The sequence below is a fragment of the Manihot esculenta genome, chromosome 13, assembly GCF_001659605.2.
Source record: "Manihot esculenta cultivar AM560-2 chromosome 13, M.esculenta_v8, whole genome shotgun sequence".
NCBI lineage: Eukaryota > Viridiplantae > Streptophyta > Magnoliopsida > Malpighiales > Euphorbiaceae > Manihot > Manihot esculenta.
Window position 1 is genome coordinate 17996947 of NC_035173.2, and position 72089 is coordinate 18069035.

Here is a 72089-nt window from a genome sequence, read left to right on the forward strand (position 1 = left end):
AAGTCCAGGTTCGGCCGCCGAACCTTATGTTCGGCAGCCGAACATGGCATGCATGCGGAGGCACGTTAGGCCCCCGAAAGTGGCCTGGCCAGCCACCTATAAAAGGGTCCTTATGTCCGAACGGGTGAGCTTTTTTCCCCGTTTTCGGCCAAGGTGAGTCCTCCGCCGTCCCTCATCGATTTTGAGCTTCTTCCTTCGAATCTTCATGATTTTCTTATGAGTTTTCACTTGGTTTGAAGATATTTGAGCAAAAGAGCAAGTTTTGAAGCTTGGAGACCAAAGAGTTGATTTCTCCCCATCTCTAAGCTAGGATCGTCTTTCCTCTCGATCTTCAAGAGGTAAGCTTAGATCCAACCTTCCTTGTATGTTTTAAACAAGTTTTATGAAGATCTTTGGGGTAGAAATGCATGTTTAGGTTATTGTTGAGTTTATGGGTTTATGTTATGCTTATGAGCAATGTGGGTTGTTTGATGTGTTTTGGTTGGGGTTTAAGTTAGTTTGAGACCCCTATGTGCTTGTTGGCTTAAGTTTGCATGTTGTAGACTAGGTAAATGCATGATGGAATGGATTGGGAGGCATTTGTGCATGAAAGAGGCTGAGTTCTGCCCTTTGGAAGAACTCAGGTTCGGCAGCCGAAGGGACTTTCGGCCGCCGAACCTGCCTGTGGAGGCCAACTTTTGGCTGCCGAACCCTGCCCCCAAAATTGGACTTTCAGCTCTGGAAGGGAGTTTCGGCCGTCGAAGGTGCCGCCGAACATGCATGAGTTTCGTCTCTGGAGGGAACCTTCGGCCACCGAAAGTGCCGCCAAAGGTGCATGAATTTCGGCTCTGGAGAGACTTTCGACCGCCGAACCTGTCGCCGAAAGTGCCTTGTTCAGCCTTCCTTTGCATGATTTATGTGATTGTTTTAAGGTGTTTTAGGGGGTTTTTGGGGAGTATTTTAGAGTCATGTTCATGAATGTTTAGTCCCTCATTTGAGTCCACCTGTATAGGTTTAGACCCGAGGAACCGAGGACCCCAGCAGTGAGACAGCTGCTTCAGTGTTTTGTCAGAGCTAACCTGAGGTGAGTAGAATAAATACTTATGTTTTAAAGCAAATAAATATAGATTTGAGCATGTTCATGCATCATGAATGCCATGTGATATTATAGGTTGTTTGCATTAGAATTCACGAATATGTTGCATTGCATAATTTGATGATGATGTGGATGGATGTTGGATGATCCTTAGTCCTCAATATGATAGGTATGGTATGGTATGGAAGTCCGGTTGACCCATTCTACGTCCCGGCACTATGTAAGAGAAAGACCGGTTGACCCATTCTACGTCTCGGCACGTTGGAATGTTATGATATGTTATGTTTAAGAGAAAGTCCGGTTGACCCATTCTACGTCCCGACACCTTGGAATGTAGAGGACTATTGGTGACAATACCATCCTTGATGTGATTTGTTTGTGATGTGTTGCATTTTATGAAAGCATGAAATTTAAATTGAATGTTTATTTATTCTGCTCACTGGGCTTTATAGCTCACCCCTCTCCCTTAACCCCCAAATTTGCAAATACAGGGTAGACCAGGAGGTCAGCAGGAGTAGAGTTATGTTTTACGTGATAGCTAGATGTGGACATGAATATGATGTAATGTAAAAGTATAGTATAGAAATGTAATGTATTGATGCTTATGGAAGTTTAGAGTTGTGCTTGACCATAGTATGTTGTTAATCCCTCTTTAGTACATGATCTTAAATGTTTAATGATGATTATATAAACTAAGCTTAATGTATGTTATGATACCCCATTGGAGTATTTGATGAGGACTCCAGTGAGAGGTTTTATGTTATGGTTTGTGCATGCACGGGTTAAGCTTGGTGAAAGAATGAATGAATGAATGAATGAATGATTAAATGAGAAAGTTTTAAATTTTATGTAATTGTTGATCATGTATGGGATTAAACAGGTATACAGGATGTATGTCAAGCTTGCTACGGGTCCCGGCGGCCTTAAGCCGATCTGGATCCTAGCGCCTGTAGCGGTCCGATTTTCGGGTCGTTACAACAATAAAGTTACCGTGAAATAAGTAAGAACTTCAATAGAAAGTCAGAAACGATAAGGTTGTCATAGAGTAAATTCCTCTGAAAAAGAAGTTGCATAAAAATGCAAAAAGTAATGCTTGGAGGAGATGATGGACCTTTATAAAGGTGGTTTCGGCAACAGGCATTAAATGCGTCACGATAAACATTGCAACAACCGTCAAAAGGATCAATAGACAAAACGACATGAGCAGCAAGGAGCCAATCTTAAGGGGCCACATGTCCCGGACCTCGATAAAAGATGTTCCTTCAAATTTGAAGAAACAAAGACTAGTGGAGAGGCCTCTGATGTTGCATAACATCTACTCAAAGTAAGCTATAAGTTGTCACCACAAGACATGAACTATATGGTAATGATCTGACAAGTGAAAAATACGATCTCGCTCGAGTAAAAGAATATCCGGACACTTTAATACCCGGATTGCCACCATGACTCGCCCTCTCCTAATAGGCTGAGTCTTGGTACAAAGTTACCGTTGTTAGATACATTCTCATTTCGCCTCAGATCGCATGATTATCATTAGCTGACGATGTCTCTTATCGAGTAGCCGGCCACATCATTACCGGATTTTCATGAAATACTATATTTATCTCCATCTTCTTACAATATAAAAGAAACATGATCAAAAAGGTAAAGGGACATGATCTCTAATACTATTAAAGTTTTGAAGTTACCTATTCTCTCTATTCTTCAAGGTATTGACTTGAGTGTTGGAGTGACTGCCGTGGACACATACCACTATCTCATGTTTCGTTTCTCTCAGATTTCTACCAATCACAACACGGTGTCGTTCCGACTACGTCATCTTCTTAATCTCATCAACATTACATATTATTAAACATGTACTTTTTAACTAAAATAATAATTAGTGTGGATTTTAGAAAAAGTAATTTAGGAGTGGATTAACTCGAAATTGAATTAATGTAAATTAATATATCTAAATTATTAACAAAATTAAAATAAATATAATAATAATATTAAATATTTTAATTATTATAAATTTTAAAGATAAAATGATAAAAAAATTTTTAAATTTTAAAAAAAATTATAATTATACTTTGAGATTTTAGATTTTTATTAATTATATTTTGAAATTTACTAAAATGTAATAATTTAATTAGATATTTACGGTAAAAATAATAATATGAGTACATTTAAATAATATATGAAATTTAAAATTTGATTAATAATTAAATTAATATATAATGTAATGGTAAAAATTTGCAAAATTTTTTTTTTATGATTAATTTTTTTTAACAATAGCCCTTATTTTAAAAAGTTGATGATGTTATTTTTAATTTTAAATTATTTTTAATGGTACAAGTGAAACGCATATAATAAATTCCACGCGTTGACCTGGCTGGAACCCACAATAGGAAATAGAAAAAAAGCTGTCCTCCTCCAGAAACAAAACTAAGTTACGGTTCTGTCAAACTTTCTGTACCCCAGTGGGGCACGATAGCATGGCCGCCAGATCAGTTACCGGTAACATGATCCACATTCTCGGCACGTGTCGGTTTCGCTGCCCCTCCCTGAAGGGCTCGAGCCAACCTTCGTTGCAGGGCTCACCACGGTGGGCTACTGGGTTTCCCTTCCTCGACTCTTGGGAAAGAAAAAAAAAAAAAAAGGGAAAAACGGAAAAAAAGGAACCAAAATGAACTAGGAATTCTCCTTTCGAGTCCACACTTCCCAGTTCCCCCCCCCCCCCCCCCCCTTTCTTCCTCTCAAAATCATTATTTTTCCCCAAATTACTCTCTCTAAAAAGCATGTTTTCTCTCTCTAAATGGCAATAACAACCCTAGTATGGGCTCGCCGCCTTTGCTATTTCGAGTAAAAGGAGCATAGCAACGCAATGACCTGTAAGTTTACTTCCATTAGTTCTTAATACCTGGATTACTATATTTACGTATACGTTTTAGTGGAATTTTGAGTTTTAGGTTGACTACGTGAGTGAGGTAGGCTCGATTGAGTTGTTGTCTTTTAGGATTTTGTTCTGAATTTAATCATTGGAAATTTCGATTTTTAATTGTTTCTTATTATTTTCTGCATTTTTTTTTTTATCAACAAAGGATTAGGTGTAATAGTTCGAGTTGTGAATTTTGCAAAATTTTGAAGTTCCGGATCAGAAGGATGGCGGGAGTTTTATTCGGTACGGGTTAGCATTTCTGGATGCAAAATTGAATTTGGAAGGTTATCAAGGTTTTCAATTTGAAAAATTTTAGTGGGTGCTGTTAGCTGGACAGATTGTGTTTTTCTTATTCCAATGGCAGATGATGGCATGAGGGTTGGTGGGCTTTCATCTGGCTTGGCTATATTATTGAGTGGGGAAGATGTGAAGGAGAATTCCTCGAAAACCCATTTGGTTTCATATTGTGATGATTTTGGTTGTCAGCCTGTGGAACGGGCTCTTGAATACATTTTTGGTCTGCCTAACAAATCAGTTGGTCCATTGACTGGTCCAGTTGACACTGATTTAGTCCGCTCTATTATCAAGAATAAGTTCTCCAAATTTCATGTGAATTCTGATACTTTGGCTAGCAATAGGGAAGGAATATGTATTTTTGACGATGGCTGTTGGCCTCACAAAGTTGGGCTTGAAGAATCAAGCATTTGTGGTGATATTAGAATTGTTAAGCCCCCTTTTCTTCTGGAGAGTTTAGCAATGTTCAGTAGCACCAGGGCTAATGTCTTTGTTTGGAAAGGAAAGTGGATGTATGAAGTTATACTGGAAACTTCTGGTGTACAACAGCTTGGATGGGCAACCCTGTCTTGCCCTTTCACTGACCATAAGGGTGTAGGCGATGCAGATGATTCTTATGCATTTGATGGAAAAAGGGTTAAAAAATGGAATAAAGAGCCTGAGCCTTACGGTCAGTCGTGGGTTGTTGGTGATGTCATTGGGTGTTGCATTGATCTGGACCAGGATGAGATATTGTTTTACAGAAATGGTGTATCTCTTGGGGTAGCCTTTCGTGGCATTCGCAAGATGGGACCTGGATTTGGATATTACCCTGCAATCTCTCTTTCTCAAGGCGAAAGATGTGAATTAAATTTTGGGGCTCGACCATTTAAATACCCCATTAGGGGGTTCCTTCCCCTTCAAGATCCTCCCTCAGTAAATCTTTTGGCTACACAATTGCTTCGATGCTTATCCACGATGTTTGATATGCAATATATGGATCGATCCGATAGTTCCTCAGTTGGGAAATTAAGAAGATTAAAGAGGTTTGTATCACTTGAGGAACTATTTTATCCTGTTTGTCATGGGGTATGTGAGGAATTGTTCTGTATACTTGAGGCAGATGCAGGGAACATAGAGTATGTAGCGTGGGGTCCGCTTATTTCATTTATGATGGAGGTCTTCAGGTTGCAGCCAGATCATGACTATTCAAGTTTGGATAGATTTATAGATGTGTTTCTAGAGTTTCAGGAATCGTGTGGGATGTTTGAGTGTGTCATCAATGCCCTTTCGAGTTGCTGCAGAACAGCAGCATTGGTTTTAACTGAATGCCCATACTCAGGATCTTATTCTTATCTTGCATTGGCATGTCATATTTTGAGAAGGGAAGAATTAATGGTACTCTGGTGGAAGTTGCCAGATTTTGAATTCTTGTTTGAAGGTTTTCTATCACAAAAGAGTCCAAGCAAGCAGGATCTTTCCATCTTGATGCCTTCTGTTTGGTGGCCTGGTTCATGTGAGGATATTTCCTATGAATCTAGCATGTTCTTAACAACTACAGCTTTATCTGAGGCAGTCAACAAGGTATACTCCATTATGGATCAATGAATGTTTTTATTAGATGTACTATACTTTTATTGTTTTGCAATTTTTACATCTGTAGTTTTGCATAAGATGACTGGAAAAAAGGCCCTCTGAATTAGTTTTCAAATTAAATTAGCAGCATTCATAGTGAAATAAACATATTGAAGGTTGTCATAATTAAGGGCTAAAGAGACTTGTAGCAGTGATTTTTTTGCTTTTTTCTTTTTTACCATTAGCCTTTTGACCACTTGTAGTTATTAATTTAAGCACTACTAATTAAATTACCGTTGGGAGTAGACAGTATAAAGAGTTATTCTTATAGTTTAATAAAAAGAATTCCAAGTTCGATGTCTTCATTTGCAGTTTAGCTTATTTTATGTGTATTGAGAAAAATATGCTAAAGTGGATAGCAGGTAACTGCACTTGGATCAATGCCTTTTGCATCAACGTCAATGTAATTTGTAATTTGCTGTCTGTGTTTTTCTTCTTTCTCTTCTTTTTTATTTTCTTCCATTTTATGTTGCTTGGGCTGTCCAGCTGTGTGGCATTGTCCCATTGACCTAGTGAGTAGTGACTTCCCTTGTGCTCTTCAATTGCCTTTCTTCCCTCTCTAACTCAACTCTTCTTCTTTCTTGCCACTAAAGGTTATCATTTTGCTCTGTTTAGAACAGATTAAGCAGTGGTGATTAAAGAGGCGTGCATCCATAAACTAAAATGATACAGTTCTTGTGTGACACTACTATGAGAATTGAAACCACCACTATCTCTACCTGCACTAAATAAATTTGCTGCTGCAGCCTTCGTGCATCATTCAGTAATAGCTCAACCAAACTGATGAAATTGTTATTTCGATAAGAAAATGTTTAGTTTTTAGTTCAGTTGTCTTTGTAATCTCTGAAATTTTCGTTTTCGATTATTAGATCAATTTTGATAACCAATTAACAAAACTTATCAGATTTTATTAATTAATATATATATATTGTAATTTTATTAATAATATATCATTTGTAATTATTATTGTTTAATATTATTACTACTTGATTTAAAATTTTTCGATTACTAAAATATATTATATTACTTATTTTTATACATAAAAGATAATTATAAAAATATTTTTATAAATTTTTTTATTGGCTAATAATGCAAATAATGCTTGTGTGTGGATATATATGTACATTATATACATGTGTGTGTGTGTATATATATATATATATATATATATATATATATATATTAAGCATATTCTTTTGGTTGGTTCAATTGGGACTAATGATTTAGAATGTGTATATCTTTCTCTTAATTTTGGTTTGGACAGTTATTATTTTGGAGATGTTTAAAATTTCGGTTAATTGGAAGCGGTTCAGTTGCTCACCTCTATCAGTGCAAGTGAGTTTGCTAAACTCCACTTGAAACCAAATCCTCCATCATAAGCCCTCCAACCAGTACGTCACCTAAAGATAAAAGCGTTGCTACTGGATTTGAACTTGTAGCCTCATTATGGGTTCACCTCCAATCACACAATGTCCTAGAATGGAACCAAGAGAGTTCTTACTCCTGAGTCAAAATGTATTTATCCTTACCTTGTGTTTGTGTAGCCCTAAAAAACCCTTGAGTTTACTATTTTTATTTGAAAAATTATGGAAATAGGTATGTGACAAATAATGATAGTTTGAATACAAAATGGGTAAGTAGTTTGATTTTTGATTTAATTCCATTTTCTTTTGAAAAGATTGTTGAAATTGATGATGTTTGATGAGGATGTAGTAGTGTACATGTATGGGTTGGGAAGGGTAGTTGGGTTTGGAAAGACAAAGAAGAGATTGGGTCATTGAGTGGTGGTGATGGTTGTGGGTATGATGCATGCGACAGACCATTAGGTATGCCTGCTATGGCCTTAGTATGAAAGATTGCAGTTATGGTGGCTGCATTCGATGGATTATTTGGAATAAAATAATTGGTGTAGAAAAATCTGGTGTTAGTGGTATGTTAGACATGGAAGAAAGGCAATTTAGAGTTTGAGGTTTGAGCTTGGGGATAAGGATTAGTATAAGAACAATAGTGTTTTCTGATCAAGATTTCTTAATGGTTTCCTAGCAAATAATTAGGATTGTTTTTGTAGCCCTTTTTGTGGTATTATTATATTTTGTGCTTTATACCTAGTGTTTTGAGTCCTAAATTTCCATATGCAAGTAATTTATTGTATTGTAATTTTTAGACTAAAACACTGTGAAGTATTTGCAGAATGTCTAGGTAGAAAATTAAATATGGTTTCAATGTAAGAGCCTGTTTGGTAACTGTAATGTTACCTTTTATTTATTTATTTTTTTTTGAGAAAAATAGAAATGCATTCATTTAAAGGCATTGGTTTCTGTTTTATCTACTTTTTGCACCTTTGTTTTTATATGAGAACCATTAGAAACCAAACCACAAAACGTGGTTTCTATTTTCCTGTTTTTGATCTTTCAACGGTTCCTACTTCCTCATTTGTCTCTCCATATGTTCTTTTTCTTCATTTCCTCATCCTTTTCTTTTTCATTTCCTCATCCTTTTCTTCTTCGTCATTTCCTCATCTTTTCAGTTTCCTGCTCTAACTCTTTGTTTCTTTTTTATCTGCTGCATATGGTTTTAACTAATGGCCAATTACATTGCTTAACAGCTGTTATTTAAAGAATCTGGCTTGCTGTTACCACTACCTTTACAACATTTATTTAAAGGATTTTTAAAATTGCAGCCATAAAGGCTGTTATATAAAGGTAATGACCATTACTGACCATAATGTAAAGGTGTAATGGCCATTACTTTTCAAGCTGAGAGTCTTAGGCTTTTCATTTGTTTTATCATATTAGATGGTAAGAACTCTTCATTAGAAAAAAAAATATGCCCCAATATGTTTGCAACTATGCTGCTTGTATTTACCTAAGTTTACATTTGTAAGATATTTGGCGTTTTCACTCTTATGATGTCATAAGAAGTGCCATTTCTTGTAACTTAATTGCAAGGATGATAAATGCAAACACATATCTCATTTAAATTTAGTATTTATGATTCTCAATCTCAAGCATCATACTCAGTCTTATCCAATGATCTTTTTGTATTATTTAATCCCTTCTGAACAAGAAACTGCAAGTGAGATTACCTTCATGAAGAATTTTGGGAGGAATTTTTGATTCTATTCCAATTGAATTGATCTTTATAAGATTTGAGTATTTATATATAAAGAATTAACCTAAATTAGGAATATTTACAATGAGAATAAAATCCCTTAAATCAAGGCTAATTAGGATCCCAAAGATTTGAATCTTTCTAATTAGGAACCTTTTATGTTGGTCAATACTCCCCCTCAAGTTGTATAGATATCACACATACACAACTTGTAAACCAAGGTATAATAGATCTTGTTGTTGATCCCCTTGGTAAACACATCGGCTAGCTGTTCACCGGAAGTCACATGATCTAACTTAAAGACACCATTTATCAACTTCTCTTTAATGAAGTATCAATTAATCTCTATCTGCTTCGTTCGGTCATTGAACTGGATTGTGAGCTATACTGATGGCAGCTTTGTTGTCACAGTACAAGAAGAGTTTGTCCCTCTCCAATAGTTTCAATTCCTTCAACAATTTCTATAACTATAGGGGTTCACAAACGCCTTGTGCTACCTCAGCACTTGATCGAGCAACAATACTTTGCTTTTTGCTTTTCCAAGTGACAAGGTTTCCTCCCACGAGTGTATAGTAACCATTAGTCGACCTTCTATCATTAAGGGATTCAGTCCAATCTGCAATTGTGAATGAATGTATGCGAAGATGACCGTGTTTAGAGAATATGAGACCTTTTTCAGGAGCAGACTGCAAGTATAGCAAAATGCGAAAACAGCTTGTACGTGAGACTCACGAGAATCGTACATAAACTGACTGATTAAGCTGACTGCATATGCTTTGTCTGGTCGAGTATGCGAAAGATAAATCAGTCTGCCTACCAACTTTTGATATCTGCCCATATCCACTAATTCATCAATCTCTGCTTGTAGCTTGTGATTGCTCTCAATAGGAGTTTCTATTGGTTTATAATATATTATTTCTGAGCAATAAAGATTCCCTCTTTTGACTTGACAACCTCGATTCTCAGAAAATATTATAGTTTTCTTAGATCTTTAATTTTGAACTCTTGAGCCAAAAGTTTTTTTAGCGAGTCATCTCTTCGGTGTCATCCCCTGTCATTACTATGTCATCAATATAGACTATAAGAAGAGTAATTTTATCTTTGTAATGTCTGATAAATAGGATATAGTTAGCATTGCTTTGTTGATAGCCAAAAGAAATCATAGCTCTACTGAATCGATCTAACCAAGTTCTGGGTGACTGCTTCAACCCATACAAAGCCTTCTTTAGCCTGCACATCTTTCCTTATATTTTTTTATCAGCAAATCCAGGAGGGATTTCCATATACACTTTCTCCTCCAAGTCTCTGTGGAAGAATGCATTTTTCATATCAAATTGTTGGAGATCCAAGTCAAGATTGACAACGCAAGATAGCAATACTCTGATTGAGTTCATTTTGGTAACAGTTGCAAATGTCTCTTGTTAATCCACTCTATAGGTTTGAGTCTATCCCTTGGCGACTAGCCTAGCCTTGAATTTTTAATTGATTCATTTGTTTTGTGTTTCACAGTGAACACCCATTTGCAGCTAACAAGTTTTTCTTCCCATGTGGGAGAGTGATCTTGGATCTCATTTTTGGCCAATGCGTTCATCTCTTCAATCATTGCTTTCTTTCATTTAGGATCTGTAAGAGCTTTCTTCCAATATTGTGGAATAGACACAGAGGAAATAGATAAGACAAATGCTCTATAAGATGGAGACAAAGAATCATAAGAGAGAAAGTTAGAAATAGAGTGCTTTGTGCAAGATTTAATTCCTTTTATTTGAGCAATTGATTTATTTAGATCATCAAAGGGCTCAAGATTTAGGGATGACTCATCAGATGGAGAAGAGGAAGATTCATGACATTAAGTAGGTTGCACAATGACTTTTTCTGCTTTTGTTTTTTCTCTTTTTGAGTATCTCCTTAAATCTGGTTTATCCAAATGTCCAATTTGGTCACCAATAGTTTTTCCCGCTATAATAGTCTTCAGATTACTAATAGTCTCCCTCTTATAGTAGTCTCCTCTATAGTAAAACGTTCTAGAGTTATAGGACTAGGAATCATCTCTTCTCTCTCATTGTCCTCTCCTTGAAGAGGTGATGGAGTAGTACTGAAGTAAAGTTCAGTCTTTCAAAATGTAATATCCATATTGACAAAATATTTTTTAGATGGAGGGTGATAATACTTGTAACCCTTTTATGTGGAAGAGTATCCAATAAACACACATTTAATAACTCTCGGATCGAGCTTTCCACCTGCCCTAATATGAACAAAACACGTGTATCCAAACACCTTGGGTGGAACAATATAAGCATTTTTCTCTTGTAGCACCTCTAAAGGGCTTATAAAGGCAATGGTTTTGAGAGGCATTCTATTAATGAGATTAGCTGCGGCTAAGACTGCATCTTCCTAATAGGTTTTTGGAAGGTTCATGGTGAAAAGGAGAGATCGGGCTATTTCCAACATGTGTCTATTTTTTCTTTCAGTAAGACCATTTTGGGCACTAGTGCAAGGACAATTAGTTTGATGCAGTATCCCATTAGACTCTAGATAAGCAGAAAAAGGGCCATCCATGTACAGATGATTGCCAATAGCCTATACAAGGGGCACGTTACCCTTTCCCAAAACCGATGTGGGATTCAACACAACCTCGTGCCCAAGTCTACACTGGAACAATAGAGCGGGACACATTCATGGGAGTTCCAACATTGTGGGGAGCTTCTGATACCATGAGGAATTTTGGAAGGAATTTTTGATTTTATTCCAATTGAATTAATCTTTGCAAGACTTCTATTTATACATAAAGAATCAACTTAAATTAGGAATATTTACAATAAGAATAAAATTTTTTAAATGAAGTCTAATTAGGATCCCAAAGATTTGAATCCTCCTAATCAAGATCAAGAACCTTTTATGTTGGTCAACACTTCATAGTGAATATGTATATGTGACGTAAAACTCACATATGAAATTGACAAGTAATTGTTATAATATCTATTTTCAGTGAATATATCTTTATTTTAATTTAAGATCATTTTTCAGTGATCATTATGATGTAAGATATTCAATGGAAAACTATTTCTCACTGGATTTTTCTTAAACTCTTTGTGTATTGTTGTTGCTGTGGGGAACGTTTAAATGAATTAATCTTTTGCATTGAGTGCAACTGTCAATTTCTATTTTGATAGCCTTCTAATGCCTTTATCTTTTATTTTATTTTGTTTTATTTATTTATTGTAGATTGAGGAGAAGCATAGGGACCTCTGTCTTTTGGTTATACAGTTTAGACCACCTACAACACCTCCCCAGTTACCTTGTTCAGTGTTTAGGACATTTTTACAAAATCTTTTATTGAAGAATAGGGGCGCAGATCGCAATCTGCCACCTCCTGGAGTTTCAAGCAAGTCTGTTCTTGTCTCTTTGTATACAGTCATACTACATTTTCTATCTGAAGGATTTGCTATGAGGGACATTTGTGGTTGGTTGAAGAGCTGTGAAACAAATAATTACAATGTTGGATTTCTTCATAGAGGTGGTGAACAGAGTTTCCTGGTGGATTTATTTCTGAAAAATGATTCTTATCGAACTGACATTTCAAGACTAGGGGGATCATTTAGTCATCTATCAAAATCTCATCCTGTACATGATCAGGAATCAGAAGTAATTCGGTGGGAAGAAGGCTGTATGGATGATGAAGAAACCAGAGTAACACATAAAACTACGCAGAAACCATGTTGTTGTTCAAGTTATGATGTTGAGTATTCAAAAATGTCAAAGCATCCAATTAGATATACAGCAAAAGGTTCTCGTGTCCATTGTACACCTATGCCAGAGAGGTCTGCTCATATAGGTGCAGAATGCAGTGCAGGAAATTTGAATGATGAAATTGCAGATAAGCCTAGCACCAGTGATCAATCTGAGTCGGAGTTTGGTTTTTGCCCAGTGCAAGATATTAGGATTGTGCCAAGGGAGAGTAATATCTCTTCAGCTACACTAAGAGAAGAAGAACTTTTAGATACTTTGTTACTTTTGTATCACATAGGCGTTGCGCCAAACTTCAAACAGGTAAGCGTCAAAGTTCAAACTGGTAAAAAATATGTTGAGCTGAAAGTTTCTCTTAAAGTGGCACTCTTTACTAAAAGAGAGTCCTAGTGTTTTATCATTTGGTTTTCTTTTAATTAGCCAATATCTGTCTTGATCTTGTTCATTATTATTTTTTCTTGCTGTCTGAAAATCTTTATTATTTTTCTCTTAAAAGTTCAAAAAGAAGGGCAGTCTTGCTGAGAAAATATTATTTAGTGGTGGAGATAAAATTGATTATATATGTGCCTATTTTAATGACTATGCTGAGTCAAACTGTCTGTGTGCTCTATTTGATAATCTGAAATTCTGAATATGGTTGAAATAGGTAATTTTAGAATTTGCCTCAGCCTCACTTGAGATTTGAACTATTTATTTTTTGTAGCTTGTAGCTTGTCGATTGGTCGATTGTTTTCGTTTTGCTGATTTTCTTACCAGATTATAAAAACATGAAACTGAGTTGAATTGTAGTGCAATGCTAATTCTTTATGTTATTTTAGTTCTGCTTGCTTGTTTAGTAGTGTTGTCCATGTCCTGTGCTGCTCAAGTATGAATCTTATTTTCTGTTTAATAGAATCTGCCTCTTGTTCTTGAAATAATGCATATAGTTCTGAGCGCTTACCAACTAAGGTACACCCAGACTGATAACTGTTGAGATGGTGGGAGAAAGGATGCATTTTCTGAATTGCTTGCTGTTTGTAAGGCATTGCTGAGGATAGCATGTAGGAAAAAGATTCATGTAAACATTCCTAACTGAATTTTATGCAAGGAATTGCTTCTTACTGAATGAGTTTAACCATCCAGTGGGTGTTGGTTTAGAGGTTTGGAGTAGCTGATGGGAGGTTTTATACCCAACTATTGCTCCATGACCACTTAGTAAAAATATCAAACAGCTATGGTTCAGCTGATGTACACCTTAAACTATAGTGAATTAGAGTTGGTTACGGTTAGTTGCTACTGTTTCAAGATAAAAAAGGCCACTTTACCCTTCTTTTCATTATACACACACGCGCGCACTAATACTCATACACACGCACACACACGGTAATACTCTTATTTTCTTATAATTTATTTTTTGTTTATTTATTTAATAATATAAATAATAGGAAAAAGTACAAAAAAAGGAGGTAAAGTTTATATATATCCTTATTTGTAGTTTTACCATATGAACTTCAACAGTTGTGTAAAGTTTACCAAACATTTAAAGACCACTTTATCATTCTTTTATACACACACATCCACACACACATACCAATGCTCTTATTTTCTTATGATATGTAATTTTTGTTTATATATTTTAACATAAAAATAAATGATTCTAATGAATTAATAATATATACTTATTTTAATATTAAAATAAATTATATGATATTTATTCATATTAGTAATATTACATACAAATATCAACAACTACATAAAGTTTTATCAAACACTCATTATAAATAAGTTGCCATCAGTTGTTTGTAACAGCTATTAGCTAACAGTAATTAGGGGTGAGCATTCGTTCGGTTCGGTTCAAAATCGAACCGAACCGAATAAACTGAAAACCGAAATTTTAGTGTTTATGAAAACCGAACCGAACCGATTTTGGTCAGAAACCGAATCGAACCGAACCGGTCTGATTCGGTTCGATTCGGTTTGGTTTGATCGGTTTCGATTTTTAATAATTTTTTTATTTTTTACACTTTATTTTTAATATTTTAAAATTTAATTAAAATATTTTAATTTTAATATGATTTAATTTCTCTATATTATTGAAAAAACATATTATTATCACTAATCGGTTCGGTTCGGTTTTTTCGATTTTTTTTTTATCAAAACCGAACCGAACCGAAATAATCAAAATTTCTGAAATTAAAAACCGAACCGAACTGAAATGTATAAAAAACCGAACTAAATTTTCAAATCGGTTCAGTTCGGTCGATTTTTTCGGTTTGAACCGAATACTGCTCACTCCTAACAGTAATAGCTATCAACTATTAATTATCTATATATTGAACAATTAAACCAAACAAGCTCTTGGTGTTACTTTATCTCTCAGTTAGACGTCTGTGTCGCATAGTTACTTTTTAGTTGATTTTCTTTATCTCTCAGTTAGACGTCTATGTCGCATAGTTACTTTTTAGTTGATTTTGTATCTAAAATGGTTCTTTGTTTGTAGGCATCATACTACATGTCTCATCAATCACAATCAATATCGCTTCTGGAAGAAACTGATAAGCAAATAAGAGAAAGAGGTTGTAGTGAACAATTACGACGATTGAAGGAAGTGCATAATGATTATCGAGAAGAAGTTATCAATTGTGTTAGACATTGTGCATGGTATGCTGACCGTAATTCATAGCTTTTAGACTATCTTTCACTTTGATATTCTTGGTCTTAATCTACTTATGATATTGAACCAAACTAAAGCACATTATTGATTTCATATGATTGATATGCATACTCCTTCATGACTTTTTCCTTCCCTTTTTCGTAAAAGGAATAAACTAATATTCCATTTTTTGTATGGATATCAAGATGTGCAATTGAAAGCATATTTATTAAATGGGTAAACTATCATTTATAGCAAAATCTTTACATTGTTTTTCAATTTTAGCCAATCTTTTTTTTTTTTTAACAATTTTAGCCAAATTAGAAAGGTTGTTAACAATTTTAGCTAGTGCTCGGTTGAGGGGTTGGAGTATGCTTATGTAGCATGCTGAGTCAGTAAAAATATAATTTCAAATTGTGGAGCCCATTTTACTAAAGATAAATTATATATTTTGGCCAATCTTTTACGCAATTTCATAATTTTAGCCAATTGTTTTTTCAATTTAATTAAAATTTTCATACTCACCTGAAGCAAACCATGTTCATTCAGGAATTTGCCAAAATAAAAATAGTTTAATTAAACTATTTCTGGATAGGACTACACTATAAAAATTTAGTACCAGCTTAGCCTAAAATTGCTAGGTACTTATTTACACATTGAGCACAGCTTAATAGTGGGTAAAAATAAGATAAAAATTACTATTTGACTAAAATAATTTTATAACAGGAGGCTTATTTCTGATATCTGTAAGCAGTCAATTTTGAATAGGAGGCTTATTTACAAAAGTAATTTGTAAGATTGCTTCAATTTTAATCTAGAGTGAAAAGAGAATTTATTTTAGTATGGTAATAAAATATCTCTGTCCTATTTCTTGGCATAAGATTAGTGTAAATTATTGAATTCATTGTATCAAACTATATTCAGGTGGGTGCAGTAGTAGAAAATATAGAACAACTATTCAAATGGATTTCGTATTAAAAAATTAATTTTTATGCTAATTGAACAGTCACGTAAGTTCCTATTATACATTTTTTTTTATCTTTTGTCTAAAATTGACAAAAAATAGAAGAATTGGCTAAATTTGAGTGCATAAAGATTTGGCTAAAATAAGAATTTATCATATTATAACAGGTGGGACCCACAATAAAGTATTATTTTCTTTGTTGACTCATCATGCAACATAAGCAATTTCTAATCTCCAATTGACCCTTGGCTAAAATTGCTAATGACCTTTTTAATTTGGATAAAATTGTAAAAAGAAAAAGAGGATTGGCTAAAATTGGAAAACGACATAAAGGTATATAAATGATAGTTTACCCTTATTAAATTTTGGCTATTTCTTACCTGTGAAAAGTTATTCTATTGCCTATTAATCTTAGTTATAATATTTTCATGATTTTGAGATTTTGCAATCGTCCATCACCCTTTCTATTTCTTGTGGGTTGCATTTGCAACTACTTTAAGGACAGCTGTTATTGAAATTTTTGTATTTGATTATTATTAATGAATGCCAATTTGGTGTTGTGTCTTGTCTGGCTGTTTAGTTTGTACCGAGTTAGAAGGGATTGCATGTGCATTTCAAAACTTCGTTTTAGTAGTTTGCTTTTTTATATTCTGAGTTTTGTTTGTCTTTTGTTATGGGTTGCAGGTATCGCATCTCCCTATTCTCACGTTGGAAGCAGAGAGGAATGTATGCAACATGCATGTGGATAGTCCAACTGCTCCTGGTTCTTAGCAAAGTGGATTCTTTATTCATTTATATCCCTGAATTTTATCTTGAAACTCTGGTAAATAAGTTCTTCCGTGAAACTACTGGGAAGGATGCTAATGTGCTTATGAACATGACATTAGAAGTATGTTAATTTTTTTTTTTTTAGTTATAGATAGACATGTTTATGTTATATCCTCTGCTTCTATTGTATGTTTTTCAACATTTGCTTACATTGCAGGCACACTTATGTCCTTGGTGTCACCACAATCTTGTTCACAACTTTGATATTGCTGCAAATATTGTTAAATCTCTTGCAAATCGAGTAAATATCTGCAGTATGTTAGTGTTCTAAATTGTTTTCTTTTTGTGTATTGGATTCTTATGAGATCACGATGTTAATTATAGAATAGCAGATTGTCTATATCTATAGTTATGTATATATAGTTTTCTTTTAATCTATTAGGCATTGCAGTTTTTAAAATGTGCAACATATAGCAACGATTTTGGAGTTAATGGCTTAGCATGTGGAATGCTTTCATGGACTTCGTCACCTTTTATACTTACCAACTTATTCCTAGCTGTTACTGAATTCAGTTAAATTGTGTTACAGGTTGACTCTTTTCATGTGTTGCGCAAGAGTGATCCTCCATTTGTTCCTTCTGCAATATTTATTAACCAAGGACTCGCATCATTTGTATGTTTGGTTTGTAAACCTTCTTTTCATTGTTCTTCTTTTTCTTCCATTCACTTTTTGCTTAATCTATTTTAATTTTATAGAGGTTTGATCAATCTTTTTGTTGCGTTTGACTGGGGTCTAAATGTCTATAACAACTTAGCTAGTGATTATGTTATTATGTTGTTGTTAACTTGTTAATCTGGAATTCTAGGCTATATCTGTAGAAAAGGAAGCTTGTATGGTAAGAGAAGATTTTATGTGATTTGAAATTGTACTTGTGCTACTTGAGCATCTAGGCCATTATCACCATAAAATGTTTTAGAACACATTGTTATAGCTCTAGTTCATTATTTATTTTCTTAGTTGCATTTTCGAGATCCTTTATGATACGGATTTAATATGGGAAGCTCCAAATCATGACAAATTAAGTTACTATCGCTTAATTTAAGGCTTACGGGATGAGAATTGTATTTAGAAAGTATGGGAGAATAAGGAAATAAGTGACACACTCACTCTTCAACACATGTGGATACGCAACACAATTTCAGATCACGTAATGTATGTATAGCCGAATTGCACTTGAGCCAATTTTGTTATTTTGGTATTTTAGTATTTTGTGAGATTTATTTTAAATTAATTTGGCTTAAATTAGAAGCCAAATTCGCGTAGCCTATTTAGGAAGGAGATTTCTCCAAGACAATTTAGGAAAATGATTTTTAATGTAATCTAAATTTGACTATTTGACTAGATACCCTTCCTATAATTATTGTAATTACACCTTTCTATACTAGAATTAAGGTTTGGAGACTATAAAAACAACTTTAAGGTGACAATCACGAGAGCAAATGAATAAAAGATGATAGTTGTGAGCAAAATTTGGTTCTTCTCCATTATTTAGCAACTTATCAAGATTTAATCTCGTGGCATTCTAATATAGATCTCCTACATGCCTAGTTAAACCTATCAAGAATTTCTTGTGGCTTTCTTGAAGCTGAAATTACTTGATTATCTATGTTTTTAATCACATTGATTGGTTAGGGGTATAGTAGAGCAACCTTTAGTTGATTATCTATGTTTCTAATCACATTGGTTGATTAGGGGTGTCGGAGAGCAACTTTCGCTTCGTTATCTATGTTTCTAATCATATTCGTTGGTTAGGAGTGTGGTAGAATCAAGTTGTGTGACGGAATTTTTGATCACGAGTTGATACTGGATTCCGGATTAGTCGGTGCACAGTGTTAGATAAATTCTTATTTATTTATTTTTATTTATTTCGTAATTTGTTTTCCAAATTATCTTATTATTTTGTTATTTTTGTTTATTTTACAGTTTCTCTTAAAAAAAAAGAAAATAAAAGTTTCATTTCAGTTGTGTGTGAAATTTAAAAGAAAAAGTGAAAAATAAGAAGAGTGATGAAAAACAAAATCGTTTAAATTATTTGATTAAAAAAAAAGAGAGATGTCAAAGTTTAGCGCTTCATTCGCGAAATTTCATATTGAATTGAAAGGGAATCTCATTATAGTTGAAGGTTCGAGAACGAATTTTTTCGAGGAAGGAGAGAATGATACAGATTTAATATGAGAAGCTCCAAATCATGACAAATCAAGTGACATCGCTTAATTCAAGGCTTACGAGATGAGAACTATATTTGAAAAGCATGGGAGAATAAGGAAATAAGCGACATACTCTTCAACACATATGGATACACAACACAATTTCAGATCGCGCAATGCATGTATGGTGGAATTGCACTTAGGCCAATTTTGTTATTTTGGTATTTTAGTATTTTGTGCGATTTGTTTTAAATTAATTTGGCTTAAATTAGAAATCAAATTCGTGTAGCACATTTAGGAATGAGATTTCTCCTAGACAATTTAGAAAAATGATCTTTAATATAATATAGATTTGACTATTTGACTAGATACCCTTCCTATATTATAGTTACACCTTCGTACCCTAAAATTAGGGTTTGAAAGTTATAAAAATACCTTTAAGGTGGCAGCCACGAGAGCCAAGAAATAAAAGATGATGTTACAAACAAAATTTGGTTCTTCTCTGTTATTTAGTAACTTATCAAGGTTTAACCTTGCGGCATTTTAATATGGATCTCCTCCATACTTAGTTAACTTATGAAGAATTTGTTGTAGCGTTCTCGAATATGAAATCGCTTGATTATCTATATTTTTAATCACATTGGTTGGTTAGAAATATAGTAGAACAATCTTCGCTTCGCTTGATTATCTATATTTCTAATCACATTTGTTGATTAGGGGTGTGGTTGATTAGGGGTGTAGTAGAGCAACCTTCGCTCCACTATCTATATTTTACATTCGTTGGTTAGGGGTGCAGTAGTGCAACCTTCTGAAAAATGCCTTATTTTTTGTCAAGTTGTGTGACGGAGTTTTTGATCACAAATTGATCTAGGTTCTGTTCATTACTTATACCCTTTTTTTTTTCTTTGGTGGAGGAGGGGGTATAATAAGAGGTGGAGTAATGAAACAAAGGGTAATAGATATGGAGTTGTTGCCAAAACTACGTTTATTTCGATGCTGGTTTCAATATTCTTGGTCAATAACCTTCTTTTGTTCTAGAAAGTTTTAAGTCTCTAGAAGCTTACAAACTCTTAACTATTCCTTGCTTTATGTAATAACTCTGTTGCTGTGTTAACCACAATATGCTAGCTTCTTGGTATGGATTAGAATGAGCTATTTCTGTTTATTGTGATAATATCATTTTGGAAATGCTATTTTGAAGTTTGATGTAAAAAGTGTGCACTTGATGTTACAATTTAGTGATGCTAGTAATTCTAGTTGTGATTGTAGGAGAATATGAGATATATAATTGAGTATTTTGATAATTTACACGTTGGCAAGAAGCTAAAAATTTGTTTAATGCATGGCAGATCAACTCTGCCTGTCTTACCTTTGTAAAGCATAGCTGGTCCCAAGCCCGGGCAGAGGTTGACAACCATTATGAAATTTAGTCAAATTCTCATGAGTATGAATAGCCAATGAATTTGACGATGCTAGTAATTCCAGTAGTGATTGTAGGAAAATATGGGATATATAATTGAGTTTTTTTGATAATTTACATGTTGGCAAGAAGCTAAAATTGGTTTAATGCATAGTACCTCAGCTCCACCTGTCTTACCTTAATAAAGAATAGCTGGTCCCAGGCCCGGGTAGAGGTTGACAACCATTATGAAATGTCATCAAATACCCATGAGTATGAATAGCCAGTCAGTCATATTTAATACGATATCCTATGTTATGTCTTATTTTGAGGATGGTATTGTCTTAGTGGATAAAGTTAGTAGAGTTGTTTAAGGAAAAGTTGGAGTTGTGAAGAACACTTGAGAGATTAAGGGTTTTGGCTATTTACAAATAAGACAGTATGTATTGGGAGTTTAGCTCTTGTAGAAGGAATGGATATGAGGTTTCATTGGATGAAGTTTTTGTGCAAAATGCAATCAATTCAAATATTTTTGTTCTATTATCTAGATAGTAATAGATAAGGATGTAATTTATAGGATAAAAAACAAGAGGGGTGAAATGGAGGGATGTGATGGGTATTGCTATGCAAGCATAGGGCCTTTGACAAGTGAAAGATGAGTTCTATAAAATTATGGTGAGGCCAGCTATGTTGTATTGGCATAAATGTTGGGCACTAAAAGTACGATATGATTACAAAATGAGTGGCTGAAATGCGAATGTTAAGATGGTTGTATGCTAACAATATGGATAGGATTAGGAACGACCAAGTCCGCCAAATGTATGTAGCACATATTGGACATAAAATGAGAGAGGGCCGTTAAGATATTTTAGTCATGTCCAGTGTAGAAATGCCCCAGCATAGAAGTATGATAAGTTAGTGGTGGAATAAGTGAAAAGGCAAATGAGAAGACCTGATCTGATGTAGAGGGAAGTAGTATCAAAACATTAGCCATTTTAGATATTGAGGCAGAATTAGTTTCAAACAAAGTTGAATGATGGAAGAAAAGATCCAATCCATAGTTGATTCCAGGATAGTAGTAGTTGGCTAGCTGCAACATTATTAATGGTGACAAGAGGTGTGAGGTGAGACAGGCAAGGGTCTCGCCCTAGAATAGAGAGGTGCTTGCCTCAGGCCCTGAGGTGAGAGACACCAGGGGAGGCGAGGTGCTGTCTTTCTGAAATAACCTATGCCTTTTTTCTATTAAATTTTTTAAAAAGGAAATTCTATTCTATCCTCTCCATTTCAAGCTTTCAGCTGTAGGAAAACAACATAAGAGGTTTATTATCCTTCCTCTCTCTTTTTCTCCTCTTTTTCTTCTTTCCTCCTTCGCCTCTCTCCTGTTCTTCTCCTCTTCTCAATGTTTTGTGCAACAAATCAAGAATTCAAACCATTTCTACCTTGTTGTCTTAGTGTCAACTCTTGCTTTAGTAACAGTGGTTGAATGCCATAGTGATTTGGTGTTTTTACAGTCCAGTAGTCATTCTACTAGGCTCTAACAAATTGTGGTTCAACTATTATGGATGGATTAGCCTTTCACGCTTTCTTGAATGAAGTTCCAAGTTCTGACCTTCATTGCATTTGTAACTCTTGTAATCTTATTGTAGAGAAGTGGATTATTCACATTTATCTCTATTGCCCATTCTATAATCAAAGTAATTGATTGCTAAGCTTTGACTTATGTCTAGTATCAGTTTGGGTTTTTCCTTTGACTAATTTCTACTGTAGTTGGTTTGGGGCATTTGTCAGTTGTGGCTAGAGTACATGCATAAGCTTTAAAGTTTTTTGTGAAAACTTATTCTTGTCATGTATATTATCCACTTGTATTTGTGTCATTGTGAAATTATACTTTGATGAGTGTGGTATTTATCCAATGGATGTATAAGTTGATTTTTTTAATAACTTGTCCTTTAGGTCACTTTCATAGTTACCCACTTCAATGACCCAAGGATATTGAGCGCAGATCTCAAGGATCTCCTTCTCCAATCTATATCAGTCTTGGTACAGTACAAGGAATATGTGGCAGTTTTGGAGAGCAATGAAGCAGCCACGCAGAGAATGCCAAAAGCATTGCTGTCAGCTTTTGATAACAGATCTTGGATTCCAGTCACCAACATTCTTCTGCGATTGTGCAAGGGTTCTCGCTTTGGTTCTTCAAAATATGGAGAATCATCATCATCAGTTGTTTTTCAGGTGAATTGATGAATTCTTGGCTTCATATTTAACTCTTTGCATGGATAACTAATGGCCATAAATTTGAACACATTTGTGCTCCTTAATTTTCGCAGAACTTGTTGCGGGAAGCTTGCGCCAATGATGAAGAATTGTTCTCAGCCTTTCTGAATCGCCTATTTAATACTCTTAGCTGGACAATGACAGAGTTCTCTGTTTCTATTCGGGAAATGCAAGAAAAACACCAGGTACAAAATCTTGTATTCAGTTTATGAATCCCGCTATTTCAACAGTGAATGAAAACATGAATATTGGCCCAAAAATATAATTTATCAATAATGATCATTCTTTTGTTGCTTAACTTGCATTTGACTGTAATCCAAGCATTGGTGACATAGGTTGAGCTTTACAAGGTTTCATGCTCGTTTTGTTTGATGTACCTTTTCTTTTATAGTAAACATGGTTGCGATGAGGGAAAGAGAAAGGAAGTTGTTATAGAGAGGGGAGGAGAGATGATTATCAATAGTTCATTTGTAAAGCCAAAAGTTAGTTAGGGAGGGAAAGGAGGGAAAATGCTTTTATGTTATTTGGATAGAGGGGAAGGGAAGGAAGAGAAGCAAATTTTCTTCAGAAACATATCTACTCATGCTCAAAGTTCTATAGGTTTTTGCATTATAAATCATGTAAACTGATACACGAGTATGCATGTATATAATAATTGGTTGGTCGCATTTGGGGATTGCTTATTGGGTTGACTAGTAATACTGGTATGAATGTAATGTGGACTCTGAAGCAATTATCAATTATTTTGCCTGGCTTTAATTTTTTATTTTTTTTGTCTTCCTTTTCCTATTTATTTAGTTTTAATCTTATTCCTTTGGGTACGCTTGGCAGGTATCGGAGTTTCAGCAAAGGAAATGCTGTGTAGTATTTGATCTCTCATGCAACCTTGCAAGGCTTTTGGAGTTCTGTACCTGTGAGATTCCGCAAGCATTCATATCAGGAACTGATACAAACCTCCGGAGGTTAACTGAATTAATTGTTTTTATTCTCAACCACATAACTTCCGCTGCGGATGCTGAATTTTTTGACTTGTAAGTTTCTGTAAAGTGAATTGAACTCTTTCTCTCTCTCCTCTTTTCCCCAGATGTATTAATTGTTCTTTTGAATGATAGAAATACATTGCATCATTCAAGATATTTGGTCTTTGATTTCCAAATCCGATAGAGAAGCATTTAAGAAAATTGGTATAGGTGATGGTCTAACATTTAAGAAATCTTCATGGTTTATTTGTATTTTTACAAAATGTTGTAGATATTGCACTTTATTTTTTTAATCGTTGTTTCATCTGAAATTTTTTTTTTCAGCAGTCTTTTAGTTGGGGAAATACTTCTTTGTGAGTTTATTTAGAAGGTGGCTTCTTGGTTCTTGTGGCTTGTTGATTTAAAAAATTTATTAACTGAGGATTCATCTTGTTTTATATTTTATTAGAAAAAAACATTGAATTGTTATGATAATTTATTTAACTTTTGTCCTGCCTGGTTGTGGCAATGTAATTGCAGGTCATTTCGAAGACATGGTCAATTGTTGGAAAAAGTAAGTCGATGCATGATATTAGCACCTCTTATGGGGATCATTTTGAATTTGTTGGATGCAAATGTGGAGACAGAATCTGGAGGGCAGAATGATATTGTAGATGTTTTTGCTAGCATGGACTGCCCTGATACCATGCATTGTGGATTCCAGTATCTCTTGGAGTATAACTGGGTTAGTTTTGTCTCTCTTTCTGTTTCCCCCCCTCCTCTCCCTCCCTTTAATCTCTTCCGACGAACGTAGTCATGCATAAATTGAATCTGCTTTAGACATGGTTTTAAATCGCGGGCGCTGCCACGTTCGCGGTCGTGGTCGCGGGTAACGGAAACAGACCTGTAGCGGCCGTAACGTAATGATAACGGCTTGGCGCTACGCAAATTTTTTAAAAAAATTTGCAAAGTTCATAAATAAAATGATATTGATGAGATTTAATTCAGAACAATATATACAAATGCATAATAAACATAAATATATAAAATATAGATTATTTAACTTACGTTAAACATCATATAGTTTAAAATAAGAAAAATCAACATAACTTTTATAGATCGAGTAAACTAATAGCTCAAAGTACAATTTTAACTCAAAACTATCATTTTAATCCACAAAAACTTAAAAAAAAAAGAAAAAAACAACAATTAAAAACTAAAATAGATAAAATTTAAATAATTTTTTAGAAAAAATAAGTTTGAAAATAGAGTAGTTTATAATGGATCTAAGTTTATACTAGAAATATGCAAGAAAGATTGAAATTTGAAAGAAAAAGGGAAGAGAAAACTTAAAATATATAGTTTTTGAAACTGCTGAAAAGTGTAGAAACTAATGAAAATGAAAAAAGGGAGCAGAAGATAAAAGGATATAAAAGAATTTTAATTATTGGTAACGGTAACGGCCGTAACGGCTATTATGCCTGCAAATTAGAAGGAGCTGTTGTATAACGGGATAACAGATAATGGCCCCCCAAAACCTGTTACATAACGGCCGTTACGTTACGTAACAGCCGTTATTTAAAACCATGGCTGTAGATAACATGCTTATTGTTGATTCTACTTGGTTTATCTGCAATTAAAATCAAACGTTTATGTATGGTAAGAAGCTTAAAGTTGAGTTGTCTTGTTTTAAGCTGCTTCTGGTTTGATGACCTAATTTCATTTATTTATTTTTTACTTCATCTAGAAATGAGATTAATACAGTTGACAACTTCCATACATTTTAGTTTGGTGTGGAAATGATAGGGTTAAAAGATGCGTGATGGCCATACTATGTATGTGATATTCTTTTCCTTGATTTGGCTTTGTGAACAATTTATTGAGATAGTATTTATTTTGCCTGCTAGATGTGTGGTAGAGTAAACAAAAATAGAAATTTGTAAATCAAAGGAACTCTGGATAACCAGATCTATGAATAAGAGGAGCAAAATCAAAGAAGAAAAGGGGCAACTCTTCATTTTTATTTATTGTTTACAAGAAAAGGAAATTAACAAGGTCAATGCCTCCCAGGACTAAGAATGCTGTGCAGATGATTTCTGCCCCTTCCCAAATAGAAGAAGAAAAATTTGGCTAGGAAGAAGATGATTCTCTCCCACAATCTCGCCCTATATGCACACATTCCTGCCCTGTTAGTGGACATAAAAATACTCATTATGTTTATTAGAGTGTGAACATAATCTATACATAATCATAGGAGATTACATAATTATAGGCTAATTGATTGATAGAGAATTCTTAGGAGTTGCCTTAACAAGGCCTTGTAATCTGTATATATACACTCTTACTTCAATGGAGAAATATACGGAAATTATCCAATTATTCTTTATCTTATTATATGTTATCAGAGCCATTCCCGTAGAGATTTAATTTTTTCTCTCCCGTTGAGTTTTAAATTTTTTTGGAGACTTAGGACTCCTATTCTTTTGGATTACCCATCTAGGGTAATATTTGTCTCTCACCGCTCATCTAGGGAGGACGCTGGAGTCGCCTTGCAGGCCCCTTGTTATATCTGTGGTTCGTTTGCCGTTTGGGTGTTGGGTTGAGGCGTTTTTGATATTGTTCACGCCCGGTACTCTTCATTGTGTTACTGTTTACTGGGTTAGATTTTGTTATCTTCCTTAAATTCGTTTAAAGGTATAGGAGTATAGGTTTTAATTGAAATAGTTTCTGACAATAAGACCCATATTATTAAAATTATCCCAACATCTTCAGTAGCGGCTGAGACAAGTAAAACATGTCTTATTTCCTCTTCATATAAATGGGTTATTGATTCTGGTGCCACAAATCACATGACAGGTAATCCTCATATTTTTACTAGCTTTCGATCTCATAAAGCACATTCTCCTGTTATTATAGCTGATGGGTCAACCTATAATGTTGAGGGTTTTGGGACTGTTAAACCTACTCCTTCTATCACCTTATCATCTGTGCTTAGTTTACCTAATCTTGTTTTTATTTTAATCTCTGTGAGTAAACTTATCAAAGACCTAAATTGTTGTGTTCCCTTTTTTCCTGATCTGTCTCATTCAGGATCTTGTGACGAAGCAGATTATTGGTAAATGACATGTATCTGGGGTCTCTACATTTTGGATGCATGGATGCCTCAGTCTGTTGCCTGCTCTAGTGTTGTGTCTCCGTTTGAAGCACATTGTCGGTTGAGATACCCTTCTTTATCGGTTTTGAAGAAGCTATGCCCTCAATTTCATGATGTATCTTTACTGTAATGTGAGTCATGTCATTTTGCAAAACATCATCGAAGCTCTTTAAGTCCTAGAGTCAATAAACGAGCTGAGTCTGCTTTTGAGTTAGTTTATTAAGATGTTTGGGGCCCATGTCCGGTTGGATTTAAGACTAGAGTTAGATATTTTATTACTTTTGTGGATGATTACTCTAGAATGACTTGGATTTATTTTATGAAGCATCGTTCGAAAGTATTTTCTCATTTTTCTGCCTTTTGTGTTGAAATCAAAACTCAATTTAATATTTTTGTGCAAATTTTGCGGAGCGACAATGCTAAAGAATACATGTCAGAATCATTTCAGGCTTATATGACTCAACATAGTATTCTTCACCAATCATCATGAGTTGATACACCCGCTCAAAATGGAGTAACTGAAAGGAAGAATCAATATCTCTTTGAGACTGCTCGAGCTCTGTTGTTTCAAATGCAAGTTCTTAAGTAATTTTAGACTGATGCTGTCTCTACTGCATGCTTTCTTATTAATCGCATGCCCTCCACAGTACTAAATGGTAATACTCCTTACAATGTCCTCTTTTCTAAGAAGTTATTATTTCCTCTCGAACCATGACTGTTTAGCAGCACTTGCTATGTTCGGGATGTCAGACCTCATGTGACTAAACTTGATCCTAAAACTGTGAAGTGTGTTTTTTGGGATATTCTCTCCTTCAGAAGGAGTATCGGTGTTGTTCTCCAAACCTCAACAACTATCTGGCCTCAACAGATGTAGTCTTTTCCATGCAAATTCCTTTTTATCCTGTTGCACAAACCTCTCCTGATCAAGAGGAGGACGATGAGTGGCTCATCTATGGAATCATATCTGATGGTGGGACCTCTTCGAGTATGCCTTTTGTTGTACAATCTGATGGTAACATTCCTCCTAGTACTCAGCCTCCTGTTAAACCGTCAATTGTTCAAGTTTACTCTCGGAGGCCAGTACCTGATGATACATGTTCTGCATCAGAATCTTCTTCGCCATCGGATCTACTACCGAGTGACCTTGACATCCTCATTAGTCTTCGTAAAGGTAAACGACAGTGTAAATCTACCTATTATGTTGCTAACTTTCTATCTTATGATCACTTGTCTCATTCTTCTATCTCCTTAATTGTCTTTCTAGATTTCATTTCTTTGCCTAAGACAGTTAAAGAGGCACTGGCTCATTCTGGATGGCGTGATTCAATGTTTGAAGAGATCAATGCTCTAGATGAAAAATCATACTTGGGAACTAGTTGATTTACCCTCTGGCAAGAAGGCTATGGGCTGTAAATGAGTTTTTGCCATCAAAGTCAATTCAGATAGCTCCATAGGGAGGCTTAAGGCCCGTCTTGTCGCCTATGGTGTTGACTATTCTGATACTTTTTCTCGTGGTAAAAATGACCTCAGTTTGCTTGTTCATCTCCCTAGCTGCTTCTCAGCATTGGCCTTTACACCAGTTAGATATCAAGAATGCATTTTTACATGGTGACTTCCAAGAGGAGGTGTATATGGAGCAACCACCAGGATTTGTTGCTCAGGGGGAGTATGGGAAAGTCTGTTATTTGAAGAAGTTTTTGTATGGTTTAAAGTAGAGTTCTCGTGCATGGTTTGGCAAGTTCAGTAAAGTTCAAAAATTTGGGTTGGAAAAAAGCAAGTGTGACCATTCAGTCTTCTATAGAAATTTAGATACTTGTATTATTCTCCTTGTTGTATATGTTGATGATATTGTGCAATAAAAGGGGAATTTTCCTGTCTTAAAGGACGTATGTCCTTGACTTGCTTACAGAAACTGGGAAGATAGGAGTTAAACCATGTAGCACACCAATGATTCCTAATATATATTTTACAAAGGATGACAGAGACTCTTATGATGATCCAGAGAGGTACAGGAGGTTGGTTGGAAATTTGGACTATCTTATGGTGATGACTCAGCCAGATATTGCTTTTGCAGTAAGCGTTGTAAGTGAGTTCATGTCTGCACCTGCAGTGAAACATTGGGATTCTATGTTATCTAAAAGGGATTATGGACTCGATATACTCTATAGTGATCATGGGCATATTGAGTGTTTTTCTAATGCTGACTGGGTGGGATCCAAAAGTGATAGAAGGTCGACTACAGACTACTGTGTATTTGTTAGAGGAAATCTAGTGTCTTAGAAAAGTAAGAAGCAAAATGTGGTATCCAGATCCAGTGCCAAGTTAGAATACAGGCCATGTCTCAGTCCACTTGTGAGATTTTGTGGATAAATCTGTAATAAAATTAAAAAAAATTTAAATAAATAAATTAAATATTAAATTATAATTAAATATTAAATTAATATATAAATATTTATTATACGATTTATTATTTATTATAAGATTGATTTGTAATTAGTATATTATTTTAGTGTATTATTAGTATAATTTGTATAATTTTGATTTAATAATATATTGGATTTAATAATATAAAAATAATAATATAGAAAATATAATAATAATAAGATAAGATATAATAATATAAGATATAATAATAATTAATAATAATCTAAGATATAATTCATCTATCGGAGGAAGTTGGTATGGATGTTGCGTCACCCACGAAATTTTGGGGTGATAATCGGGCTGCTCTTTATATTGCTTCCAATCTAGTATACCACGAACGGACCAAGCATATTGAAATTAAATTGTCATTTCATCCGTGAGAAGATTCAAGAAAATTTAATCTTCACCAATTATGTGGAGATAGGAGAGCAACTGGGTGATTTACTCACCAAAACTTGAAATGGGTCTCAAATAGAATATCTTTCTAACAAGTTGGGTATGATAAACATCTATGGTCCAACTTGAGGGGAGTGTTAGAGTGTGAACGTAATCTGTACATAATCATAGGAGATTATATAATTATAGTCTAATTGATTAATAGAGGATTCTTAAGAGTTGCCTTAATAAGGTCTTGTAATCTGTATATACACACACTTACTTCAATGGAGAAACATATAAAAATTACCCAATTATTCCTTATCTTACGCCAATTCTTTTCCATTATCCCTGCCTTTAATTCTTTTGGAATAGACTTCAAATGGTGTTAGTCTTGTGGTTGTACCCTGGGGCCCTCCTATCAAGACATCTCCTTGAAGGAAAATAGCCTTGTCCTCAAGGCTAAAGTAAGGAAATTGGGCCACAAAATCAGCCTCATCAATCCAAGTACCACTTTCAATTGTTTGCCCCTGCCATTGGACTAGAGATTGTTTGGTGGCAGGCAATAGGTAAAGCAGGAAGGATTGGTTGCTCACCGGTTCATTTCTTGAGTTGTGAGACATGGAATATAGAATGTATCAGCGAAGAAGGTGGTAGATCAAGCTTATAAGCTACTTGGACCAATTACTCTAAATGATGAACGACGCACAATAACGAGCTGCCAGCTATTTATTCGCTCTACCAGCAACATATTGTTGTCCATGTGGTTGAAGCTTAAGAAAAACTTTCACCCGCTAAAAATGTAACATCTTGACGATGCTTGTTGGCATAATACTGCAACTTTTGTTGAGCTTTAGTAAGGTGAAATTTAAGTTGCTGAAACCCTTTTTGTTGATATGTCATAGAAATGGCGACTGATTCCACACAAATTTCACTAGTAAGAATATTGATGAGAGTAGAGAGTTTGACCATATACAATTTCAAAAGGAGATTTTCCGAAAGCTCCAAGAAAAGTGGTATTATACCAATGCTTTGCCAACAAAGCCTTTTGGACCACAACTTAGGTTGCGTAGAATAAAAGCAATGCAAATAAGATACAATGGTCTTGTTTAAAGCTTCTGTATAGCTGTCCGTTTGGGGATGCAAAATTGAATTTGAGCTGGTCCCTTGCAAACGATAACCTCAGTCCAAAATGAAATCAGAGAAATAGGGTCTTGGTTGCTCACCATGGACTGGGGAACTCCATGTAAGTGGATTATCTCTTTGCAAATAATTCTGCTACTATCTTTATTGTGAAAGGGTGCTTTAATGGAATAAAATGGCCTTATTTGGATAATTTGTCAACCACTGCTAAAATGCAATCAACACCACTAGCATTAATACCACTAGATTGAGGAAGACCGGTAATAAAATCTAAAGCAATGTCTTCCCAAATGTTTTGAGGAATGGGTAGAGCTTGAAGATCACCTATGGGGGAAAGAGTCATATTTATGGTGTTGACAAATCAAATGTGAAGCCATATTATTGAATCATTTTCATCTACCCTCGCAATTAAAAGAAGTTGCCTCCCTTTTATAAGTTTGATATGCTCCCGAATACCCCTTGTAATTGTGGAATGCAATTCTGAAATCAACTGTGTGTCCAAGGAACTAGAGTCCCTGGTGTAATTCGTCAAGCATCTCCTAAATAACTGGAATTGGATATTCATTGGTGGTGCCTTTATTTAACTAACTATAATCTAAGCAAAAGTGCCAACTTTCATAATTTTCTTGAACAAGTAATACTAGGCTAGAGAAAGGGCTTGTAGTCGACCCAATGATCTCATATATTGCATTAAATGCTAATTTTTCAATTTCATCTTTTTGAATGTGTTCGTAGCGATCAAGTTTGATATTGATAGGGTTGGTACTAGGTTGAAGTGGAATGTGATGATTCGGGGTGAAATTAGAGAGTCAGTGAGGCATATTGTTGAGAATTGGTTAAAGAAGGGTTAGGAGGATGGCTGAATTGCAACTCATTAGTTGCCCACAAGATGGTCACAAAATCAATATCAAAAAGTTATTGAATAGCCTGGATAGTTAATGGTGCTGAAAGGAGAGAAGGATCTCCTTGTAAGAATATTGGCTATCTTTAGAAGAGAATTGTATTGTAATTTTACTCTATTTAATCTACACGTCCCCAAGTGTCTCAAGCCAACAAAATTGATCTCCCTTTCAATCTCTTGTGCAAGTTCCATGGTGTTATATAGGTTCTTGGTTTCTTGATAATGGAGCGGATATAAATCTTCAGGGATAACCCATTTCAAAATAACCTTGGCAATAAGAATCATTAAATGAAAGGAAATTGGACGGCACAAGCAACAAAATCATCTATATTATCTGCAATAGATCCATGATGTTGAGTGGCATCAATATGCTCATAATGATTCCCTGCAAAATCACCTCCATAGTGTTGCATAAGCTCAATAATAAGGTTCAGCTAGGTGATATTGGGGCTGCGTTGATGGAGCTATTGTAACAAGTGTAAAAGAGCTCCTGAGTAGAAACCACAAGTAAAGAAATTTTGAGTTCCTCTTCCTCATGAGTATTAAGGATCTTATCATCAAGTGGAATGATGAAAGAAGCAATGAAAAACTCATGTCTATTGAAACGTTGATCTTTCTTGAAAAACTCATGTCTATTGAAACGTTGATCTTTCTTGGAGAGCCATGTTGCATTTTCTAGATAGAAAGCTTCAAAATCTTTCTGAAGAGGGTAAGTGTTCCTCTGTTATACCCTAGCCCAAACTGGTCTCAGTAATTTTTTGGACTTATTTTTTAATTTGGTCTAAAATGGTTAACTCAAGTTATTTAACTAATATATATTCTTTCTTAAATATTTTTCTAGCTGATGTGGGAACAATTGGTCTGCTAGTACCTTAAGCAGCTCTACCTCATCCCATGAATAGCCCTTTCTTCGCAGACCTTACTAGGCCACACGATTTTTCCGACTCAGGGTAATACTACTGATAATAGTTCAACCTAAACTGATCTAAATAACTTTTCAGACTCATTTTTCGCTTTGAGTCAAAATAGTTAATTTAAACTATTTAGTAGTTTCTAGCTCAGCTAATATATATTCTTTCTCAAATATTTTCCCAGCCAATGTGGGAACAATTCCCACAAGGTACCCGAGCTGCTGGGTTTCATATCCTCTCTTACTTGATCTACCTATGATTCCATTCGGGTTTTGGACATAAGCGACGGGTTTGACCAATTTGATAGAGTAAAGAACAAAAACCGCCATTTGTAAATCAAAGAAACTCTCAATAACCAGATTTATGATAACCGAGGAGCAAAGTCAAAGAAGAAAAGAGGCAACTCTTCATTAATATTTGTTGTTTACCAGGAAAAAAAAATTAATCAGGCCAGTGTCTCCCAGGACTTTAATCCCGTGCAGATGTATATGCCCCTCCCAAACAGGAGAAGAAAAGTTTGGCTTGTGAGAAGATGATTCTCTGCCATAATCTCTCCCCATATACACACATTCCTGCCCTGTCCAGGTGTCCCAAACATACTTATTATCTTGTTATAACCGATTCTTTACCTTTTTCTCTGCCTTTGATTCTTCTGACATAGACTTTAGATGGTCTTGGGCCTTGTGGTGCTACTGTGGACCTATCAATATGCCATTTGCAAAAATAATGAGTATTAGGCTCGGTTTGTTTCACAGAAAATGACATATATGAAAAATATTTTCAATGAGATAACTTATTTTTCATTACTTAATTTAATTTAAAAAATAAAATTTATTAAAAAATTTATATATAAAAACCTTAATAAAGATGTTAAGATGCAGAAAATGACTTTTTTTTAAAAAAAAGAGGAAGTCATTGTTCTTATAATGACTTATTTTTTCATTTGACGAGAAAAATATTTTCTGTTAACTAAATTTTCTAAGTGTCCCAAATTCTACAAAATACGGAAAATATTTTCCTAAATTTTCTGTGAAATAAACGGAGCCTTATTGTCTCTTTCTTTTTACGGCATTCTTTTAGAGGGCTTAGCTCCCCTTTTAGCACTCCGAATTTATTTCATCTCGCAGACAACAAGAGAAAGTAAAAGGGAGTTTCTGAGTAGAATAGGATGATCTTGGTAATGAGCATTGGATAATCCCGACGATCAGAACTGGTTCTTGTTTCTGCAGTCTGTACATTTGTTCAAAAGCCAACTTTAGAGAATTGAGGACATTGAAATACTAGCTTCCGTTAATATTGGACCAAAGATGGGATGAGAATAGGCAGTGAAAGAACACGACCCTGAGGGGATATTGTAAAATTCATCTTACAATCCCTGAATTAAGAGCGATAATATGTTATTCTGGTGTTTAAACATGGGCTTCAGAATAATATTATTATTTTGGTTTCTTTAAATTGGGTGTCTGTGTTTACTAGGACATATTGGTTTTATTTGCTCGAAATATTGGTTGGCAAATTTTTTGTTGTGCATTCATTGGTTGTCTTTCCTTCTACTCCTATCATTCTTGAGTTTTGCTTTTCTATGGTTGCTGTAAATAATCATGACAGAAATGGTATATGTGTGCATGTGCATGGGTGTTGGTGGTGATTTTGCTTATCTGTTTATCATTGTTTTGGTTTTGAAGTTCTTTAACCAAGTGATTGAAGCGGGATTCTTTCAAAGTTTAGCTGCTTCCTTTTTTTCTAAATTATATTCTTTTATCTTATCTACTTTCTTTCCCTAATCATTTTAGCAGGCTGGTTCACTCAGAGGGGATGCCTATCTGGGAAAGCTTGGGCAACTTGAGAACTTCTTGAGCCTTCTTATCAGCCGAATTGAGGTGCAACAAATTGAAAAGATGAGATGTGGAGAAACAGATGGAGATGATGGCATCTGCTGCATTTGTTATACATGTAAAGCAGATGCGAAGTTTATTCCTTGTTCTCATATCTCTTGCTATGGCTGCATCACAAGACATCTTTTGAATTGCCATAGATGTTTCTTTTGCAATGCAACGGTGTTGAAGGTCATTAAGATGGACGAAAACAGAATCTAAAGTCTGATATTCTGTATTTTCTCGTTGCCTGGGATGTCTTCGCTTCATGAAATCTTAGCCGGTAATAAATTTTTCGGTTGCTGCTTCGTGGGTTGTGGAATCCCTGTTTTATGGTGTTCCAGAACTTACGGCTTTTGCATCCCTAGGTTTGTAAAGCAACGGCATAAAAGCCAAAAATAGGAAGAAAAATAGGTGATAAATTAATGAAAGATGGTGCAATATGAAATATGATAATATAGATGGTATAGTTGTGAAGGTGAAAAGTGGGAATTCATTTAAGAATTTTGTAGGGAAAATTGAGGGCATTATTCTGTAAATATGAGCTGTAAATGTCAATGCAGATCTCTTCTGTTCTCACTTCTTGTTTTAATATTAAGCAGAAGTGGTGTTTACTGCTTTTCGTTGTTAATGACCCTTCTTAATCACCTCTACCAGACGCTGAGTAAAACCAATATCTGCGCGATCTTCCTCTTTTCAAAAATTATCAATAAAATAAATACAAATTGTAGTATATAAATTTAAAAAATATTTAAAATAAGAATTTAAATTTAATAATAAATTTTTATATGAACTTTACTTCATCATCTCCAAATGCATTTTAGTCGCATATTTTAAGATTGATGATGAATATTTATAATAATAGCTTTAGGTATACAATGTAATATTCATCCTAAACTGTCACAATATTTTTTATTAATATTCACAACATTGTTATTAATATGAGTGTTATGTGTTTTAGGTTTTCCACTTCAAGGGGAATAGCCGTGGTCGGAGACGATCCGAGATTGGCCATGGAAGGTTATAGATACTCAGCAAAAAGTCTTGAGAAAGCAATCATGCCATTAACTTACTGGAAAAATCGAAATCTCATGTAAAATCAGAACCAGCAGAACTGGTAGAGGAGGTCCTGATAGATAAAAAGGTACGGTTCGGCACTACGTTAATTTGTGAAATAAAGGCTTGTTTAGTAGAGTTGCTAAAGAGCCGAGTGACAACTTTCACTTGATCTCCAAAAAGATGTAACGGGTGTAAATCGAGCTCTTATCACCTAAAAGTTATCTATTGATAAGAATGTCAAACTAGTCTAACAAAAAAAAAAGAAAGTTTGCACCAGAGAGGCAGTAGGTGATCAAAGAGGAGATTGATAAGTTTTTGAGTGCAGGATTGATAAAGTCCAATATCCTATATGGCTGGCCAATGTCATACTGGTGAAGAAAGCTAACAGAAAGTAGAGAATCTGTGTGGACTTCACTGACCTAAACAAAACATGTCCCAAAAATCATGACTCATTGTCATCCATTAACAGATTAGTGGACTCAACCTTGGGTTATGCGGTGGTTTCCTTCTTTAATGCCATCTAGGATACCACCAAATCATGATCTCAAGAATGCAAAGAAGACCACGTTTATAACAGATGAGGGAGTTTACTGCTATAAGTTAATGCCTTTTGGTTTAAAAAACACAGAGGCCATGTACTAAAGGTTGGTGTCAGGAATCTTTGAGGACATGGTTGGATCAATCGTTAAAGTGTACGTGGACGATATGGTACTAAACAGTATGCTAGCACCTTCATGAAAACCCACCTTCAGCTGCTTTTCATAGACCATAATGATATCCTCCGCACAAATATGATTATTCTAAAAAAGAAGAAAGAAAGTGCCCCACTTCATTTATCCCGTAGACGGTAGTCGCAAATACAAAAGAGAAAGGAGTGTTCTTATACAGTAGCATAGCCGATAAAATCTTTAATATGACTTGAAAAATAAGCCCACCATCGTGACCAAGGGAAGACAAAACAACGCAAACAATCAAATCGTGTCACGTAATCAAGAAGAAAAATCATCACCTTCGAATCTGAAGAATTGAAGACCAGCGAGGGACCTCTGATGCTACATAATAATCACCCAAAACAAACCATGAGCTATCACGGTGAGATAGGCACACGTGGAAATGAGTAAGAAGTGCGGGCTAGAAAGATTCGAACACCGTAACACCCGGATTTTCATCAAGAATTGCCCATCTCTCAACAGGGAGAGTGTCGGCATGAAGTTACCCTTAGCAGGGACTACCTAGCGTATTCCATTACACCTATAATCATAGGATTACCAACTTATTTGTTGACGATATCCCTTATCAAGTAGTCGGCCACATCATCGCCGAATTATCAGAAAATTTTATATTTATCACCATTTTCTTACAATATAAAAAGAAAAGGATCACAGCAATAAATGTATGCTATTATTTTACACAAAAACTCTAAATAATTCACTACATTCATTTTCTTTTTGGAGTGGCTGCCTGAACACCCACCACCACCTCACGTTCTTTTCTTTACAGGTTCTATCCTATTACAATGCAGTCCTATTTCAGTTACATTACCAATTTAATTTTCACAACATCAATTATTTTAAATATAATAATATTATATATTTTATAATATAAACATATACATTAAAAATTTTATATTTTTACTATCATAATAAAAAATCATATTGTATAATATTTCATCAGTTGCTTGATATATATATAATATAAAAGGTTGTCATGGCATACCGAATATATGATCATATCCTATCATTTAAATTTATATTTATATATTTAAAAATATATTATAGTTAAATATATATTTATAATTTCAAAAGTTATTTCAATTAAGAAGTTTTGTGTATATATACAGTCATAAATAAAATAACAGTTTATTATCTTAAACACTATAACATAATAATGTTATATTACTTGAAATTTAAAATTAACAAATTTTATGAAAGAAAATTGAACAAAGGAGGGTGATTTTGTCTCGCTCTGAAAAGTTTTTTGGCCCCATTTTTTCTAGGATTTTTCTAGCTATTTTCTTGATTTTTTTCCAGCGTTGTTCGCCATGAGCGTTCGCATAGATGATGATGTTATCTTTGAGGAGATGGCGAAAATTTTATCGGTTGGTCTTGTTAATCAAACCTGCTAGAAGAAATGAGTACACTTAGTTGGAACTGCCGTGGGTTGGGCAATCCTCGGACACTGCAGTTGTTGGAATTCTATGTAAGAGATAGGAGACCAACTTTTATTTTTTAAAATAGAAACTTTTTGTTTGTCTTCTAAAATTTCTGAAATAAAGACTCGTTTGGGTTATGATGACTTTGTAGCTGCTGATTGTATAGGGCATAGTGGGGGCTTGGCATTACTCTGGCACTCAGTCTCTCATGTTTTTGTTTTGAATTTATTTTCACATTCCATTGATGTTAAAGTTTCTATTGACGGTAGTGGTGCTTGGAGACTTACGGGTTTTAATGGTTAGTCTAATCGCTTGAGAAGAAATGAAACTTGGAATCTCCTTCGTAACTTAAGGGATTGTAGCCCCTTATCTTGGGTTTGTCTCGGTGATTTTAATGACTTACTTGCTGTCCACGAGAAGAAAGGAGGGAGGCCACAACCACGTGCTTTAATTCAAGGTTTTCGTGAGGCTGTTTGTGATGCAGGTTTGACTAATTTCCTTATGGGAGGATATCCTTTTACGTGGGAGTATGGTAAGGATTCTGATCATTGGATTGAGGAGAAATTAGATAGGGTTTTGATATCTAACGGTTGGAGGTATAAATTCCCTTATGCTCAGGCATATACATTGGATATCACTACTTCTGATCACTTGCCAATCTTTCTGGAGGTTCGGTCTATGGTCACTCGCGATCACGCTAGGAGATTCAAGTTTGAGAATTACTGGCTTCGTTTTCCACAATGTAAGGAAATTGTTCTGAACAATTGGAACTCTGGGGTGATAAAGAATTTGGAGGATCAGTTGAAGGTTTGCAGGTCGGCTTTGTATCACTGGGGTATAGATCTGAAGGAGATACATAGGAAGAAGTTGGAAGAGTGCCAGAATATAATTAAAGCACGACATAGCTCTCGTTTGGGGCGGGATCATAATGCTATTCATGAAGTATATCAAAAGTTCTTTCAACTGCTACATGACCGTGAGGTTCAGTGGAAGTAGAGGGCGAAAGTTTTTTGGCTTCAGGAAGGGGATGCTAATACACGTTTTTTCCATGCTATGGCTACAGACAGGAAGCAGAAAAATAATATGCTTAGGCTTCAGAATTCGGAGGGAGCCTGGTGTTTGAGAGGGTCGGGCTTGGAAGATTTAATGGTTGGCTACTTTCAAGACATTTTTACATCACGCATGGGCAATATGGAGCCTATCCTTGAACACGTTACTGCATGTATTACAGAGGAGATGAATCAGAAGTTCGTGGAGTCTTATTTAATGGAGGAAGTGAAAGCTACATTGTTTAGCATGAAACCTGATAAAACTCCAGGCATTGATGGTTTTAATCTTGGATTTTTCCAAAGTCATTGGGAGATTGTGGGTCCTGAAGTGTCTAGAGTGTGCATTCAGTATCTGCAGGAGGGGTCTTTTCCTACCTCTTGGAATGAAACAGTTTTGGTTCTCATACCAAAGAAGCAAACACCTTAGGTAATGAGTGACTTAAGGCCTCTTGCATTATGTAACGTTATTTACAAGATCATGAGCAAAATGATAGCGAATAGGTTGAAGGTTATGTTGGATACTATTGTCTCTCCAACACAAAATGCTTTCATTCATGGCAGAAGTATTCAGGATAACAGCATTATAGCGTTTGAAATGATGCATTATTTCAATAATAAAAAGAGAGATAAGGATTGTTTTGCTACATTGAAAATGGACATTAGTAAGGCTTATGACATGATGGAATGGCGGTTTACCAAGCAATGCTTCAAAGTTTGGGTTTTAACTAGAATTGGATTAATCTAGTTATGCACTGTATTTCTACTGTGAAATATTCGGTCCTATTTGGGAGTTTGTTGTTGGGTCCTATAGTTCCATCCAGAGGGTTAAGGTAAGGAGATCCGATCTCGCCTTACCTTTTTATTCTTTGTGCTGAAGGTTTGTCTCGTATGATTTCAGCTAAGATAAATCAGGGTTTGATTACAGGATGGTCTATTACAAGAAGAGCTCCTATTATTTTACATTTATTTTTTGCAGATGACAGTTTAGTTACTTTCCAAGTAAGTGGTAGAGAGGCACGTGTGGTGAAGGAGATTATGGATGGGTATGCTGAGGTATCGGGATAATTAATCAATTATTCCAAGTCTTCTTTGAACTTCTCACGTAATACACCTCTTGATGTGCGACAGGACGTATGTTCTATATTGGGGGTGATGGAGCAAAAAGACTTGGGGGCATATTTGGGTTTGCCAACGCGAATAGGGATTAATAAGCGTGAGGTGTTTCAGTTTATGAAGGATAAAATGTGGCAGAAACTCAACTCTTGAAAGTGGAGATGTATATCTAGGGCGGGGAAAGAAGTGATGTTAAAAACTGTTCTCCAGACACTTCCAACGTATACTATGAATTTATTTTTGGTGCCGCAAACAATTTGTTATGAATTGCAGCGACTTATGGCTCGATTTTGGTGGGGGAGAGGGAGCTCTCACGAACGAGGTATGCATTGGGTAAGCTGGGAATGGATGGCGAAATTGAAGTTTGATGGTGGGTTGGGATTTAAGAAATTGCATAAGTTCAATTTATCTATGTTAGAGAAGCACCCATGGGCAATTTTCACTAGAGATAATTCATTGGTGGCAAGAACTCTCAATGCCAAGTATTTTCCGTTTGGCTCTTTTTTAGATTCGGAGATTGGGAGTAATCCAAGCTACTTGTGGAGAAGTTTGTGGGAGAGTAAGAAGTTGATTGCGTCAGGTTCTCTCAAAAGAGTTGAACATAGTAGAAGCATTTCGATTTGGGAGGATCCATGGGTGCCATTAAATTTGAATGGTAAGGTTTCTACTCCTCAATAGATAGATTGTGATGTGTTTTTGGTTTCTGATCTCATTCAACAGGGATGCTGGAAAAGGGATTTGATTCTGTCTATATTTAATTAGGTTAATGCTCATAATATATTGTCTGTCCCTTTGAGTATCACTGGGCAAGCAAATAATTGGGTATGAAAATTTGAGAAACGTGGATTCTATTCGGTTCGAAGTGCTTATAGATTCTTGACATAGACTATTCACTTGAGTTGCTCAGTTGCGGTTAGATTAATGTGGAAGAAATTCTGCCATATTCGGACTCCACCGAAGGTTTTGAATCTAGTATGGCGAGCTTTCCTTAATGCTATTCCATACTTGGTTAATTTAATTCGTAGGAATGTCCAAGTCAGTGAGTCTTGTCATGTTTTCTCTAGTCAAAGTGAAACGATAACACATGCTTTGGTTCTTGCCCTTTTGCCCGTGATTGTTGGATGATGACTGAATATGGTTGGCTCTTCCCCCACATACAGTCGTTTAGTGATAGATTTGTTCGGGTATGCAATTCAATTTCTATTTCTACTTTACACATGGTGGTTATGGTAGTTTGGGTTTTATGGGAGAATAGAAACGTTGTGGTATGGAAGCAGAAAAGGTGTCCACCTCATATTGTGATTAGGTGTGCAAAGTCTCTTTTTCAAGATTGGGAGGCGGCTAGAAGTTGCAGGGAGTTGGTTGTTAATGCTCCAGTTTGCATCCAATAGAAAAAGCCACCTATTGGAAGTTTTAAGCTAAATGTTGATGCTGCGTTATTCCTACATCAGGCTATGGGAATGGGTTGTGTTTTAAAGGGATGGAATGGTGAGTTTATTGCAGCACATCAACAACGAATTCTTGGTAATTTTGATGCTTCTACAGCTGAGGCCATGGCTTTTAGGGAAGCTTTAAGCTGGCTCAAGGATGATGGTTGGTCATCGGTTATTGTGGAGTCAGATGCTCAACTTTTGGTTCGAGCTATACCTGATCCCAATTATTAGGATTTGTCATCATTTGGTAGTCTTGTTTTTAATTGTAAGTCTCTTATTTCAGAGATAATTTCTATTTCTATTAACTTTGTTCGTAGGTGGTGTAACTCATGCGCTTGCTTGAGCTAGCCATGGTATTTCGAGCCTAGTTGAGGTTTTTTTTCTCACATCCTCATTGTATTTCTGAAATAATTATTTTTGAACCTTAATAAAATTTACGTTTTTATTCAAAAAAAAATTTAACAGATCGTAAATATTAAAGGTCACCAAGTAAAAAAAATTATATTAATATACAATGAATTTTTTTTATTTAATGATATAATTAATACCAATGGAAGACCAAAAAACATAATTAAATATAAATATAAATAATGATTAATTTTAATTTTAAAAATATTAATTATTCCAATTAAAATATAGAAAAATTCAAAAATTTCTAAAAATAATGTGAATACTAAAAAAAGAGGAGTATGAGACTTGTCCTTTGCTTTCATATATACACAAGAAAAATTATCCTATAATTATTAGAAATGGCTTATAATTTTGCAAAGCAGTAACAACTTTGAATTTTGCAATGAAAATTTTTCTCTGTTGTTTCCGATAGTTGCTTCACTCAAGGGTTTTTATATATTAGGTATTGAAAAAAAGAATTATGGGGAGAGAGATAAAAAAAAATATTTATGAAATAAGAATTGGAAAGGGAGAGTAAAGAACTTCCGCCAGCCTTTTATATAATAAATAGATAAAATTTTATAAATAAATATGAAATTTTTTATTAATGAACAGGTCACAGCTATTATTTAATTATAATGTTATAAACTAATATGTTAAAAATAATTAAATATATTTTAATAAAATTTATTATGAAAAATAATTAAAAATATTTTTATTATGAAACATTATAAATAATATAATAAAAATATATTAGTATAGAATAATAATTAAAAAAATAAATAAGATAAATAAAAGATTAGCAGGAAACGCGAGATAAACAATCCTTTTTATTAAAAAAAAATTTTGCCGCACCTTACAAGAGCAATAGAACCTCCCGCTCATATGAATATGCTGGGTGGCAAGTGCTCTCTCCTACCAATTCCTATTTTACATATACTTTTTTTCCCTATAATTTTTTTTTCAATACCTAATATATAAAAAAAATCCCTCGAATCATGGTTCCTATTACAGGATTATTATAGCATCAATCTTTGTCGTATGTTGATATGAAAGAATTGAATATAACATATTAAATATTTTTAATAAAATATTAAAATAAAAAACAATAATAATTAAAAAATTTAATATTTTAATTTTATTACAATTATACCAATCTTTCTATCAATTAAATTTTAATTTTTAAAATATATTCTATTTGTATTATTAAAAATTAACAAAATTATTACGTATATCGCTACATAAATATCATTTTAGCAAGCTATATCAATAAAATTTAAATTAATTATAAAAAAATATATATTATTTATTTTTATTATAATTTTATCTAATATTTTTATTTTTTATTAATTAAATTATATTTTTTTAATATTTCATCAAATACATCTTATCGTTAATTTTATAATCAGAAATTTATAAAATTATCAAATTACTTTGTTTTATTATTAAATGTATTTAAAAATTATTATTTAATATATTTTTAAAAATTACTATTTAATGTATTTAAAAATTTATTTTATTTTTGTTAAAATTATTATTAATCAATTTTTTAATTTATTTAATATACATACTATTTAATATTACTTTTAAAACTATCTTTAAGAAAATAACTTTATTAAATATATTAATTGAAAAATATTAAAAAATAATTTAAAATAATATTTAATATAATTCAACTTAAAAATATCAAAAATAATAAAATAATATTTTAGGATGTTTTTTTAAATTATTTTTTAACTCTTAAATATAATTCTAATTCACTATTTTTTTTAAATTATACTAATATTTAAAGTGAATTTTAAAATAATTAATAATATATAGATTAAATATTTAATTATTTAGTTCGACTCGATTAAGTGATTAAAAAAATATATAATTTATTTGAAATTATAAATTTAGTCTTTATTCCTCCATCTCTTAAAAAAAATTAATTAATAAATACTAAAAAAGATTTATATTTTTAATTTTATTGTACTTCTATTCTGAGGATTCCATTAATTTTTAAAGGTATAAATATAATTGAAATAATTTTAAAAATTTAAAATTTAATTAGCAAAAAAACTATAGCTATAATTGCAACAAAATAAAAAATATACTATTTTTTTCATTAACTCAATAAAAAAATCATAAAAGCGTACCTTTTAATCTAATAATATGCTAATTACAAAATAATTATTTTTAGTGTTCAACACTTTTCATAGTCTTATAAAATTTACTCTGATCCTCCATATTTCAAAATTTTCACTTGTTAATCCATAATATTTTTGAATCTTGATTTTCACAGCCAACAAAGAATTATTTTAATAATAATAAATATTTCTTAATACATATTAACGTCTGAAATTCAAAAATGGGTCTAGATTCATAGTATATTTTGGTAAGTTTGATTTGTTTGTCCCTCTTGTTCCTTTTATTTCCCTTTCTCTTTTATTTTTTTCAACGTATAACCACCGTCCTGTACTTGTACTAGCCGTACATATAGATAGACTGCGTCCTTTTCTTTTATCAGGAGACTATTTAATTCAATTTCACGTTACTTGTACATGATCTCGGGCGTCACTGGGTTTGTTGTTCTACGTGGGCTAATGGATATTTGAGGCTAGGGCCCTCACATACAGGTTTCTACCCAGTCTGGCTTGCTTGGATAGAGTCTGGGCTTGCATAAGGCATAGAACCATGCATTGGGCCCTAATTGAACTTAGGCCCAGTCTTTTTAGCATGGGCTTTGCCAAGGTCAGAGCGTCTTGAGTCTGGTCGTCATCAAGTGCTCTTTTACCCGCTTATTAATTATTCTATGATTTATGATGTGGTAAACTTTAAGATTCGAATTATTACTGTGTGGCTCTAGGAAAATTCTGTCAAAACTTCCCTTCTTTGACTTCTTCCATTTCAAACTTATGCTCTTGCTTTCGCTCGTTGTTCTACCTCTTGCACTGCTTCTGCTATCTTGCTCTTTCTCTTCTTTGTAATCCCTAATTTTCCAATCTGAGATATGTTTTGCTCCTCTCATGGCTTCTACTAGAATTCCTGATGTGGTTGGTCTGGTGTCTTCTGTCCTCCTTCTTCCTTCTCCCTCTATTTTTTTCGGGATTTCGCTGATACTACAATCATCAAAATTAGGGCTCCCTTGCCTAATGAATGAATAATTCTCCTTAACCCACCACTAGTAGGCCTGGTAGATGCTCAACAAAGGCGTAATTTGGTCTTTTTTGTGAAGCAACACAAGTTTTGTCTTACCTTTCTGTTTACCCCCTTTTCATCGAAGGTTTTTTGTCACTTTAAAGTGACCCCTCGAACGTTATCTCCTAACTCCATCTTATTCATGTGCTATTTTGAGTCTATTTGCTTGTGCTAGGGTTTTGCCCCTTCCCTCGAGTTGTTTTGCACCTTCTTCCATTTGATCATATCTAACCACGGGTTCTATTATTTTGGCCTCCGAGCTAGGTTGTCAATATTCACGGAGTATAAGGATTCTATCAAGGGTTGGGTAGAACAGTTTGTTGTCATCGAGCTGAAGGAGAGCTCAGGAATCAACTGGAACATTGACCTCTCTTGAGGGGAGATTCCTCAGGACTGTAACGACTTTCCTATGTTAACCCTAATAGACTAAATCTGCCTTCTTCGACTGATCTCTGTAAGGAAGAAGTATGACGTCAAGAAGTGCATATTATATCTAACCTACGAGACTGCCAGGAAGTTGTTATCTTTTCAGCTTCCAGTGTGCCAATGGATACTATCAAGCTCCCCAAGAACTTTACTTTGTCCAGGGAGAGCATGAAGGAGACTTTGGCCGCTTTCAAGGCTAATAAGTCTATCTTTGATATGACTTGTGAGGTTTTCCAGGCCGCAACTCTCGCATTGTCAGCTCAGCGCTCTGCTCCTACCCCCAACCTTCTCTAGCTCTAGTGCCGATGTCAGGGGGTTCTCGTTCTGCAGCCTTTAGGATGTTGGTCCCACCCAAGGTGTCGGCCTCTTCTAAGGCTTCACTCGCTCTGAAGGAAGTCCCTAAGGAGCCCATCATGGTTAGCGAGTCGGCGGATAGTAGCTCAGACAAGGGTACTAGGTTTGCTCCTTCGGACGTCCCTCCCATCAAAGCTGTGGATGCCATTACTGTCAAGGGCAGAGCTGCTAAACGTGCTAGGACTTCAAAACACTTAGGGGCAGCCCCTTCTCCTCCCATTAATAAGGGGAAAAAGGAAGTGGAGAACTTGTCGTCTACCCCGGACAACCAGCTACTGAACACTGCCGAGGTGACTGCTGAGTCGACACCAGCCTCTGTAGCTGAGATGCCGTGTGGTAGGATGTTTGGGGGTCCCAAATGCTTCTGAGCCTCGCTTTTTGGCCTTTGTTAGCCATCTGGCCTGTGCCACCAAACAGCAGGCGGTCTAATATCTGAACTCATCATTAGCAGCAAACTTGTATAGCATGCCTTATTATGTCATTGATATAAGATATAGTTTATTCGAGTATGGATCGGATCAATATATGTAATGTATCTTGAAGTTCTCGTGACGATGTAAATCGAATTTGCCCTTATTGATCCATAACCTTCAATAGAGCCTAATATCTTTAATATAGGAAATTAGCTATGAACTTGACAATCGAAACTTCTCACTACGATCTTCATAATCGAAATTACCCCGATTGATCTGTAACCTTCAATAGTGCCTAATATTTTTAATATTGGAAATTAGCTACAATCTTCACAATCGAAACTTCTCATAATGATGTAAATCAAAATTAAGCTGATTAATCTGTAACCTTCAATAGTGCCTACTATCTTTAATATCGAAAATAGTGCTTAATATCTTTAATATCGAAAATTAGCTACGATCTTCACAATCAAAACTTCTCATGATGATGTAAATTGGAATTACTTAGATTGATCCATAACCTTCAATAGTGCTTAATATCTTTAATATCAAAAATTAATTACGATCTTGATAATCGGAACTTCTGACTACGATCTTTATAATCGCAATTACCTTGATTGATTTGTAATCTTCACTACTACCTAATATCTTTAATATTGGAAATTAGCTACGATATTCACAATCGGAACTTCTCATGACGATGTAAATCGAAATTACCCTGATTAATCTGTAACCTTCAATAGTGCCTAATATCTTAATATAAAAAATTAGTTACAATCTTCACAATCTGAACTTCAGAACTTCTCGTGATGATGTGAATCGAAATTGTCTAATATTATTACTATCGAAAAATACCGAATATATTAACAATTTGTGACATTTACAATTAAATTAAATTCTATTTTATAATTATTTTAAAAATAAAATTTTCCTATTATTTTATATTAAAATTCTAATTTATAATTAGATAACTTATCTTAATTGCAACTTATCTGATATTTAATTCAATTTATAATTATAGTTAATCAAATAAATTAATGTGTATTAAATGGATGTCTTGAATAGCAATTAATTAAAACGCATCGAGAAAATACATATGCCGTTTGACTACTTGAGGGAGAAACATACTCTAAACTCGTCATCTATGATCCAAATACCATCGTTTGTTTGCCTGCGATATTTCATCTCTTACTCAACGCATATTATCGTGTCTACAAAACATGGGTTTTACTACATTTTTTAGCAAAACACTGAGAGGATTGTAAGTTTTTTTTTTTTTTTTTTTTTTTTTTTTGTTTTTTTTTTGTTCTTGAAAGATAATCATTATTTTTAATGATTTATGATATATTATTGTCTGTTAAACTCGCCATGTCATTTACTTCTTCTTTTTTTCATCCAATAAAAGATCCCAACTCATAATTTGGAAATAACCGATGTGATCACCTTTGATAGAGTAACCCTAACTGGTAAAGGAATAGAAGGTCATAAATGGGAGGTTTCAATCAAAGCAGATGGATATGGAAAATTTTATCTTCAAAATGGTATCACTGATATGATCAACCACTACAAATTGAAAAGTAAATTTTGCATCGAACCGAACCGAGTTTTGATGTTCAATACTGGAGATCATGATGTTCAATAGATTTGGAGTTGAAATTAATTATGGGCCTCCACCAAATTCTACGGGTGTAATCAAATCGAACCGAACCGAGTTTTGTAAAGTTTAGACTGTTTATTAAAAAATATTATAAGTTCGAGCTCGAACTCGAATTCGAACTCGAGCTCGACTCGAACTCTAATATTTAGCTCGAACTCACTCAAAAATTAAATACTATAATCAAGCTCGACTTGTAAAAAGTTCGTTTAAACTAATAACGAATCTAATTGAAACTCAAATTCAAAAACTCGATCAAAAAACTCGTTTAAACTAATAACGAGACTAATTCAAACTCGAGCTCGAAAGCTCGATTAAAAAGCTCGTTAATAAAACTTAATTAATTTAAATTTTTAAATATTAAAATTTTATATAAACTAAAAAGTCAAAAGAAACTTTAATAAAATTAAATATAATTTAATTAAAATCTACCATAACCAAATTCTTAATTAAAATACAATAAAAAATAAAATCTTTATTTAGAGGGGAGTTTTAAAATATTATTTCAGTAAATTTCAATACACGATTTTGCGAAAGTGGATTTGTGGGTTAATAAATGGTGATTTTCAAAAGTTTTGGGTTTGTACCATCAACAACAAATGATTAATTTTTTTTTATTTAGATTTTAATATTTAAATTTTTTATTTTTTTATTATTTAGATTTTAATATTTAAATATTTATTTATTTATTTATAACATCAAATAATATTTATTATTCAAATACTAATTATAAAATTTTAATTAATAATATAAAATATATTTAATATAAAATTAATGATATAATAATAAATTTAATAATTATTTATTTAAATATTTATATTATATGAAAAATTAATTAAAATATATATAATAAATATATAAATCTATATATAAACGGTCTATACATGTTAGAAAATGAGAATTTATTTTTAAATTACATAATTTTAATTAAATCTGTATAATTTTATTGTTAGAATCAATAGACATTTTTATATAAAATTTATTAATATATTATTATTAATTATTCATATGTTATTATTTCATTATTTATATATCATTATTTATTTTTATTTAAATATATAATTCATATTAAATTATTTTATTGTATAAAAAATACTATACATATAATATAAATATAAAATATTACATAAAATAAATATATTAATATAAGCATAATCAATTTAAATTATATAATTATATATATATATATATTATACTCAAATTTTATCAATAGAATCATATTGATTTATATTTAAATTATATAAAAAAATTAATTTATAAAATTAAGCGAATAATATTAAGTAGGAAAATAATCATACAAATATATATATAAACATATGAAAATAATAATAATAATAATAGTTTATTAAGAGATTTAATAGTTTAAAAAGAGTATCTACCCATATAATGAAAAATAAATATATAAATTAATAATATAATTATATAATTAAGGGATAGAAATATAAAAATTAACAATATATATGATAAATAGATTAAGTGGCATTTTAGGGGTGTAATCGAGTCGAGTCTCTTAACGAGTCTATTCGACAAGCATCTTAACGAACTTGTTCGACGAGTATCTTAACGAGTCTGTTTACCGAGTCTCTTAACGAGCCTGTTCACGAGTATCTTAACGAGTCTGTTAACAAATTTCTTAATGAGCCTGTTCACGAGTCTCTTAACGAACTCATTCACGAGCCTCTTAACGAGCTCACGAATCTCTTAATGAGACAGCTTACGAACCTTAACGAGCCAAATACTACGAGCTCAAGTTTGGCTCATTTAATAAATGAGCCTAAAAATTAAGCTCGAACTCAATTCGTTTAGAAATCGAATCAAGCCCAATCGAGTTTTTATCGAGTCGAATCTTAAATAGCTCACGAATAGCTTGGCTGGTTTACAGCCCTAACGAACTCATTCACGAGCCTCTTAACGAGCTCACGAATCTCTTAATGAGACAGCTTACGAACCTTAACGAGCCAAATACTACGAGCTCAAGTTTGGCTCATTTAATAAATGAGCCTAAAAATTAAGCTCGAACTCAACTCGTTTAGAAATCGAATCAAGCCCGATCGAGTTTTTATCGAGTCGAGTCTTAAATAGCTCACGAATAGCTTGACTCGTTTACAGCCCTACCAAATCCAGAATATATATATATATATATATATATATATATATATATATATATATATATATATATATATATATATATATATATATATATATATATATATATATATATGAGATTTTTGTTTACTATTTTTTTTTAAATTCTAGTATTTTTTTATTGTTCTTTTTTATTTTTCTGATTAGAATAGGATTATTTATTTTTATTTTTAATAAAATATATCGGACGATTCTGATATCAATCCACCTTCAAAACAACCTAATTTTGTAGCTGTGATGAATACAATTGATTGGAAGTATAAAATGCTATATGAAACTATATAATTTATTTTTTTGATATGGTGGAAATTTTGTAAAAATTACTCATACGAATTTTTTTATTTTCTTTTGTGCTAGAATATCTCAATTGAGTTTCTTCGCACGAGTAGGATGTGGGCAAAGCTACAAGGATCTTAAGGAAGGAAATGAATAGTGAAATATGTCACTTGGCACAGTATAAATAGAGTATTCAGAAAAGCGAGTTTTGAGAAGGGATAATGTGTATTCGTGAATGATAACCTATTGACAGAAGATGATGAAGTGCAATACGCATATGATGTTTATGCAGGTGACAAGGTTGTCTTCTACATTGTTATTAAATGATCTGGACTATAGTTTAAGTCACCTTTATTTTGATGCTTAAGGTGGCTTGTATTAGGCTTAAAAGCCAGTTTGTAATTTTAGTCTCAAAAGGCCTAACATAAACTTGGAATGCTATGTTTTTTTGTTTTTTTCCCTTTTTTTTTTCAAATTGTGGATGTTTCTTATGGCTTAGAATGCCTTTTAAATATTATTATATTTATAGAAAGTCTGTATTGGCTGCTATATTTGCTTTTTTTTTTTTTTTATAATCAAATATATAATATACAAGATAGACAATCTAACAATGTATATAATTCACAACTTATGTAAATAGTAATTTGAGTATATTAAAGACAAGCTGAATCAATTGAAAAAAAAAAGAAAACAAACTTTAGTATATATATAACTTATTGTGTATGATTTGCATATCAACCAAAAAGCAAAAATACACCACAAAAAATGAACATGACCCACAAGAGTATAATATAATGTAATAAATCTCTATCAATTGTACTTATAAGATTTATGGATATCTAGTGTACTACAACTATATAACATTCCCATCTACCAATCAAATTGAAAACTTTGACTAAAAAAACAAGCAAGTGATGGCATAGTACCGAGATCTACAAAAGAAAAAAATATATATATAAGAAGAGTGAGATGACAAAGAAACCTTCATTTTTAAAAGATTTCTTCATAGCTATTAATTGCATGTGTACCCAATAAATGCTCCAGAGCTATTAATTGCATGTGTAGCGTGCATACCTATTAAATATTGCATGTCAAGCATGCATACCATGCACATAAGACTAAGCATTTCGCGTGAATCAATGTTCACTACTTGATAGCAACTTTTACTTTAGCATTCTGCATTTAGCATCTAGCCTCTAGCCTCTAGCCACTAACATGTCTTATTAAATAACACGTTAAACGAAGAAAATGTTCATTCCCACTATATAATCCTCCTCATATAAATTTTATATCAACTTTTTAATCCTACACATATGGAGTTTTTACGTTAGCTTACTAGAACAAATAATAAACAACATACTTTCTTTACTTTGATAATCTTCTCCTTTGTTTTCACCATAACATGGAGCAATGTACACCATCACAAAGCAACAATTGGAAGATATAAAAACTAAAGTGAAATAATTATTGATGATCTGAAATCTAGAAAAATAGGGTATCACAAAGCAACAATCGGAAGATATGAAAACTAAAGTGAAATAATTATTGATAATCTGAAATCTAGAAAAATAGGGTTTTACAAGGGTTTTTGTAAACTTAGAAAAACTTAGACCTAGAGGAGAGTATCTCTTCCCTTTTATCCTTTCTTCTCCTTCACGCGAGATGGCCTCTCCACTATAGGACCACCTACCTCTTGGTGTAGGTCCGTACGTAGGGATGACCCCATCCCCCTCCCTGTGTCAGGCAAGCATTTAATTCCCTTCGGCGCGTGAGAGGACAGGGCTGCGAAATGACTGGACCCACAGTCTTTTCTTTTTGTGACCGGGTTTGAGGGAAAAAGACCAGAACCTAGGAAAGGACTGGCTTTAAGGCTGAAATGGACTGGGCCGGTCTGAGTGAGTGACTTAAATAGGAGTCCGATCAGGAGGATGAACGGATTGGGTCTGGCTTATTCGGGGGCTTAGGAGCCTCCTGATTGTGGGCTGCTACTATAGGCTCGGCCTCGTAATGGGATGGAGAAATCCAGCGGTCATCAAATGCCCCTTTACCTTCTCATCAGTTATTGCCCGACTGATGAGGGGGTAAATACCGAGAATCATTATGACCGCGCCATCTAAATACAGGTTGCCTCAGAACACCCTTTCACCTTATCATCATATCAATTTCCAAATTTTCTCCGTCTTCTCCCAGTTCCTGCTTTCCTCGGTCATTCGTGCACGTTGCTATCTGCGTTCCCCTGTCTTTATCTTCACGGTACGTTTCTTCTTTTACCAGGAATAGCTCTAATCTCTCGGATCTGGTTTAATCGACTTTCAGAAAGATGTGAGCTTGATTTTGTCTTTCTTCGAATTTGTTTGTCTGAGCTGGGGGTTCACACCCACGGCGCATCCGTTCATCGCCTTCTTCAGAGGGGTCAAGACGAGCAAAAAATCTTATTACTTTGTCCCTTGTGGAGGCCCATTTCAATCTTGCTTTTGTAATTTTCGCTGAGAAGTCTTCTAACTTGCCCCGATTTTGGGTTTTTTGTAGCTTCTGAAATGAAAATGGATCAGATTAAGCCCTCTAAGAATTTCGTGCTCTCCTGGTAAGACATGAATACTGCCTCGGGCACCTTCCTAGCGGGGCGACCGAAGGGGGAGACTTCCCAACAAGTGGCCGAAGTAAGATCGTCTAAGTCATCTTTTCGGCCTCCTTCCCCTGCTCCTGCCCGAGCTTCGAAGCCGGGCCCTCGAGATACTAAATCTTCAAGGTCATCAAGCTGTAGCAAGTCGGGTTCGGTCACTCAAGCTGTTCAAGCCCCTAGGTCTCCACGGACTTTGAGATCGAGCGAGAACTCCGGGTTGACGGAGAAGAAGCCTGCCTTATCCTCTGGTGATGCTCTCGAAGGGGGACTCGAGACCTCCACAGCTGAGGTGAAGGTCCTTGCAAGTGAGACTAAGATCGCGCCTGTGGGGAATATTCAGGGGGCCCCAGTCGAGGGTGTTCAGGTTACAGAGGAGAGGGAGTCTGGTTCTGCAGATGGCGGGAGTGTAGCGGAGGAGGTCGGGGGCAAGCGTCCTGCCCCTACCGAAGTGCCTGCCTCGGTTCCCATTCCAAAGGAGTCCCGGGCTTCTAGGAGACCGGCTTCTGTCCTCCCTCTTCTTGAGAAGAAAAAGGACGCTCCCGTGGTGTCTCTGATGTCTGCTCCTGACTCAAATTCAGGGAATAACATGATTTCTGAAGTTTATTATGGAATACAAGATGCAGCTCACACATGTAATATAAAGCAGATCATGGTAAATTCGTGTCAGGATTTCCTTGCTGGGAATGGTGAAGATGATCAGTTTGCTGTTGATTTTGATGTAGAGCGCTTGCGCTATGAGAAACAGAGATCTGCTGCACTCAGTCAAGCTTCTGTTGATGCTTTCCGATATGTGTTTCATGATATTCAAAGTTTAGCTTATAAATATGCAAGTAGGGACAATGCGTTGATGGCTATGTTTAAACCAGGAAGCAAGGGTAATTTGCTAAAATTAGCCCAACATAGTATGTGTGTAGGTTTGCAACATTTACTTGTTCCATTGCCCTTCAGAATGATTTACCGGCTTTCTTATGCTGCTTTGAGTAAGCAAAAGGGGTGACAACGCTACTGAATTTGCCAAGTGTCATATCCCATTTGTTGTTGTTGAAGGTTCTCTTTTATCCAGCTTGAATCTCCTTTTGAGGGTACTGGGAGGTTTGAGCCAAAGAGTGTTGGGTCTCCCACAATCAGCAATGTAGATAGTATAAATGCAGATTATGTAGATGATAGCGCCCCTAGGCATGTAAGTCCTTTAAGGACGGTCTTCCTTCTATTCCTCATGGGTGATGAGAATAGGCTGTAATATACTTTTCTTTTAATGAAAGTTTATTTATGTCTCTTACTTCATGTTCATACCTCAGTTATTTCATGTCTTGTGTTTATGCTTGAATTGTTCTTGCCTTTGTCTGTTTTTTAATACTCTACCGAGCTATCTAAACTATTACAAGCACAATTTGTTCAAAATTTTTTCAGAATGAAATACTCAAACTATTCCCCGTAATTCATAAGGAATTGAGCACAGAGTCCCTTATTGCTTGCTTTTAAGCTAACCAGGGCTGAAGACTTAGCCCAAGATTTGGCTTCTGGCTTGTGAATTTCTTCAATTTCACGGGGGCCTTCTTACCTGTAGGCTTTTTCCGAGCTGGATTTACCGTAGGGATAAGACTCTGAGCTGTGCTCCTTTACGGGTTTTGACCCTATTAGGTCCTCAGCCTGAGCTCGGTTTTTAATAGTTGACCAGCCATTCTCAATTTTCTTGTCATTACTTCATGCATATGATCTCAAGCGCATAGCCTTTGTATAATCAAAGTAAAATGGATCATGTACCTTTTAAAGGGATAAACAGGGCTGGCCTTCTTAGTTTTAGTTCTGTTCCGACAAGATTTGAGGTTGAGGCCTTATCTTCTCACGCCATTAGACTCTTTCTTGGCTTATTGGAGGTGTGTTTTCTTCAGTTTGAATTTTGAGCTTTCTGAGCTCGGCTTTTTTTTGCTCGGTTTTCTGAGTTCGTGTTTTCAGGTCGGCATTTTTGGGGGTCGTCGCCTTAATAGCTTGTAATCCGAGTTCGGATTTAGACTTTTTATTTCTGCCTTAGTATCTTTTTGAGGTCGGCACGGCACTTTGCCTCCTTTGGCTGCGAGATCAGAGTCTCTTCCTCTTAGGTCCCGAGCTCATTTGGGAGGTCAGGATCTGGTCTTTCATTAGTGATTCTGGGCCCATTACTGTGTTTTTATGAGTTGTTTTTGCTTGTTGTCATTGCATGCCGCTGTTTTTGTTTGCTCCGGGGGATCTTGGGGATCTCACCGGCCGTCTTTGCTCCGTGAGATCTTGGATTTCTCCGGCCGTTTTTGCTTCGGGAGATCTTGTGGATCTCACCGGCCATTTTTGCTCTGGGAGATCTTGGCCGTTTTTGCTCCGGGAGATCTTGGGGATCCTGGTCTTGTACCTCCTTGGGGTCTTCTGTAAGATTCGGGCTCTGTGGCCTTACTGCCGCTTCGTCATCTCTGCCAGTTTTGTGGTGGCAGGGGTACTTTGAGAGCCCGGTCACCTATCTCATTGGGGTCTTCTGGGATCTGTTCTTTTCTTTTTCTGAGAGAGTTAATACTCATAAAAATAGAGATAATCATTACTTTGTCAAAAGGTGGTGTTATTCCATTCATTCATGTTTTCATAGTACAATAATTTCTTTTTACAAATATTCTAAGGGAAGTACCTCTTTAGGTGCTGGATATTCCAGGCGTGAGGCTCAGGGTTTCCCTGCATATCCTCGATTCGATATACCCCTGGCTTGACTACTTTTGCTATTCTGAACGGGCCCTCCCAGGTCAGTGCCAACTTGCCTATCGCCGCTCTTTTTCCTGTAGCTTCTAGGTTTCTCAGGGCCTGGTCTCCTACCTTCAAGCTTCTTTCCATGACCCTTTGATTGTAATAACGGGCAGCTCTTTGTTGATAAGCGGCGGTTCGAATTTGGGCTTCCTCCCTGACTTCCTCCAGGGCATCAAGGTTACTTCTCAGCTTATCACTATTCGCGTTCTCATCATGAAACTGGACCCGATGTGTAGGGACTTGTAACTCAATTGGGACTACGGCTTCAGTGCCAAATGCAAGTGCAAAAGGCATTTCTTTAGTGGACGACCTCGGGGTAGTTTGGAGTGTCCACAAGATGCTATTGAGTTCTTCTGTCCAGTTTGCCTTTGCCCCATCCAGCCTCTTCTTTAACCCCTGGAGGATAGCTCTGTTGGTGACCTCCGTCTGGCCGTTGGTCTGAGGATGAGCTACTGAGGAGAATTTGTGCCATATGCCCATGTTTGTTGTGAACGCTCTGAAGACACTACAGTCGAATTGTCTACCGTTATCTGAGATGAGCACCCTCGGTACTCCAAACCTGCAGATGATATTCCCCCATACAAAATCTATCATCTTGCGGGCTGTTATTGTGGGGATTGCTTCCGCCTCTGGCCATTTCGAGAAGTACTCCACAGCCACTGCTACAAACTTTTTCTGCCCCGTGGTCTTGGGAAAGGGTCCCAGGATGTCTATTCCCCACTGCGAGAACGGCCACGGGCTGGAGATACTGGATTGAGGAGTGGTTGGGACATTGATAGCGTTGGCAAACCTTTGGTAGACATCACATCTTCAGACAAACTCATCTGCTTCCTTCTTAACGGTGGGCCAATAGTACCCTTGCCTGAATATCCTATTAGCCAGTGTTCCTGCTCCTTCGTGAGCTCTGTACATCCCTCTATGTATTTCTTACATCACCTTTATTGCCTCCTCTGGGCTCACACAGCGGAGCCACAGACTGGATTTCCCCCTTCTGTACAAAGTTCCCCTTATTGCTTGATAATTGGCAGCTCGGGCCGCTATCTTTTTTGCTTCGCCCTCGTCTTCAGGGAGCTTTCCTTTTTCCAGGTATTCCAAGTACGGGGTCATCCAGTTCTGGTTTTGCTCCACCTGAAATACAGTGACTGTTTTATTAAAAGCAGGTGTGCTGACATACTGTATGTATACCTCATCAGGAAGTTGTTCTAGTTCTTCTTTAGTCAACCGACTGAGCAAGTCTGCTTCCTCATTCTCTTCTCGGGGTATTCTTTGATATTTGACTGTGACTCCCTGACCCTTGAGCTCAGCTTCTATGGCTTTTACCTTCGCCAGGTAATTCTGCATGGTTGGGTCTCTGGCCTGATATGTTCCGGTTATCTGATTAATCACCAGCTGGGAGTCACTATTCACTTCGAGGTCAGTTGCCCCCACTTCCATTGCTACCAGCATCCCATTTATTAGGGCTTCATACTCTGCTACATTATTGGAGGCCTTGAATTCTAGGCGTAGGGCATAGCAAACCTTAAATTCTCCAGGTCCCTTCAGCAGTATCCCAGCGCCACTGCCATCGGCGCCCGATGCCCCATCTACGTATAGTTTCCAGTCGAATTCCTAAGAGGACTGCCCCTCTGTCTCCTCTCCTGATGCTTCAGAAGCTAGCTTACCTGGCTCCTTTTGTTCTTCATTGAATGTGCACTCTGCTATGAAATCAGCCAGGGCTTGAGATTTTATAGCGGTCTGAGGTCGGTACTCTAGACAGTAAGGGCTAATCTCAAGGGACCAAGCCAGCATCCGACCTGAGGTTTCCGGCCTGTGCAGAATTTTCTTCAGAGGTTGGTTTGTCATTACTACTCCCTGGTGGCTTTCCACATAGACCTTGAACTTCCAAACTGCCAGCAACAGAGCGTATGCAATCTTCTCGATGTTCAAATATCTGATCTCGGCATCTTTAAGCACCTTGCTGACATAAAAGACAGGCTTCTGCTCCCCTTCTTCCACCCTAACCAACACGGCACTGACGACTTGTTCTGAGGCTGATAAATAAATTAGGAGCTCTTCTCCCTCCATCGGACTGCTGAGCACATGAGGCGAGCTAAGATAACTTTTGAGCTCTTTGAAAGCTTCTCGGCAATCCTCGGTCCATTCAAAGTTCGGCACTTTCCTCAACTTCTTAAAAAACGACAAGCATCTTTCAGCCGACCTCGACATGAAGCGATTAAGCGCCACCACTCTCCCGGTAAGTCTCTGGACGTCTCTTATGCAAGTTGGCTCTAGCATGTTCAAGATAGCTTCCACTTTCTCAGGATTGGGCTCAATGCCTTTTCCACTTACCATGTACCCTAGGAATTTTCCTCCCCTGATGAAGAAAGCACATTTCGCTGAGTTCAGCCTCATTCTGTACTGTTCGAGCACCTCGAATACCTCCCTCAGATCTACCATGTGCTGTTGGAAGGTTGGGCTCTTGACCACCATATCATCTACATACACTTCTACATTTCTGCCGATCTGATTTTTGAAGATTTTGTTCATCAGTCTTTGGTATGTTGCCCTGGCATTCTTCAGCCCGAAGGGCATGGCCTTATAACAATAAGTCTCATCTTCTGTTATGAACGAGGTCTTTTCTTCATCCGTCCTATCCATTGGAATTTGGTGATACCCAGACATAGCATCCAAAGACGACATGTAATCCAAACCAGCCGTGGAATCGACCATTTTATTAATATCAGGGAGGAGATAACAATCTTTAGGACAGGCCTTATTCAGGTCAGTAAAATCTATGCACATCCTATATTTGCCATTGGCTTTTTTTACTAATACAGGATTTGCTAACCACTGCGGGTGTAACGACCCGAAAATCGGACCGCTACCGGCGCTAGGATTCAGATCGACTTAAGGTCGCCGGAACCCATAGCAAGCCTACTATGAACTCTGTGTACCTGATAAATCCCATACATGATCATACATGTCCATAAAAATTTTGAATTTTATCCTTACCCAGCTTGACCTGTGCATGCACTAAGCTGTAAACATCAAACCCCATATACATTACATGACTTTACATTATCTCTTTATACATTACATGTCCACTACTCTATATTATTACACTTAGACTGTAACGACCCCAAAATGGACCGTCACCGGCGCTAGGATTCAGATCGGCTTAAGGCCGCCAGAACCCGTAGCAAGCCTGCTATACTCTCTGAGTACCTGTAAAATCTCATACATGGTCATACATTTTCTGTGAAAATAAAACTTTTCTCTGGACCAAGACTTAACCTGTGCATGCACTCTTCAGGAGGACAGGGTCTCACCTCAGAAAGTGAAAGAAAACGGCAATACTTATCCTTTCAACCGACTGAGGGCCTTTTATAGGGTTTCATCCGCCCTAGTACCTCACCTTGGGGTGCTCCAGTGCTCTTTGTCAGAAAGAAGGATGGATCCCTCAGACTTTGTATCGACTATAGACAGTTGAACAAGGTCACTACCAAGAATAGGTATCCTTTACCTAGGATTGATGATCTATTCGACCAGCTAGCTGGAGCAGGTTGTTTCTCTAAAATAGATCTGAGATCCGGGTATCATCAGTTGAGAGTCAGAGAGGCAGATGTGCCAAAGACAGCTTTCAGGACCAGATATGGGCATTATGAGTTCTTAGTGATGCCGTTCGGGTTGACTAACGCCCCTGCAGCATTCATGGATCTGATGAACAGAGTTTTCAGCGAGTATCTGGATCACTTTGTTATTGTTTTTATCGATGACATCTTAGTGTATTCTAGAGATGCAGAGGAGCATGCCCAGCATCTGAGGATAGTTCTGCAGACACTGAGAGAGCATGGCTTGTATGCCAAGTTCTCTAAGTGTGAGTTTTGGTTGAGGAGCATTTCTTTCTTGGGACACGTGGTATCAGCAGAAGGGATTGAGGTAGACCCCAAGAAGATAGAGGCTGTAGCTAACTGGCCCAGACCCACTACAGTGACTGAGATTAAAAGCTTTTTGGGACTGGCAGGTTACTACAGGAGGTTCGTTCAAGACTTCTCGAAGATAGCTGCTCCTATGACCAAACTGACTCAGAAGAACCAGAAGTTTCTCTGGTCAGATCAGTGCGAAGAGAGCTTTGAGGAGCTCAAGAGGAGATTGACATCAGCCCCAGTGTTAGCTCTGCCTGTTAGTAACGAAGATTTCACAGTGTTCTGTGATGCATCTCGAGTGGGATTGGGTTGTGTTTTGATGCAGAGTGATAGGGTGATTGCTTATGCTTCTAGACAGTTGAAGAAGCACGAGTTGAATTACCCCACCCATGACCTAGAGATGGCAGCAGTTATCTTTGCACTCAAGATGTGGAGGCATTACCTCTACGGGGTTAAATGCGAGATCTTCACTGATCATAAGAGTTTACAATACATCTTGAGCCAGAGAGAGCTGAATTTGAGGCAGAGAAGATGGGTGGAATTGCTCAGTGATTATGATTGTAAGATCCAGTATCATCCGGGTAAGGCGAATGTTGTGGCAGACGCCCTAAGCCGGAAGTCACTAGGCAGTTTATCCCATATAGCAGCAGAGCGGAGACCAGTAGTGATGGAGCTTTATAAGCTCATAGAGGAAGGGTTACAGCTAGAGTTGTTTGGTACGGGTGCATTGATAGCACAGATGAGAGTGACACATGTGTTTCTGGAGCAGATAGCTCAGAAACAGCACGAGGACCCAGAGTTGATGAAAATTGCCAGGACTGTTCAGTCAAGCAACAGTGCAGAGTTCAGATTTGACAGCAAAGGGATCCTTCGCTATGGGAGTCGACTTTGTGTACCAGCTAGTAGCAGTCTGAAGGAAGACATTATGAGGGAAGCTCATAATGCGCGGTATAGTGTTCACTCAGGAGCCACCAAGATGTATCAGGATCTGAAAAGGGTATATTGGTGGCCAGCCATCAAGAAAGAAGTGGCGCAGTTTGTGACAGCCTGTGAGGTTTGTCAGAGGGTGAAATTAGAACATCAGAAGCCGGCTGGAATGCTTAACCCACTGCCGATTCCAGAGTAGAAATGGGAGAACATAGCGATGGATTTTGTAGTGGGCTTACCGGCAGCGTCCAACAGGATAGACTCCATATGGGTGATTGTGGACAGACTCACGAAATCTGCTCATTTCATTCCAGTTAGGAGTAACTATTCTGTAGATAAACTGGCACAGGTATATTTGGATGAGATAGTGAGATTACATGGAGTTCCAGTATCTATAGTTTCAGACAGAGTACCTCAGTTCACCTCCAGATTTTGGCGCAGTCTGCAGAGTGCGATGGGCACGAGGTTGGATTTTAGCACTGCTTTCCATCCGCAGACTGATGGACAGTCAGAGAGGACCATCCAGACCATTGAGGATATGCTCAGAATGTGTGTGTTAGACTTTGGCGGTTCTTGGAGGCAACATCTACCGCTGGTGGAGTTTGCCTACAATAACAGTCATCATGCTAGCATCGGGATGGCTCCTTATGAAGCGTTGTATGGGAGGAAGTGCAGATCACCTGTTTGCTGGGAAGAGGTAGGAGAGAAGGCTCTTGCAGGGCCAGAGTTAGTAGAGATTACCAGTAGAGTGGTACCCATGATCAGAGAGAGAATCAGAACAGCTCAGAGCAGACAGAAAAGCTATGCAGACGTACGCAGGAAGCAGATAGAGTTTCAGGAGGGTAGTATGGTATTGCTAAAGGTGTCTCCCATGAAAGGAGTGGTTCGTTTTGGCAGAAAGGGTAAGTTAGCTCCACGATACATTAGACCCTTTGAGATCTTACAGAGGATCGAGAATGTGTCGTATAAGCTCGATTTACCTGTTTCTATAGAGAGAATTCACCCAGTATTTCATGTTTCTATGCTACGGCAATTTGTGTCAGATCCGAATCAGGTTCTGAGTGAGCCTGATGTGGAGATTCTTAGAGATCTCACTTATATAGAGCAGCCAGTACGGATTCTAGACACGCAGATCAGACAGCTAAGGAACAAGGAAATTCCGATGGTGAAAGTTCTGTGGAACCATCATAATCTAGAAGAGTGCACTTGGGAGACACGGGAGTCTATGCTCCAACAGTATCCATATCTGTTTCGAGGTTAGTTTTCCTCCTTTTTATGTGTTTATTTGTTGTTTTAGGAACATTCGAGGACGAATGTTCTTAAGGGGGGGAGAATGTAATACCCGGCTAGAGTTCGGCATCGGAATTCCTATCGTCCGGAGGAATCCTGGATGTCGGAATTCTCTAGAAGGGTAAGATTTATGTTTTTCTAAAGTAATGTAGTCTGTTTTACTGTTTTTAAGCTAAAATGAAAAGAGTTTTTGCAAGAAAAGAACCAAGGCAGAAAAGCCAGGTTCGGCCGCCGAAGGTGAAAGTTCGGCCGCCGAACATGCATGGCTTGCGGTTTCACGATAGGCCGCCGAAGGTGGTCTGGCCAGCCACCTATAAAAGGCCCTCAGTCGGTTGAAAGGATAAGTATTGCCGTTTTCTTTCACTTTCTGAGGTGAGACCCTGTCCTCCTAAAGGTTTCTTCATGTTTTCATTAAATCTTACAAAGATTTGATTGATTTTGATGCTTTTTTGAAGGTTTTGAGCTAAAAACACAAAGTTGTGAAGTTTGGAGAGTTTGAAGGAGAGTTGCTCCAAAACTCCACGTTAGGATCGTTTATCTTCTTGGGTACAAGAGGTAAGGGAAGATCCTGACCTTATTTTTATGATTTCTGAAGGTTTTATGCGGTTTTGGGAGAGAGTTGCATGATTAGGGTAAAAGAGTTTTTGATGATTTTGTGAGAAAAGCTTGTATATGTGTTATATGTTTTGTGTTGTTGGGGTTTTCAGATAGTTTCTGACCCCTTTGAGCATATACTTGGGTGTATGCATGTTGAGGAGTTGATGTGTTTGAGTTGGAGGAAGATTGGTGCATTTTGGCGTGAGGCAGAGCAAGGTTCTGCCTTGCTGATAAACCCAGCTTCGGCCGCCGAAGAATGGTTCGGCCGCCGAATGTGCTGAGGAGGTGGTTTCGGTTGCCTAAGCTTGCCCCCGAGCATTTGGACTTTCGGCTTTGGCGGGGAGTTTCGGCCGCCGAAGATGCCCCCGAAGGTTAGAGACTTTCGTCTCTGGAGTGCCTTTCAGCCCCCGAAACTTGCCCCCGAAAGGGTTCGGCTGCCGAAAGTTGAGATTCGGCCGCCGAAGGTGCATGAGTTTCGGCTCTGGAGAGGACTTTCGGCCGCCGAACCTGCCGCCGAAAGTGTCCTGTCCAGCCTTCCTTTGCATGCTTTGCATGGATGTTTGAGTGAGTGTCAGGGGATTCTTGGGGAGTTTAATAGAGTTGTTCATAAGGTAGTTTGGTCCCTCATTTGAGTCCATCTGTGTAGGCACAGACCAGAGGAACCAGAGAGAGCAGCAGTGAGTACTGCTCCAGCGTTTTACAGAGCCTACAGAGTCAGTCCAGATAGCCAGAGGTGAGTGGAACTAAACTTAATTCTTTTAATTGAGAAATGAAATGCTTTTAGCATCATTCATGCATCATGAGTATACAGTAGGTTGTTTGCACTAGAATCCACGAATATGTTGCATTGCATAGTTATATGTTGATGTGGGTGAATGCTGAATGATCCAATAGTTCCAGACAGGAAGTCCAGGACCCCATTCTACGGCCTGACAAGTATAGGAAAGTCCAGGACCCCATTCTACGGCCTGGCAGGTATAGTAAAGACCAGGTGCCCAGTCTACGCCCTGGCAAATGGTAAGTACAGGTGTTATATACACATATACATATACAGTACAGGAAGACCAGGACCCCATTCTACGGCCTGGCAGGTATAGTAAAGACCAGGTGCCCAGTCTACGCCTTGGCAAATGGTAAGTACAGGTGTTATATACACATATACATATACAGTACAGGAAGACTAGGACCCCAGTCTACGGCCTGGCACGGAACAGTTACTGGGACTATGTGGTGACAGGTTTACCCTTGATGTGGATTGTCTGTGATATGATGCATTCCATAAGATCATGTTTTAATAACTTGTTTTATTGTTCTACTCACTGGGCTATAGAGCTCATCCCACTCCCTTAACCCCAGTTTTGCAGGTTCAGTGTACAGTGTACAGGGGAAGTCCAGCAGAGTACAGGAAGAGAGAAGAGTTTTGTAATAGAATATTGTGGACATATAATATGTCAGAGATGGAACAGTTGTGTATAAAGTTAGAATTGTGCTTGACTTAGTTATGTTTGTGTTGTAAATCGTTTGTATACATGGTCTGTTTATAGAACTGTGTTACAGAGTATGTGAAAAACCAGGCTTAACAGGTATGAATTAACCCATCTAGAGCAAGCTCTAGTCAGGGGTACAGAGTACAGAGAGAGTGCATGCACAGGTTAAGTCTTGGTCCAGAGAACAGTTTTATTTTCACAGAAAATGTATGACCATGTATGAGATTTTACAGGTACTCAGAGAGTATAGCAGGCTTGCTACGGGTTCTGGCGGCCTTAAGCCGATCTGAATCCTAGCGCCGATGACGGTCCATTTTGGGGTCGTTACAGATTGGTATCAGAGCCCTAGGTTCACATGATCGGACCTACAGAGAGAGTGTCGGGCTCATAGAGGTTAGAGGAAGTCAAGCACAATAGGGAATCATGTCCACTAGGATAGGATGTTGAGTCCTGTCTATTTGATGCTATGAAATGCCATGATATGCATGTGCAGTATTGAGATATATGAGTTACATTTATGCTGATATGTTATGTTATGTGTTGTTTTCCAGAGTTAAAATGCGAGGAACTCGTCGATCAGCTCGATTGACTGGAGTCCCACCAGAGAGTGAGAGAATAGCTGCTCGTCCTCCTACATTGCCAAGGGCAAGGTCACAAAGATCTAGCAGGGAAGGTACGTCAATAGACCCTAAAAGGTCTATAGACGAGAGCAGAAGAGGTACAGTGAGAGGAGGAAGATCAGAGGAAGTGAGGGAGGCTATGGAGCTTGACCAGTCTATAGATGAAAGCATGAGTGTAGGCAGATCTGAAGAAGGTATGGGAGAGTCTCAGGGAGGCGCTCAGACCTCAGGGTTTGGGTATCCAGCCTTTCCTCAGGACCCAGGGTATCCGATGGGAGGTATGTCGGAGTACTCTAGTTTTATCCCATATCCTACTTACATGCCATATATGCCTTATCCTCATTAGTACCCACCATATCCTATGTATCCACCTTCACCTAGTCATCCAAGTGCAGCACACCCAGAGCTAAATGACCCAGTACCTCCACCACCACAATCAGAACCAGTAGCCCCTGTTGTTGCAGCACAGCAACCTAGCTCATCTGGAGGTAAGGTGCAAATGACAGAGTACTTGAAATTGGATGCTCCTAAGTTCAATCCAGGAGATGATCCATGTGAGTATCTTAAAACTGTGAAGATGATCACTGATGAGTTGGGCGCAGATGATAGTAGAGCTATAGAAATGGCAGGGTTTACACTTAAGTGTAAGAAAGCTCGAGAATGGTTTAAGAACTATATGGAGCCCAGGATGGACAGTATGTCATGGGGAGAGTTCGCCAATGAGTTTACAGGGTGGGCTTTTCCTGACAGCTCCAGGGAGATGAAAGTAATAGAATTTGAGCAGTTGAGACAGACAGACGAGATGAGTGTTGACGAGTTTATAGATAAATTCCTGGATTTGCTACAGTACGTGGGTCAGGCCTATGATACTGATCAGAAGAAGGCAAAGAGATATACTATGAGATTGCATCCCAGGTATGCTTCCTTGATTCTTCTAGCAGAGAAGGAGAGTTTCCACACTATAGTGGATGCAGCCAGGAAAATGGAAGCAAGTGCCAATATTCAGAGACAGTCAAAGGCACAGGCTTTGGGTTCTAAGGCCCCCAATGCAGCAACGTCAGGCAGCAAAAGATGGGAAAAGGCAAAAGGAACAAAGAGTAAGTTCTGGAATAAAGTCAAGTCTGCTCTGGGAATGGGTAGTGGCTCAAGCTCTGGCGCAAGCAGTCCAGTATGTAGAAGATATGGGAGACCACACAAGGGAGCTTGTCAGTTGAGATCTTCAGCCTGTTATAGGTGTGGACAGGAAGGGCATTTTGCTCGGGAGTGTCCTCAGGTGACTTTTGCACCATCCCAGCAGATGAGTTCAGGCAGTGTGGTATAGCCAGTAGTACAGCCAGCAGCTCCAGTCATGCCTCAGAGTAGTGGCAGAGGTAGAGGGAGAGGGGCAGCCTCTACTTCAGCAGCAGGTTCCCGAGGTGGAAATCCGGTAGCCCCAGCACGGATTTTCACTGTGACACAGGAGGAGGCTAACACGTCGAACACAGTGGTGTCAGGTAATCTCATCATTGGGTGTTCAGATGTGTATGCTTTAATGGACCCCAGTGCTTCTCATTCCTTTATTGCTTCAAGAGCCATAGAGAGATTGGGTTTGATCATTTCTGAGTTAGAGTATCCTCTCTGGGTCAGTGGACCCAAATGCGACCCATCAGTGGCAGTGTCAGTCTGTCGTTTCAGTCCAGTGTTCATAGAGGGTAGATGCCTTCCAGCTGACCTTGTAGTTCTAGAATTGACAGATTTTGATGTCATTCTAGGGATGGATTGCTTATCTGCATATGGTGCGACCTTGGACTGTAGAGAGAAGGTAGTTAGTTTCAGAGACCAGGATGGGTCAGAGTGTGTCTTCAGAGGAGACAGGAGGGGTACACCCAGAGGTTTGATTTCAGCCCTTCAGGCTCGTCGTTTGCTTAGGAGGGGTTGTCAGGGGTTTTTATAGACAGGTTCGGGAACCAGCTGCAGTACCAGTAGTTTGAGAATTTCCAGATGTGTTCCCAGACGACTTACCGGGACTACCACCTGATAGGGAGATAGAGTTTGAAATAGAATTGCTGCCTGATACCAGACCTCTCTCTATTCCTCCCTACAGGATGGCGCCAGCAGAGTTAAAGGAATTGAAAGAACAGTTGCAGGATTTGGTAGATAACTCTTTTCATTTTAGCTTAAAAAAGTAAAACAGACTACATTACTTTAGAAAAATATAAATCTTACCCTTCTAGAGAATTCCGACATCCAGGATTTCTCCGGACGACAGGAATTCCGATGCCGGACTCTAGCCGGGTATTACATAGACTTTACCCTTGCTGATCCTCTGCCTTCTCTATGGCCCTGAAAATATGGGGTTAGGGAGAGGGGTGAGCTACTAGAGCCCAGTGAGCAGAACAATAACACATTTAAAAACATGCTCTCATGAAATGCGTCACATCACAAACAAATCACATCACGGACGGACTGACCCAAAAATCCCTCTGCTTTGTGCCCAGCCCTCAAAGGAGCTCCTCAAGACTTCTGTTACATGCATATAAACTCTGTGCCCGGCCCTCAAGGGGCTCCTCAGGACTTCTGTTACATAAACATAAACATCAGAGGGCTAAAGGTCCTACTCTGTGTCCGTCCCCATCAACAAGTAATAATGCAATGCGTCATCTTCGTGAACACTAAGGCAATGCAATATACCCTAACATAACATGGCATTTATGATGCATGAATCATGGTAAAAGCTTTCATTAATTGAAAAACATAGTTCAGTTCCACTCACCTCTGTCAACTGCTGAACAGTCTCTGTAACTCTAACTATGTGGGCCTCCTTGGTTCCTCGGGTCCGCACCTACACAGGTAGACTCAAATGAGGACCAAACATACTCTAACATAGCTATAAACATCTCCCCAAAAACTCCCTAAAACATCATAAACATGCATGGAAAAATGGGCAAAGGAAGGCTGGACAGGGCACTTTCGGCTGCAGGTTCGGCGGCCGAAAGTCCCTCCAGAGCCGAAACTCATGCACTTTCGGCGGCACCTTCGGCGGCCGAAAGTTCCCTCCAGAGCCGAAAGTCCAAACTTTCGGGGGCAAGGTTCGGGGGCTAAAAGACCTTCCAGAGCCGAAAGTCACCCACCTTCGGCAGCATGTTCGGCGGCTGAACCTTCCCTCCAGAGAAGAAAGTCTCAACTTTCGGGAGCAAGGTTAGGCGGCCAAAACAGCCTCCTTAAGGGGTTCGGCGGCCGACCCTTGCTTCGGTGGCCGAACCTGAGTTTTGCCCAGAAGGCAGAACTCGGGTCAAACATGCATATTCAGCCTCCCAAAACCTAAAAACACCCAAAAACAAGCATACCAACTAGCTATAACATGCCTATACCCTTTTCCATGCATAAAGGAGCTTAAAACTAGTTCAAACTCCTCCAACAACATCATAGCATCTGGTCAACATATACTCAATCTTCAAGATCTATTCTCTAACATGCCATAGGCCTCTCTCAAACCTTTTCAACCATGCTTAAAACATAAGGGGAGGTGAGGATCCATGCTTACCTCTTGAAGAACGAGAGGATCGATGGTCCTAACTCGGAGGTGTGGAGAAAAACGATCCAAAATCTCCAAAACTCTCAACTTTGCCTTCTTTTGCTCAAAACTTCAAAAACACAAGTTAAAACTCATTAAAGCTTGCATAATTTGAAGAACATAGTGAAAACAGCCAAAGGAGGCCACAAACTCACCTTTGCACGAAAAGAGGGTGAAAACACACCCCATTTCTGGTCAAAGGAGCTTTTATAGGTGGCCAACCGCCTCTCCTTCGGCGGCCAAAGCTGCATGCGAAACCATGCAACGTTCGGCGGCTGAACTTCACTTTCGGCGGCCGAACCTGGCGATTGTTCCCTTGGTCTTTTTCCTTTTCAAAACTCAATTTTCTTAATCAAAAGCATAAAAACATGTAAAAACATTTTGAAACACCTCTGTTTTACCCTTATGGAAGGCTCTGTCATCCTTGAATCCCAGCTTCCAATGGAGATTCCGCCGGAAAGTAGAAATTCCGATGCCGGGTTCTAGCCAGGTATTATATTCTCCCCCCCTTAAGAACATTCGTCCCCGAATGTTCCTTGCTATCACATGCATACTATAAGCCATAACATGAACATAGCAGAGCATAAAAACAACAATAAAAAGAACAAAAACTCTAACCTTAAAAGAGGTAGGGGTACTGCTGGAGCATAGACTCCCGTGTCTCCCAGGTACATTCTTCGATATTATGGTGGTTCCAAAGGACTTTCACCATCGGGATCTCCCTGTTTCTCAACTTTCTGATCTGAGTGTCTATGATCCGCACTGGCTGCTCTATATAGGTGAGATCTCCAAGGATCTCTACATCTGGTTCAGTGAGAATTTTTCCCGGATCTGACACAAATTTCCGTATCATAGAAACGTGGAAAACCAGATGGATTCTTTTCATAGAGCAGGTAAATCTAACTTGTACGACACATTCCCGACCTTCTGCAAAATCTCGAAGGGTCCGATGTACCGTGGAGCTAGCTTACCTTTCTTCCCAAAATGAACCACCCCTTTCATTGGAGACACCTTAAGCAATACCAGATCACCCTCCTAGAACTCTATATGCTTTCTGCGGACATCTGCATAGCTCTTCTGCCGACTAACAACAGTTCTGATTCTCTCTCTGATGATGGGCACTACTCTGTTGGTAATCTCTACCAACTCAGGCCCTGCCAAAGACCTCTCTCCGACCTCTTCCCAAAAAATAGGTGACCTGCACTTCCTCCCATAAAGAGCTTCATATTGAGCCATCCCTATGCTAGCATGATAGCTGTTATTGTAGGCAAGCTCCACTAAAGGTAGATGCTGCCTCCAAGAACCGCCAAAATCTAGCACACACATTCTGAGCATATCCTCTATGGTCTGGAAGGTCCTCTCTGACTGTCCGTCAGTCTATGGATGGAAAGCAGTGCTAAAGTCCAACCTTGTGCCCATAGCATCCTGCAGACTCCGCCAAAATCTAGAGGTGAACTGGGGTCCCCTATCAGACACTATAGAAACGGGAGCCCCATGCAGTCTGACAACTTCTTCAACATACACCTGCGCCAACTTGTCCATAGAGTAGTTACTCCTGACAGGGATGAAGTGAGCAGATTTAGTCAGTCGATCCACAATCACCCATATGGAGTCTAGTCTGTTGAACGCCGCCGGTAACCCCACTACAAAATCCATAGCTATATTCTCTCATTTCCACTCTGGAATCGGCAGTGGGTTAAGCATTCCAGCCGGCTTCTGATGTTCTAGCTTCACCATTTAACATACCTCGCAGGCTGACACAAACTGTGCCACTTCTCTCTTCATAGCTGGCCACCAATACACTCTTTTCAAATCCTGATACATCTTGATGGCTCCAGGGTGAACACTATATCTGGCATTATGAGCTTCCCTCATAATGTCTCCCTTCAGACTGATGTCATCTGGTACACATAGTCTGGTCCCGTAGCGAAGGATCCCTTTGTCGTCAAATCTGAACTCATCACTCTTGCCTGACTGAATAGTCCTGGCGATCTTGATTAACTCTGGGTCCTCATGCTGTTTTTGAGCCACCTGCTCCAGAAACACGGGTGTAACTCTCATCTGAGCTATCAAAGCACCTGTACCAGATAACTCTAACTGTAGCCCTTCCTGAACGAGCTTATAGAACTCCCTCACCACCGGCCTCCTCTCTGCCGTGATATAGGACAAACTGCCAAGTGATTTCCGGCTTAGGGCATCTGCCACGACATTTGCCTTACCCGGATGGTACTGGATCTTGCAATCATAGTCACTCAGCAATTCTACCCATCTTCTCTGCCTCAAATTCAACTCTCTCTGACTCAAGATGTGATGTAGGCTCTTATGATCTGTGAAGATCTCACATTTAACCCCATAGAGGTAATGCCTCCACATTTTGAGTGCAAATATTACAGCTGTCATCTCAAGGTCATGTGTAGGATAGTTTAACTCATGCTTCTTCAGCTGCCTAGAAGCATAAGCAATCACTCTGTCCTTCTGCATCAACACACAACCCAGTCCCACTCGGGACGCATCACAGAACACTGTGAAGTCTTCATCACTAGTAGGCAGAGCTAACACCAGTGCTGAAGTCAACCTTTTCTTAAGCTCTTCGAAACTCTCTTCACACTGGTCAGACCATGTAAACCTCTGGTTTTTCTTGGTTAATCTGGTCATAGGAGTCGCAATCTTTGAGAAGTCCTGTACGAACCTCCTATAGTAGCTTGCCAAACCCAAAAAACTCTTAATCTCTGTCACTGTGGTGGGTCTAGGCCAGTTAGCTACAACCTCTATCTTCTTGGGGTCCACTGCTATGCCTTGGTCTGACACAACATGCCCCAAGAAAGAAATGCTCCTCAGCCAGAACTCACACTTGGAGAACTTGGCATACAAGCCATGCTCTCTCAAGGTCTGTAGGACGATCCTCAGATGATGGGCATGTTCCTTTGCATTTCTGGAATATACCAAAATATCATCTATAAAGACAATAACAAAGTGATCCAAATACTGTCTGAACACTCTGTTCATGAGATCCATGAATGCTGCAGGGGCATTAGTTAACCCGAACGGCATCACAAGGAACTCATAATGCCCATATCTGGTCCTGAAAGCTGTCTTTGGCACATCCTCTTCCCTGATTCTTAGCTGGTGATAACCTGATCTCAGATCTATTTTAGAAAAACAACCTACTCCTGCTAGCTGGTCAAATAGATCATCGATCCTGGGTAGAGGATACTTATTCTTGGTAGTGACTTTGTTCAATTGCCTATAGTCGATACAAAGTCTGAGGGATCCATCCTTCTTTCTCACAAACAGCACTGGAGCACCCCAAGGTGAGGTACTTAGTCGGATGAAACCCTTATTTACCAACTCTTGCAACTGTTCTTTTAACTCTTTTACTTTGCTGGTGCCATCCTGTAAGGAGGGATAGAGATCGATCTGGTACCAGGCAACAACTCTATCTCGAACTCTATCTCCCTATCAGGTGGTAGTCCTGGAAGCTCGTCTGGGAAAACATCGGGAAATTCTCTGACGACGGGCACTGAGGCGGGTTCCTTAACCTGACTGTCAAGCTCTCTAACATGAGCTAGAAACCCCTGACACCCTCTCTTTAGCAACCTACGAGCCTGTAGGGCTGATATTAAACCTCTAGGCGTGCCCCTCCTGTCTCCTCTGAAGACAAACTCAGATCCATCCTGATCTCTGAACCTGACTACCTTGTCTCTACAGTCCAAGGTAGCACCATATGCAGATAGCCAATCCATCCCTAGAATGACATCAAAATCCGTCAACTCTAGAACCACAAGGTCGGCTGGAAGGCATCTACCATCTATAAACACTGGACTATGACAGCAGACTGACTCTGTCACTGATGGATCACACTTGGGTCCACTGACCTAAAGGGGACACTCTAACCCAGAAGTCATCAAACCCACTCTCTCTATGGCTCTCGGAGCA

The 72089-nt window shown here is 37.1% G+C and overlaps 1 protein-coding gene across 14 annotated transcripts; it reads left to right on the forward strand.

Annotated features, from left to right (window-relative positions):
* The first annotated feature begins 3764 nt into the window (after positions 1 to 3764).
* Positions 3765 to 35819, forward strand: LOC110629110 (E3 ubiquitin-protein ligase RKP-like). Of its 14 annotated transcripts, XR_002490164.2 has the most exons (13): positions 3771 to 3948; positions 4159 to 5852; positions 12237 to 13061; positions 15238 to 15398; positions 17039 to 17243; positions 17340 to 17423; positions 17712 to 17804; positions 22683 to 22961; positions 23057 to 23188; positions 23835 to 24034; positions 24503 to 24707; positions 34664 to 35027; positions 35706 to 35819. XR_002490164.2 is itself a non-coding variant. In XM_043949705.1 (12 exons), the coding sequence occupies exons 2-12, from the start codon at positions 4353 to 4355 to the stop codon at positions 27083 to 27085; spliced, it is 3717 nt and encodes a 1238-aa protein (XP_043805640.1). In that variant the 5' UTR covers positions 3770 to 3948; positions 4159 to 4352; the 3' UTR covers positions 27086 to 27185. The 14 variants fall into 14 exon arrangements, 12 of the variants coding, with proteins under 12 accessions (XP_021631707.1, XP_043805640.1, XP_021631706.1 ...); XM_043949705.1 differs by lacking the exons at positions 34664 to 35027; positions 35706 to 35819 and adding an exon at positions 27053 to 27185 and having other exon boundaries at positions 3770 to 3948; XM_021776014.2 differs by lacking the exons at positions 34664 to 35027; positions 35706 to 35819 and adding an exon at positions 24308 to 24353 and having other exon boundaries at positions 3770 to 3948; positions 24503 to 24643.
* The last annotated feature ends 36270 nt before the right edge of the window (positions 35820 to 72089 follow it).

Excerpts from the sequence above, each read along its gene's own strand:
- LOC110629110 (XM_021776004.2), top strand. The coding sequence starts at position 4,353 with ATGGCAGATGATGGCATGAGGGTTGGTGGGCTTTCATCTGGCTTGGCT. Across the intron at positions 17,424-17,711 it reads TTAAATCTCTTGCAAATCGA|GTTGACTCTTTTCATGTGTT; the intron begins GTAAATATCTGC and ends ATTGTGTTACAG. Across the intron at positions 17,805-22,682 it reads TCGCATCATTTGTATGTTTG|GTCACTTTCATAGTTACCCA; the intron begins GTTTGTAAACCT and ends CTTGTCCTTTAG.